This window comes from Leptosomus discolor, chromosome 23 (assembly GCF_034619465.1).
Source record: "Leptosomus discolor isolate bLepDis1 chromosome 23, bLepDis1.hap2, whole genome shotgun sequence".
Lineage (NCBI taxonomy): Eukaryota > Metazoa > Chordata > Aves > Leptosomiformes > Leptosomidae > Leptosomus > Leptosomus discolor.
In genome coordinates, this window is record NC_141413.1 from 6621175 (window position 1) to 6679354 (window position 58180).

Genomic DNA, 58180 nt, shown 5'->3' on the forward strand with positions numbered 1-58180 from the left:
CCCGTGCACCCCCCGACACCACCATGCACCCCCCGACACCCTGTGCAGCTCTGTGCACCCCCTGACACCTCCATGCGCCCCCCAGCACCCTGTGCAGCTCTGTGCACCCCTCCACACCACGGTGCACCCCCCAACACCCTGCGCTGCTCTGCGCCCCCCGCCCCTTTCCCTGCGCACCCCCACACGACTCCGTGCCCCCCCCCCCCCCCCGGGCAGCACCCCCCCCCACCCTGCGCTGCCCCTCCTTTCCCCTCCGCACCCCCAGCACCACGTCCCGCTTTTTGCACCCTATCACCCCCCCCCCACCCCCCCCCCCGTGCCCCCCCCATCCCCCCGCACCCCAACACCCACCCCCCGCCCTCACCACCAGGCCCGGCCGAGCGGCGCTTCCCCGTGCGGCGCCTGCGCCCGGCCCCGGCTCCTCCCACCGCCCCGCCCCGCCCCCCGGGGCGGCCCCGCCCCGCGCCGGGGGCGGGGTCACGCGGGGGGACCCGCCCCCCGCCCGCAACTTGGGGGGGGGGGGTGGGGGGGCGTGTGTCCCCCACGGGCTGGCCCTGCTGCGGGGGGTGGCGTGGGCAAGGGGGCAGCTCCCCCCGGGGACACACACCCACCCCCCCCCCAGACGCTGGGCAGGGGGGCAGCTCCCCCCGGGGACACACCCCCACACCCCCCCCAGACGCTGGGCAGGGGGGCAGCTCCCCCCGGGGACACACCCCCACACCCCCCCCAGACGCTGGGCAGGGGGGCAGCTCCCCCCGGGGACACACCCCCACACCCCCCCCAGACGCTGGGCAGGGGGGCAGCTCCCCCCGGGGACACACCCCCACACCCCCCCCAGACGCTGGGCAGGGGGGCAGCTCCCCCCGGGGACACACACACCCCCCCCCCCTCCAGACGCTGGGCAGGGGGGCAGCTCCCCCCGGGGACACACACCCACCCCCCCCCAGACGCTGGGCAGGGGGGCAGCTCCCCCCGGGGACACACCCCCACACACCCCCCAGACGCTGGGCAGGGGGGCAGCTCCCCCCGGCGAGACACACCCCACACCCCCCCCCCCCAGACGCTGGGCAGGGGGGCAGCTCCCCCCGGGGACACACACCCCACCCCCCCCCCCCCCCCAGACGCTGGGCAGGGGGGCAGCTCCCCCCGGGGACACACACCCACCCCCCCCCAGACGCTGGGCAGGGGGGCAGCTCCCCCCGGGGACACACACCCACATCCCCAGACGCTGGGCAGGGGGGCAGCTCCCCCCGGGGACACACCCCCACACCCCCCCAGACGCTGGGCAGGGGGGCAGCTCCCCCCGGGGACACAACCCCACACACCCCCCAGACGCTGGGCAGGGGGGCAGCTCCCCCCGGGGACACACCCCCACACACCCCCCAGACGCTGGGCAGGGGGGCAGCTCCCCCCGGCGACACACCCCCACACCCCCCCCAGACGCTGGGCAGGGGGGCAGCTCCCCCCGGGGACACACACCCACACCCCCCCCAGACGCTGGGCAGGGGGGCAGCTCCCCCCGGGGACACACCCCCACACCCCCCCCAGACGCTGGGCAGGGGGGCAGCTCCCCCCGGGGACACACCCCCACACCCCCCCCAGACGCTGGGCAGGGGGGCAGCTCCCCCCGGGGACACACCCCCCCACACACCCCCCCCCCAGACGCTGGGCAGGGGGGCAGCTCCCTCCGGGGACACACACCCCATACACCCCCAGACGCTGGGCAGGGGGGCAGCTCCCCCCGGGTTCACACAACACCCCCCCCCCCAAGACGCTGGGTAGGGGGGCAATTTCCCCCGGGTTCACACAACCCCCCCAGACTCTGGGCAGGGGGGCAGCTCCCCCCGAGGACGCGCACACACACACACACACACACACACCCCCAGATGCTGGGTAGGGGTTGCACCGTGCGTCCACCTGTGGCATGGCCCCAAAATGCCAAATCCTGCCAAAAAAAAATACCCCTTTTTGTTGGTGCAGGACTCACCCCAGTCCATGGAGGTGGCAGCTCACGGAGGCTGGAAGAGCTTTTCAGCCGGGACACCTACCGGCTCATTTCCCTTCACTCGGTTTCCCTGGAATTCAACTCTTTTTCTATAGAAAATAAATACGCTTTTCTGTAATCACACAGGTTCCTCCAGCCAAAACCCCCAGAGTTTTCAGCGTCTCCTTTCTTCAGGAAATGGTGGCACAAAGCAGTTAAAGCAGCCTCTGATGCCAAGAGCTTGAGTTTTGGGATGACTAACTGGAGATTTGGGCCTGTTTCAGGAGCACCAGGTGAAGGCAGTGAGACTTGCAGGTGCTCGACATTTCTAAGTATTCTCCTGGTTTCAAGTTCTTTAATGAGTTCATGTCTAAATCCTGTGGGGCAATTTGCCCCAGGTGACAGTTTTGGGCAGAGTGAGGGTCTCAAGGATAGAAAACGTTGCACAGAACAGAAAGGGGGGCAGCAGGACATTGACTGACGGCTTTCCCGGGGTGTCATCCATCCAGCGAGAGCTCAGCACGAGCAGAGATGGTCCCTGCACGGCCCTGAGCTGCTCCTCGCTGAGGAGTCGCTGCTGTTCAGCACGGGAGCGAGGTCGATGGAAACGAACCGCCCGGTTTGTGAGCGATATGTTCAAAGGGAACTCATGACCCTCATTATTTCTCTTACAGGAGCAGAGGAGAACCCCGTCCGGGCTCCTTTACATGCTCGACGCACGCAGACAGGTCCGAGGCAGCACAGCCGGTACCTCAGAGCCGTCCCCACGCTGGGGCCGGGAGAGATTCTGGCCTTGCTCTCACAAAATCCTCCTCGGCAGCGTTAATCTCTCCTGCCGATTGCTCGAAATTACCACATAGATTGAGAAAGCCAGGTTGGTGATTTCACGAGAGCTTCTGCCAGGCTCCTCCAAGCACCCAGAGACCCTCACCCAGCCTTGACCCCCGTCTGGAGCTGCGTTCCGCGGAGACCAAGCCTGGCCTCTGCCTGTGATGAGGAGAGCAGCTGATGTTTCCGATTGGGAAGCAAAGTCAGGCAAGACAGCAACCTACCCCAGCCACATCCCCTTCTCCTCTGCTAAATCCCTTCCTCCTGAACCTGAAACATCACTCCAAGGGCACCAAACCACCCGCATGAGGTTAATTCCTCGGAGTCTTCCTCTCTGCCCCAGGCCTACGTGATAAAATACGCATCAATTTGACGATTGCACGAACCCTTCTCCCGGCCTTGCAGCATCCCTACGCGGCTACGAGCAGGGAGGCACAATTTCCAGCCTAGATTTGAGCCCTGCTCCCCTTTTCCCCTACAGCCAGGCTGAGATAACCAGCCCTAAACGCAGGACCAGCAGCACAAGCCTCCGGAACAGGAGCTACCTCCACTGCAAACTGGAGACAGGGCACGTGGTGGGCAGCCACGCAGCCCTGGGAGGCAGCAGACCCCCCCCTCACACCGCTGCCGGTATTTACCTGCGAGCAGGGGGGGGAACCTCAGCCCTTTCTCTCCACGGCGGGCTCTCCCGCAGCGGTTTTGGGCGATCTGCTGCACCTCACGGTAGCAGCACTAAGTGTGTCTCTGGGGCGGCTGCTGTCCGTCATCGCAGCAGGAACTACACGAGGGGGGAAAAAAGAAAAAAAAGAGGAAAAAACCCTGCTGAGCTCGAAGGAGCCTGAGCCCGAGCCCAACAGCCCCCCAGGAGGATGGGACCACGCGTGGCTTCAGACAAATGGGATTTTTATCCTCGCAGGGCTGGGGAACGGAGGGGGAGCTGCACGAGCAGGCAAAGCGCCACAGCGCCTGGTGAGGCACCGAGACCCGTCCAGAGCAGGGGCCAGGGGCAGCTCAGAGCCCCCGCGCCAGGGCAGCCACCTCTGGCCCCAGCCGGGTGCCGTTCAGGTCCTCCCTCCCCAAACACACGCTTCCTCAGGTTGGGAGCCCAGTCCTGGCCAGCCCCAACAGCTCACCTCCGAGCCAGCCCTGCCCCTTGTCTGAGTTCTCAGGATCAGCCTCCAATTTCCATTTAACTTGAGATTTTTAGTGCTCCTTTTCCCCTAATCCCTGTGAATCCAGGCTTAGTGAGCGGTTTCAGACACTTGAGTTGTGCCTGATGGGTCCTAGATACATCTCTCTAGTTAATGATCTCCCTCTTCACGTACCCGGGCACCTAACGAGATAATTTGGGGGCTCAGGTACCTCCACAGCAGCTGCCACAGCAGCAGAGGGGCACTCAGAGCCCTAAAGATACCAGTTTGTTGCTCCACAATCCAGCTTACACCGAATTGAGCTCCGATTTACTCGTTTCGTTCTTACCTCGACTGCTCAGCGCCGACAGCCACGCTCCCCCCCGACAGCCCACAAGAAACCCACCTGCCTTCGCAACCTGGCTGTGGGGGGGGAGCCAGCGCTGCTGCCCCCCCCCGTTCACCCACAGCAAAACCAGAGCTCCAGCAACTGGCTTAGCTGGGATCTCAGGGCAGGAACAGAGCTAGCGACAGCACGCACCGCTCCTGACGCATAGTCCCTGCTCCGAGATCAGCCCCAGGTAGGAATTCATTTCACCCACCTCTGAAATCAGGGCAGGGTGTAGCTGCACGGCTTTAGGGTGGGAGGGGGACGACGCTTCCTGGTGGAACTGCAGAGGGGTCTTGTGTGGGAAACCCACGGCAGGGAAAAAAAGCAGCCCGTTCGGAAGGCGGATAAACGGGGTGGATTTTTGCCAAAGCAAGCCCGAGTCACAGCAGCTTGGAGCTGTTGTCCGCTTCCCCGGCCGACCACAGAAGTGTCTGTCGTGTGCAGAGGCTTGTCCCACAACCTGGAAGGTTTTGGGTTCGCTCATTGTCACCGCCTCGACTCCTCTGATGCCGATGCCAGGAAGGTATCGGGCACCCGTGCGGCCGGCCAGGCCACAAGTCACGGGTAGGAGGTCCAGCTGGAGGGAGCTGGGGGTGTTGGTAGAGGAGAACCTCAGCGCTTCGGAGCTGGGGACTGTGCAGTGTTCCCCAGCAGAAGTTAAATGCAGACAATAACTGGACCAAAAAAAAAAAAAAAGGATCCCATCACCCTCTCCGTTGTCCTCCTTTTGCAGGTTCACCCTGCCACCCACCCTAGGTAACGGTGGCACATCCAGCTGCTTGCTTTTCTCTGATCTCGTTACAAACAGTCACGGATCAAGGCCCAGAACTTTGCCACAAGATGAGCATCAGTAAACTCTTAGGCCAGGCCGGCGCTGCTCTGAGAAGAGCCGGGTGTTCTGACTCCTTCCCGCCACCAAGCCGGGAGTCCCAAAGTAAAGCACACCACAACGTGCTGCAGCACCTGCTTTTGTGGGGGAAATTATTACCTATCCTGCAGCAACGTTCAAACGACATCAGTGGCGTTGGGCCTCCGAGAAACACGCCAGATGATCGTCCCCATCTCAGCCCAACAACTCCTTCTCCAAGTTTAGGCTGTACCGCCCTCCCGGAGCTGAAAAGCCCCGGGACCATCCCAGATTTGAGAGCTAGCCACCGCTGCCACGGGGGGGGAGAGGGTTATACATGAAGTTGAGTCTTATCAGCGCTTCCCTAGAAAAATCCAAGCGTCGACCTTGGAGGTACGGTGAGCTCTGCTCCCCTCCCACGCTGATGATGCTGTAACTCGACTATAATCGGGCTCTATTGAATAATTACCGTTACTCTGTAATTATCACTTTCTGATTTTTCTCTTTGTTAACATTTGCTGGGGAGGGGGAGAGGATTTTCTGCTGTGCCAGGGAGATAAAGATGTCTCGGATGCAAGACGACATGGATGTGGCGCTTGCTGCTGCCGTGTTTAACCAGGCACCGATCAAAACACCTTTCTAGAGTCAACCGTGTCACCGCCGGCAGCGAAACGCTGGGGGCTGTTCACTTGCTGTTTCTACCCCCAGCTAACCAGACACACGCGCAGAGGAGAGGCTAATTAAAGAGTAGAGGTGAGCAAGGAGTGCTTCTTAAGAACCATTATTATTGAAATGAGACAGCAAGGGAGGCAGCGTGGAAGGATCCTTAATGAAATGGGGGAGGAAGGGAATTAGAGGGAGAACAAAGTAAAAGGGGGAAGAAACAGTCTAGGAAAAGGAGGAGGACCTGACTGATGGAAGATGTGGCGGAGGCACAGAAACCGAAACAGCAACGTTTTTGCTGTAACCTCTGATTTTTCTCCCCTACCCTCAGAGCCTGAGGAGCTCAGACACTCTCCTTCCCAAAGGCTCCAAGCAAACGGTCCAACACCCTGGGGCTAAAACACAGTTTAAGCTCATCCTAGACTGCCCTCAGCTGTGCAAGTCCCGGCTTAGAGAGGCTGGCTCTTGCTCCAGGGGCCAGAGCAGACCTTTAGCTTGCAGAATCCTTCCCCGCAACGTGCTCCAGACAAGCTGCTACCAAGAGCAGCCTCCGGGCCCCAGGAGAGCGGCTGCGTACCTGCCCAGACCTGCAGGATGACTTGCCTGAGCAACAGAGACACAGTCAGAGGTCAGCCCCAGCAAGGCATTACCTCCGTCCTGCCCAGCCCACCAGAAAGGGTGCTTTCCCCAGCTAAAGGCTGCTACGCAGCACAGCACCATCCCGCCGAGCACGAGGCAGGATTATCTAGTTCTGCCCGCAGCGCTTGTCACCAAGTGAGCAGTTGGGCCCATTTAGCAGCTTTGGGCTGCCGGTCTTTTGGCCAGGGGGCTGTGGCAAACCCAGCCCCTCTCCCCACAAGCACAGCTGCGTTTTTACTTCACGGACTACGGAGGAGAGGCTCAGCAGGGCACAGGAGTCTCTGCTGTCCCAGCTGAAGTCACAAGGAAAGCGGCATTCGAGCCCTTGCATTTTTGTCTTCTGCAGAAAGCCTTTTGCCATGGGTCAGCTAGAGGGAGCAGCGGCGCAGATCTCTACCGCCCACCTGGGCTGGATCTGAAACGCGAGTTACAAAACCACAGATCAGATCCCCCCTCGAGCCATCTGGACAATCGCTCCGGCTATTCCACACTTCGGAACGCAAACAGACAGCGAGTACAATATCCACGTTATCCTCCGGCTCCTCAGAAAACAGGCAATGCAGTAGTGCCCCTGCTTCCCTCTCTACTCAAAACCACCCCACCACCCTGCTCCCAACCCCGTCTCCATCGAGCACGCTGCTGGTGAAAGGGGTAATCTTCTCCAGCGAGACAGGCATTTCACACTCCACGTTCATCACCGCAGGGCAGGGGTTGCGAGAGGGCTCGGAGACCTGAGAAACCTTCTCGAGGGACGCCTCGACGCTTTCCGTCTGCAGAGCAGCATGGGGGAGAAGCTGGGGGTAGCTGAGGGTCACCGCTTCCTTCTGATACGTGGTGTCACGGTGGTAGGAGACCAGCTCGTTGCTGAAGTTCACCGTTTCCACTGCGTTGCTGGGGCAAAGGCAGCCGCGGCCCAAGATGGTCGCAAAAGCTCTCCGGAAGTCTGCGTTGAAGGCGTAGATGATAGGATTGAGGGAAGAGTTGGCCCACCCGAACCAGACGAAGATGTCGAAGACGGTCTCGCTGACGCAAGGTAGCTCTCCCGGCTCACGTAGGTCAAGATTACAGAAGGGCACCACACAGTTGAGCACGAAGAAGGGCAGCCAGCAGAAGACAAAGACGCCCATGATGATGGAAAGGGTCTTGAGGACCTTGGTCTCCTTCTTCAAGGAGTTCTTCAGGGAGGCCTCGTGAGGGCAGTCGCTGCCGTGGCAGTTTTGGGCGTGTTCCACCGCCCTCTCCAGGGAGGAGATCCTGCGGATCTGCCGCTGGGCGATGCGGAAGATGCGGGTGTACGTCACGATCATGATGGCAACAGGGATGTAGAAGCTAAGGAGAGAAGAGGAGATGGCGTAAGTCCTGTTGAGGCTGGAATCACAGTTCTCCTCCTCCCCGGTGATGTTAAAGCCTGGCTCCTGTTGGCTCAAGAGCTCACGATCCTTGTGCCACTTCAGCTGCACAGGGATGAAGGAAATCAAGAGGGAGAGCAGCCAAGCCACTCCGATCATGAGCAAAGCCACGCGCTGCGTCATCTTCCTCTCATAGCGGAAGGGGTTGGAAATGGCCCAGTAACGGTCCACGCTGATGATGCACAAGTTGAGGATGGAGGCTGTGGAGCACATGATGTCAAAAGCCACCCAAACATCACAGAACGACCCAAACGGCCAGAACCCCACCACCTCGGTGGCAGCCTTCCAGGGCATCACCAGCACAGCCACAAAGAGGTCGGACACCGCCAAGGAGATAACGAAGAAATTGGTGACCTTGGAGCGCAAGTGTCTGAACTTGACCACAGCCACACACACCAGGGTGTTGCCCAGGAGCGTGGAGAGGATGAGAAGGACGAGTAAGGCAGCTGCCACCACACGGAAGGACAACTCAGAGCTGCCTTCCTCTGCCCAGCTCTTCCGCCTGCTGGTGTCATTGATCACATCCTGCCCATCTCCTCCTGCGGAGGAGGGAACACCATCCATCGGCTCCCCTTTGCTCCAGTCCCTCGAGATGTTTCGCGGCTGTTCAAGTCCCCATCAGCATCCAAACCCCCTTTTTACTGCTCCGCTGACATCTCAGAAGCCCCAACTGCAACGCTCCCACTCCCAGCAGAAGGAAAAGCGCCTGAAGCTCTCCCTCCTTTCCAAGTCTCGTGCTGACAGCGTGGCGTTCGGGTTTTTTCCCCCCCTCTTGCCTCCCAGCCCACTTTTCTTGCTTTGCAGCCTGCTGCTCACAAAGAGCCAGCACTCACCTCCGGCACTCGAGCGAGCTGGGAGGGCTTTTGCTGCGAGCCTTCCTCCCTCTCCTCTCTCAGCAGCTCTTCATCTGTTGGTGGATCTGGTGCCTGCTACAGAATCCCAGCCGAGCCCTTCTGCACTGGCCAGGCTGGGACTTGGTGCTGGACGCAAGAGGGAATCCGAGCTCTCTCTGCTCTTGCAGATGGACCTTCTCCGCTCCTAACACAGGCTGCTCTGCTGGCTGCTCTTCCCTCTGTTGCTAATTGCCTCTGGATTTCACATAGGTGAGATCCGTCTCTGCCCGCACCCCAGGTCCCCTCCTCACCAGGTCGGTCCTCTGCGAGCTGAGAGGAACGTGGCATTGGGAGTCCGCAGCTGACAGGGTAAGTTGCTTGGGAATTAGGTGGTGGTAGGATTGAAGGGGTGAAATAACGAATATTCAAGTGGGATTTAAGGGTCTTCAGTGCAAATCAGAATGGAAATTCAGTGTGCTGCATCTCCGAATAAGAGATGCCTGAGCTGGCTGCCCACTGAGTCACAGCCCAGATAATGACCCTAAACCAGTTCCTCCCCGCTGTTGTGAGCTGCCCAGCTGCAAGTGGTGCAAAACTGACGTTTACTTTCCACTGTGAAATTCCTTCACAGAGGAAAAAAAGGAAAAAACAGAGACATAGAAAAAAAAAAAACTCCCAGGTTTGTACAAGCTTTTTTTTCCCTTTCTCAAAGTAACAGACAAAGCAGTTTTCAGTCTGTCTTTCAGTAGAGGTTACAAGAAGAACTAAAGAGGATGCTGAACATCACTTTGGTAAGTTTTTTTTTTATCCTGAATAAACGCAAGTACTTTCAGTAAAGTGATATAAGGTAGCTTCTCTTTCAAGTTCATTATTCTTTCTTTAATTCCTGGCTAATTCTACATTCGCTATCATCGACTCACAGCTGAAAACATTGACCAGAAAAATCAAGATGTCTTTCCAGCACAGCAGCCAGCCCTGTCAGCAAACAGTGGTCCCCCCCAAGAGGTCTCCTCGCCACCCTTATCCACCCATCCCTCCGAAAGCAGAGGATCACCTCTTCCTTCTCGCACGAGGGCTGAGCAGAGCAGGACAGCCCCAGCCTGCTGCCTTGCCTGTCGTACCCAAGGCGGGGGCAGAGCCCGGCAGTCTGCTGGGACCGAAAGGCAGCAGCAATCGCAAGCGTGGTGGTACTGCAGACCTGGGGGGCAGCTCTGGAGGAATGAGCAGGGGTATGCCCCCCCAAAACCCACTCCTTTTCCTCCCCCATAAAGCTCTCGCTCCAGACGGACAAGCAAATGGCTCTGCAAGACCCTCCCCTCTTATGCTGAGGGGAAACCCCCCACAGTACCAGGAACCAGGCCTGACCTACTACGGCGCAGTTTAGCCTTGGAATCCATCGCTTTGTAACTAAAGCCACTCTGCAAGCAAAAGGGCTCCTCTGACCAAGAAACGTCAGAAAAATCCTTCAGGGGGCAAGTTTCCTTGAAAGCCAGTTCTGTAACGGCCGCTTAGGTGGGGACCTGCCGTACTGGTAAACTGGCCAAGGTGGGGAGAGAGCAAAAGCTTCCCGAATCAACCTGAAAAAACCACCAGGCAGCTCAGCATGAACTGGCAGTTGCTGCAGCGCGTCACGATGACCTCTGCCTTGGCCTGTCACACAGCCCCCTCCTGAAGAAAGCAGCAGCCCATCTGTACAGAGTCAGCTCAGCCACGCTGAGACTTAACTAACTCGACCCAGGCTTCGCATAAGCCCAGACAGAGCAAGAGCTGCCCAAGAACGACTCTCAAACAAGAGCACAATCACTCTCTTGAAGGTACAGCACGGAGCAGCTTACTCCTGAAGTAAACAGCACGCTTGCTTTGTCACAGGTTAAAGAAGCTCGTCGCCAGCATGTCACAGCGTTTACCTCTGAAGGCTTTGTTCAATTAAGCCTCATTAGTTCCACCGTCTGCAGCCCGCTCCTGCCGAGGGCCTATGCCGGGAAGGGCAGCTAGATGGCACCAACCGCCGGCTCATGGCTCGGCGCTTCCCCTGGGGTCTCTGGTGACAGGCCGGCTCCCTTCCTCCTCCCCAGGGTTTCATCGGAGGGAACGGAGGGCCACCTCACTGCCCAGACACCTCAGGACCCTGGCAGTGCAGGGATGCACGCAGGTGTACTGTCCCCTGTGCCCCAAAGGGCATTTTTCTCGTATTTCCTCTACAGGGCACAAATATTTGAGATTTAAGTTGCAAGACTCAAACAACAGGATGTTTTCACCGCTCTTCAGGAGAGCAACGACGGCAGGAGACCTGTCCAACAGCATTAAGTCACGGCAGAGGCTTGGGCTGGGAGCTCACGGCACACTTTGGTCAGGAGCCAGGAGGCATTCCAGGAAATCATTCCTCGAGATACGAGGAAGCCTTCCTCCTCCTTCTGAAGAGCTCAAAACCATCCAAGAAAGGATCTCACCCTTGTGCAGCGAAGCAGATACTCAAAGCTGGGCTGGCAGGGGGAAGATGGGATGGGACCCAATACGTTACCCAATTTCGGTGCATCTCAGAATAACTTCACCTAACGAAGACAGGATCGTTAACTCTGCTGTCGCGGGCAAACAAAACACAGTCACTCCAACAAAACACAGGCAGTTGCTCATGTTCACAGATTAACTCCTCCTGCCTGCTAGATGCAACCTCCTCTGCTGAGAAAAACTGTTCAGCATTGTATGACTGAACCGTTGCTACATTTCCTCGCACAAGCACCTGCTATTTTTTTTCTGAGAATCAAGTCAAGCACTATTTTAAACAGCACTCAAATATGATAAGGTTCCAGCTTGGTGGCAATTCAGCGCTAGGTTTTTTTTATATTTAATTTCCTCACCCAGCAAGAAGCTGCTCTCTATTTCCCTTCCCTGCTGTCTCACCAAAATATACTTAAAATTCTCTATTCAGCCATCTTGATTATATTCCCCACTTTGCATCAAAGGAAGAAAATTACAAGCCACTTCAAATAAAGCAGCAGCTGCTTGGGTTTAACTCTTCAATGCCTCCTCCGGAATGGCTGTCTCAGTCAGATGCATTACAGGAGAGCATTTATTCCTACAGGAATCACTTTGCACTTTACTTCCAGAGAAGGCACAAGCTCTGGGGAGAAATGAGGGGTAGTCAGATCCTTTTAAATAAAAATAAAAGCTCCAGTGATACTGGCTGTAGGCAAGACCCAAGCCCTGCAAAAGAAAACTGCAGTAGCTCTCCAGGAACCAGCATGCCAGTTCAGATCAAACCTCTTGCCAGAGGAAACAGGCTTGACTGCCCGCAAATTCAAAGCTTACTTCAGGCATCTTGGTATCAGAGGGAAGTAGGAGTAATTTGTTTTGAGTGGTTTATACAGCAGGTTACTCCATTTAGATGCATTGTCTTTAGGCAGAGGAAAACACAGTACCAGTCTCCTTGGCTGCACTGCTTAATTACAACCAGAATAAGTAGCTGCACAAAGTCTGCCCCAGAATAAGTTTAGGTATTGTTGAGTACAAAACCAAGGGGTCAATTAGGAGACCAGACTTCCTGGCACAGCAGCTTCCTCCACGGCTGCAGCGAGGTGGCTCAGGCAAAGGACTGCGCTCTGTGCAAGCCCTGAAACTGCACTAGTCTGTGAGATGCACAACGACAAAGAAGTGGAAAGGTAAGACAGGCTGAAGCACAGAAAAAGCAGCAAGCCTTTCCAAAATGATACTCGTGACATTGAGGTGCTACAACCAAAAGCCTCTCTTGGTAAAAACAGAAAAATTTTTAAAGTTAAATGTAGCAACTGTTGGGCCTTTTTTTTAAAAAAAAAAAAAAAACAAACCCACAGAGAAAAGGCTCAGGGAAATCAAAGTCTGGTACAGCAGGGACTCACTTTGGTTTTGACAAAGCAGCCCAGGACACTGCCCGCTTACTTTCAGCAGACAAGTTTTATAGATGCAGAAGCACAGCTGGAACAGCACTAATAGGGCAGCGATCTGTGGCACAGCGAAAAGGAGGCACCACGAGGGACTCTGGTTCCTCCCCTTTATTACACGTAGGCAGAAAACACAGTGGTTTTTCTCCCGTTTACTTACAAAGGAAAGGAATACAGAGCTTCAAGTCATTCCACAAAATTCTGTGTGCAGCCTGGGTAAACCGCTAGCTGGCTACAGCACACCTGCTCTGGCAGGAGCCCGAGCTCTCCAACAAAGCGACCACGAAGCCAGAGCCAACGCAGCACCCTGGTGACCCCTGTCATTTCTTCCCCTGTCCTCTGGGGCTAAAGCTGGGTCGCCAATCACTAACAGGACACGGGAACCCCAGCCCTAGTTTACCATTCCCCCAAGCTGCCATCCACAACGGAGCTCGGTACAGGAGCCAGCACAGAAATGGTGACAGGATACATTCCGAGTCCGGGAGAGGTGCAGAGGACTGGTTATACACCGACACGGAGCTGGCCTCTCCCCTGGACGCACAAGGCTCTGTTTGCAGAAAGCCCAGTTAATAGCACATTCCCCTCCTGAAAGAATTCATTTATTCACATCGGGTATCAGGCTTTCTGCTCCTCTGTGTGCATACACGTAATAAAAAAGTGACCTGCAAAAGATGACGATTTCACTTCTGACGGGTAAAGACAGCCGGTTCTCAGATGGTTTTTTTTACATCTCCAGCCGCTGCACTCCGGGGTTTTTTGCATTAGGAACATTTACAGAGTTTTGTTTTGGGGCTTTCTGGTAACCCCTGATTTTGTGGGATTGTAACATCAAAGCTGAAGGCAAAGTCAAGGCTGTGATAGGAAACCATCCTCTCAAAGGGAAGATGATGCTTCCCTTCCCCTCCCACCCGCAATCGCTCAGTACAAGAGCTCAGAGCGGCTCACCCTGCAGCTCCCAAGAAGTTTTGCAAACAGGGAAGATACAGAGATAGCAAGGGCTCCCATTTCACATAAGAGCAGCAGAAAACTGTATTCTAGTGACCCCAAGCCTTTGTCACATCGGGCAGCGTAGAAACTCCTTCACTTAAAATCTTTTGCAGGTCTCCCTTTTAAGGCCTTAGTGTCATTACAGAAAGAGGAATTATTTTTGTCTTGTGCTTGCAATTGCTGCCCCCTAGAGCAGCAACAAAATCTCCTACAATTTAACAGTTACAGTGTCTAGTTGTCCACGACCGTGCAAAATACAGACAGGGAGGGATAGAACTATCAACAGGTGTTTAAGCTCGTTGCAGATAACTTATGTCAAGGACAGTACTTATGTGCCAAGTGTTTTCAACAACCACACAAACAGCCAAATGTTGAGCAACTGCAACACAGCTGCAACTCAGATTCTCAACATCAGCCACAGCAAATTAAAAAAAAAAAAAACAAAACCAAAAAAAACCAAAAACTGAGCACTGTTATGGACATAGAAGAGTTTATCTTCACTGGGCAGAACAGTGAATTGCATTCCCAGGAGGGAAGACTGGATGTCGCCGAGTGACTTGGGATCACAAGTCAAATCGAGACCAGTGCAGATGTTGGCACAGAGATGACAAACACCAGCTGGGGCCAGTTCCAGAGTGGATTGTCATGGCAGGAGATCCTGTTGCTGAGCAAAGTGATATCCGTGAAGAACAGGGGAGCGTTAGCCCTCTCCCCAGAAGTTCTAGTCATTAGTTAAGGAACCTTAAGACAACTTCTCAAACTGCAGCAACAGGATGCTGTTGGGTCTTTAGAGATTCAGTCCCAGAGCTGTTTTGGGTTCAGAGGAAGCAGAGGGAGTCTTTTGTGCCAAATCTATAAAGAAAAATCGCAACAGAGAGAGATCAGTTTTCATCAGTAACAGGGACTAGGTCAACCTCGTCCATAACTAACGGGTACAATCTGAGAGCCTCAGCGCTTCAGCGTTCAACTGCGTTCCCTCGGAAACCCACGCTTCGCGTTTGATACGGGGATGCTGGGCCGCCTTCTGCTCTGAGGGCTGAGAAGGTCAGCTGCCCAAACAGGAAGAAAACTATAGGGACAGTCCTGCATAATTGTTCATTAACAGATTCCTGAAAGGAAAATCAAAGTCTATTTACGCCTGGCCAAGGCAGATCTAGGGAAAACTCGGCATGCGGTTCAAGCCCAGAAGCTCTCGTCACTCACTGTTACTAAACAAGGACTAGTTTAGTGCTGGTTCAAGCAGACATCATACCTGTGACACGTAAGACCTAGTAAGCATTCTAGGACAGAGAAGATGCTGCGTGCTCAGCAGCAACAGGCATGAGAGTGCTGGTCTGCTTTATCCCTGTCAACAGAACATACAAAAACCACCGCCTGGCTTTGTTAAACAACGACCAAAAATAACCAGTCCGAGCACCAGCTCCCTCACAGGGCCTTCAACTTTCCCTACAGCCCACGGCAAAAAGCCCAGGCAGAATTTCCAGCAAAGAGGGCAGTTCTCTCAAGACTGAGTCTGGGAAGTGAAAGACAACGCCACCGAGGACCTGGCAGGGATACGGGGGGAGCTGGCTTTGAACCACGTCACTGAAGTGGGAAAGATTCTGGCTCACACTTAGGTTCCGTTAGACATCTTTCATTTTGCAAGGCCGTCCTAGATCCTAACAGCATCTAGCTAACAGGACTTGCTGACATCCGTACCTCCATCAGAAACAGAGAGCTTTTCCAGTTCGGCTTCAAGCTCAGCATCAGAAATGGGTGGATTCAGCACCTTCTGAGGAACAGGGGGCAGATCTACAGGCTCCTTAGTCGAGTCCTGGAGGAGACTGTCCAGCTCCTTCTCAAGTTCCTCTGTGTCCATCTCTGCTGATAAAGAAAACATTCAGTTCCAAGCAGAAATAAGCAGCATCTCTGCAGCACAGACTGAAGTCCCAAGTTTAACAGAGGGATTATCACTCCCATCCATCATTACTCATCATAAGGAACTCCCCGTGCTGCTTCTACAAGCGAGAATTCAGCCCTGATCTCCGGGAGAAGCTATCCCTTTGTGCTGAGGCACCGAAGGGCAAGAAAACATTTCAGCAGAGACAAACAAGCTGCAGCAACACACAGGCCAGAGGAAAAAGATCATCACTTTGTTTTTTAAGTGGCAGCCAGTAAAGACAGATTTAAATCAACATCACCCAGCTCCAAACTGAAACGCACCCGCACTTAAGAGGCTGCAAGGATTCGGAGATGCACAAATGCAACTGGTTCCCCTGCAACACACCCTCAGAGAAAACTTAGTCCTCACTCCCGCTCAAAGCACCACCAGCAGCACCTTTGGTATTTCAGCAAGTGCTTATCTTCCCAGGAAGGAGGACTAGAGATACGTGGGGAGGGAGCAGGGAAGGGATGGAAGCACCAAGGGAAGTGGCAAGAGGATTAAGCCCCAAAACATACCTAGACCGTTGATCCCCACTCCAGCCAGAGTCTGGGCTACTTCATCTTGAGTATCACAAAGCTGAGGAAAAATACAGAGCGTTTGATACAGAATACAAACTAATCTCATGTCTCACTGTAGCCACCTTTGTCAAAAGTAGAAATCACAAAAAATATTCACAAGTTGACTCAAAAGGCAGCAGGTACTAGGGCAAAAGAAAAGACTTCCAACACGACTGCTTTTTCAGCAGCAAAAGAAGTACTGTAGAATATTATTTAGTGAGTGCTACAAGACCAAGCAGCATGTTTAAGATCAAACCTGAAACAGAATTTCACAGGCGAAAAGTGTCCCTAATTTTATCTTTTTCAGTAAGTAATAAAATTGCAGCTTAGGCTAACAAAACACAGAAGCTGAAGACCAATACATCTCAGCTATGAAATTTTACAGACAGCCTCTCAGCTCAGTAGTTGAAGTCACCATTTAAGTACATGGAGCTTAAGTTGCTAAAAAAGTAATCCTTTTCTGTTTTTCACACCAGCTTACGCAGACAGATTTCTCTCTTCATTTCAATTCATTCAGAATCAACTCGTCTCCTTTCCCTTACTGAACTGCAGAAGATTATGGGTTAGGCAGTTTTAAGACCCCGGTTTTGTGCATGTAGTTGCATTCCAGCTTCCACAGATACGACCTGTATTTCTTTTTAATACATCTATCTCACTAAACACCTTCCAGGAGAGTTGTGTGCTTGCACAACACTGCTAACCAAAAGAACACACAAAACGCACAAGTTTAACGTAAATTGTGATTACCAGCCCGCAATAAATGCAAACACATTAAACCAAACACAGCCAGTTATCTCAAGACCTCTGCTGGCTGATCTAGAAAGATGAAGATTAAGTCAGTTTGCTCTGGTGACACACAGAATAGAAACCACAGCGCCAGACGCCTCAGCATGAACAGCTGGGCAAGCTTGCTGCCCACATCCACACACCACGTGCTCGTTTGTTTAGATGTGCTCTTGTTTCGGTACCTCTTGTATCTGATCCACCAGGTTCTCTGCCTTCTCCACAGTAACATCCTTCATAGACAGTTTCAGAGCGCCCATCCCAGCTTGATAGGCATTGAACACCTTTAAATAAAAATTAGGAAAAAAAAAGGAAAGATGCACAATGCTAGCTAAGAACAAACAGGCAGCACAAACTTCTCTCCAGGGCAGCACAAACTTCTCTCCAGACCCGCTACCCCAGCAGGACCCACAGAGAGGCATCAGCATACAAGCAGAAAACGGAGCCACAAGCGGGTTTACTCAGAGCAGCACCCCAACAGCAGATGTGCTGCTTCCTAGAGCAGAGACTAAAGCCCCCCCAGCCAGCCTGCACCCCTCAGACACGAGCTCTGACGAGCAGGTAGAGCAGCACAACTGAGACAAGCGGGGCTAAAGCGAGAAGCACAAGACAAAACGAAGGCGCTACCATCTGGTCAGTCTGGGAGGCGTAGATGCGATCCAAGATCCCCTGCACGGCATCCAGCTTGGAATGAAGCTCCTCGATGCGCCTTTCTGTCCTTCGTTTGGACTTCAAACACCTCAGCGCCTGGAGACATCGGGTACAGACTCGGATCACGAACCGGGCAGCAGCCAAAGGAAGGGTAAAAACCACCCAGCAATCCCCGGGCAGCGAGGCACACGCACACCGGCTGGTTTTAAGAGCTAGATATGTCCATTTCTCTTCACCACTCTGGACAAACTTATGCTTATCTTCACTTTAAGGAGACCTGTGGCCTCAAACACCACTTCACTACATCTAAGTTGAAGTACACAGTGCCTAACCCGGCTCGTTATCTGCAGTTATGGACCAGCTCCAAGACACTCAGCTCACAGCTCCTCCCACGTAGAACACTACTTACCAGTTGCTTCTTCCCAGCTCTACAAGCACTCCGGGCATCCTCTTTACACCTGTACAGATGCAAGGAGGAAAAGCAGCTTATTCCTTTGCAGGTAATAGCCATGTCACAAATCAGCAACCACCCTCACTACCTTGCTCTAATCCGGGGGGGGACACCGAGTGACGATGCCTTTTGGATACAACCACCCTCAAGCCATTGTTGCTTCTCAGAAGTTGTCCTTGAACACATTTCTCGAGCTTTGCAAAAGCTTTTGACATCCACTCCCTGCGTGTTGTTTTCACAAGGAGAGGGAACAAAGACTGGAAAACCTGCCCTACCACCTGACTCTGGCTACGCTGTTTACTGAACAGGAAAGAGCGACTTGTGCTTTCAGAGAGCAGCTTCGTTCTCACTACGTCACGGGAATACAAAGTTCTACGGCACACAGACGTTCTTCCCACCACCCTTCCCCAAATTACTTCTCTGCTTCCTGGGAAAGGGACTCCACCTTCTGTGACAGCAGCTGCTCGCTTTGCATCAGCTGATACACTCCGATGTCCACATCATTCATTGGGGAGACTTTGGCGTGAAGACCTCGGGCAAACTTCACGATCTGCAGAGAGAGAAGCACATGCTCGAGTCGCTTGTCTCCAGAACCGGTGCCTGCACTCGAAATACTTTCACTGGGACAGAAGGAAAAGATGCTTTTACATCCCCAGTGGAAGCCTTGTAATAGAGCGATGAGGACATGCCAGTCAGCACATCATCTAGCATTAAACTAGACAGGATGAAGTAACACCAGGGTGAAAACAGAAAGCCTTAACGAACACCCCGGAGATTCAGAGCTGTCCTGGTGCTCTGAGCAGCGTGTGGCCCTTCAGCGCCGAGCTGTGCAGTGCAGAACCCTGCAGGCAAACGTGCCATCTTCGAGACGAGAGGGCCTGCGTCGCTGTCCTGACTGACAGGCTGGAAAACCTTCTCACAGAGGGGAACAGCGATCCCAGGGGGGTGGAACGATTTTAACTTGGGAACAGCCAACCTGCAGGTAGGCCACTACAGCACCTGCCAGTTTTCTACCCGTTAAATGACACAGGTAACATGACAAATGTTTGAAGATCCTGTCACGCAAGAATGAGGATTTAATCTCACCTATTACAGGTTACGATGTTGAAGCACATCACATGTATTTTTCCAGAGAACACCCATATTTAGCCAATAAAAATATTCTTTCCAGCCAGATGAAACGCAAGACGGGGATTATACCACCCAAAAGCAGTCACCTTTACCCTGTACCTTCTCTCCATTCTGTTCCAGGATTGTGACCCTCTTTTCCTTTTGCAGCTGGAGGAGCAACAAGTAGAATGTCCTTTCATCTGGACAAACACCGGCACAGAGGGAACGCAGCTCTGAGAGGGCAACAACAGGGTGAGAAGAAAGTGCAGAGTTCTGATATAGGCGATAAACTTCCTCTGCCTTCTCCTGAAAGGAAGCAACAGAGCTCTCTCAGTGTACACAGCACTCTTCCTTCTGCCAAGTCCACACCTGCTTCCTCCCACACGCTGAAGGTGAAGAGTTAGACGCATCGTATTTTGGGCCACAAGGGCTTTCAGAACGAGTTGTACATTGACATTCAACAGCAATTACAATGCTTTAAAATGTTTGCTGACCACTAATGGGATAAATAGTCATTTTCCACAAGAAACGGGACTACGCTACTCGCATTCCCTGTGCAAAGGCTACGGAACAGCACAGGAACTACGCGGGCAGCGAGCTGGCCTCCTCTGCACTCCTTGAAGTCGTGTTCCCCCTCACAAGTTTAAACTAAATAAAACCTTTTCTTCAATCCGCACTGTACCTGTACTCAGAGTCACTCTGCATCATAGGCAGAGGAAAAAGAAAAAAGTTTTCCCCATTTCAAGTGAGAGTCATATATGGTCCACTTCAGACTAGAGAGACAACTCTCCATCCACCCCCAGGCTCCACATCAAGGCTTGTGGTTTTCCAGGCACCTTTTTAAAAAGTTTCCCTCCTCTCCCACACGCACAACCTCTGAAAGGGCTGTGCAATACCTACTGCAGAGGGAAGGCACCATCTGCTATCAGGCTAACTACAAATAAAGGAACACATCTAAAGGTTTCTGGCATTCCTGCTCGTCCCAGTCATTTAGACCCCAAGACCAAGCAAGCCCTTGGTGCCGATTTTAAGAGTCACAGAGTAACACAGAGGTGGACCCAAGGTCTCGACTGTCAGCACCGCAGCGTCCAAGTCAGGCCGAGCAACAACGAGTCACGTGGATTCACGATGCAACCCACAGGCACCACCAATGGGCCAAAGAAAAGGGTCTCTGACAGGATCCAAGGGCGGTTCTCACGGGGGCTGCAAAGGCAAGCGGCAGGCACACGCTCTGAAGGGAAAGCGGCCTTTAACAGCGCTCGGTGATGCGCTGGACCGACAGCCAGCGGCTTCCACGGCACCCGTTCCTCCCCACCACAGACAGCACTCGATCCACAGGCCTCTCTCGCACACGACACTCGCAGGAACTCAAACCTGAGCGTGACAGCGCTCTCAGAGCACACCGCTTGCCTTCTGACCCTGTCCCTCCCATTTCTTGGAAGTCAATGAAAAGTCATCATGTTGGTTTCAAGGAACATCTGTAGCTATAAACTACTTCTTATCCCCGAGTCATTCCATCTCTCTACAGGCTTTTCAACACCTAAGGAACACAAACAAAGGCCTGTTCAACCCTGAGCTTTCCTTGCCAGCGTGTAAAATGACTCATGATTTTTCTGGAGATGAATAAACTAGAGAAAGTTCTCAACAACACTCACCTGAAGCAGCTCCACATAAATCAGAACTTCCTCTTCCTCAGGTATTTTACTGTCACCCAGCACACTGGAGAGAGTCCACTTGAGGGGCTTCAGAATGAAGACTCCCACACCCCAGGAGATCCAGCTGCTGTCTACACTGGCCATGAAGTCCGACTCCCTCTGCAGCTTGCCACGTCTAGAGAAGAGACACGCGTGCAGAGCTGAATATGGTCAGTTTAAACCTTCCCACTGGCAGTAAGCAAGAGTGCCAGCATGCAGAATTATTAACTGAAACGTCGCTCTACGCTTGGTCCATCCGCAGTCCTAGTGGTGTTTACCAACACCAGCTTCTGGCTAAAGCCTGATGCGTTACTACTGGGTATGAAAGTGCACAGAGGTCTCCACTCTGCCTCTGGTCTTTTGTTTACTGTTTTCCCAGTTCGGCAGGTTCCTCCTGGCCCAACAAGAGCACTGACAGGGAGGGTCAGTTTTTAGAGGGGGCAGCTGCACATTTCAGAATGCTTCATTTGTGTGTTAAATTGTAAACACAGGTTTTCTCAGATCCAGAGCTTTTATTTTTTACATTACAGACACAGACTCAGCTAGCTCCCGCTGCTCTTGAATCTCTTCAGGGCATCAGTCCCAGGCTCTAGTTTCACAACACAAACCCTTGGGTGCAAACACCAGCTCACCACATCCCCACACGCCCCTACAGCACCACACAGCATCCACAGCTAGGTCGCCACCACAACCGTTCCAGTGAACACAACCGAATTTAACACAAAGCTCCCCCCTGCACCTACAAGCTCTCCCAGCACAGTATTCCCCTGGGATGCCCTGCGCTCCCCACTGCCCTCCCGCACCCCCCATGAGCCCCAGGGTGAGCTCCTCCGACTCCCTGCCCGTGCTTTACCTTACGCAGCGCTCCCAAATTCCCCCCGCACAACACAACCCTGCGTTACCTTGGGCCTCTCTGTGCTCTCCTCTCCTTCGCAAGCCTCGGCACAGCAATAACCCCCCCTCATGCCCTCCCACACTCCCAGCGCTTACCGCAGGCAGGCACAACCACCCCTCCAGGAACAGCACCAAGCCTCCCCTCACGTCCCCCTCCATTTATTCAGCAATCCGCAGCGCTGCCCCTGCCATGCACACAGCGGGCATCTTCCAGCCTGGCACAACATGGAGCTCTCCTTGCCCACATCCTTCTGCAGCCACCCCTCCTCGAGCCTCCTCTCCCTGCTAGCAGCCCCCCGCCCCTCACTCAGACCCCCCCTGCGGCCCTCCCTGCCCTCCAGCTCCCGCAGCGGGATGGCTGCCAGGCCGAGGCCCACCCCACCCCCCCAGGTCCGCTACCTGAGGAGCTCCCGGAGGACGGTGCCGAGGCCGAGCGGGAGGCTGCCGCGCCGCTCGAAGCTGTGCTGCAGGTCTCGCAGGCAGGTACGAACGGCGCCCCGGCGGCGACCGCGGGCCAGCACCAGCCCGACCCAGAAGGCCATCTTGCTGTCCCACTCGGTGCTGTTCACCTCGCGGCTCTGCTTGAAGGCCGAAAAGAGGAAAGCCATGCGCTCGTCGTCCGTCTCCCACTCGGGCGGCAGGTCCCCCGCCGGGGCCGGCCCAGGCGGCGCCCGCCCCGGGCTGCACATCTACGCGAGCCCCCGGCTCCGCCGCGGCCTCCGCCCGGCCGGGACCTGCCTGGCTGCCGGGGAGCCACACACCGCGCATGCGCGCTGCTCCCCCACCCCACCCCTCCGGCCGCCTTTGTGTGGGCCGCCCCGCACCGCCTACTCCACACCCCCCCCCCACCCCGCCCGCCGTGGTACGGCCCTGCGCCTGCGCGCTGCGCGCCGCCGCCTTCCCGCCGTGCATCGCGGCAGGCGAGCGCTTGGGGCGGGCGGGGTCGGCGTGGGGCAGGTGGAGGCCGTTGCATGACATCACGGCGTGATGTCATGGGGGGGGTGTGATGTCATTCAGCACGATGAGGCCTGGGTTCCCCACACACACACCGCCTGCCGGAGGCTGAGGCCGCTGTGGGCCTGCCATGGGCGTGTCCGCCATGGGGGCCTCCACCTTGGGCCTGCCCCGGGGCTCGTCAGCCTCATCCCCTGGGGCCTCCAAGGCCAAGGAGGTGCGAAGGCGAGCGGCGCCGGGCGAAAACGCCAAGGGGGGGCGACGTCTGGTGTTTTGGGCCACCCAAGATTAGCATGGCCAGGGGCTGCTCTGTCTCTGGGGTCCGGCTGCTCTTCCAGTGTAGCGGGACCGAGTTAGAACGAAGCCGTTGTCGTTTTACTTGGGTTTCGGCACTTTGTTGGTGTTGCTGCTTCAGCCCAGCGAGGCGCAGAGCCCTGCGCGGCTTGTTGATGAGTGTGCAGCTCGCCGGTGCTGCCAGGCACATGTAGAAACCATGGTTCAGCTGGCTCAGCCGTGGCTGTGAACGGCCAAAGCTGGCGAGGCCCATTGTTGCAGAAATCACCAGATTGAGGATTTTAAGATACTGCTTAGAAATCCCCTTTTCCCATCTTGATTTGAATATCAAGAATTCTAATTAGTGGATATGAGTAGGAGAGACTTAATGATTATATTGGGAAAATAAGTCTCAAATGGAATAAATGATCAAATATGAAATAAAATCGGTATTGCCAATGCTGCCAGCATACCCTTGTAAAATTCCAGCCCTAAGATATTCATTAACCAACGATCTGTTAGTGGGTAGAAACAAGGACAGTCTGTTGCAGTCCAAGATGTCTGCAAGACAGGATTTATGATGGTACCCGCTGTGTATAATCTTTGACTCGTGACCGAAGCAGGTACGAGCCAAGAGCCTGCGAGCCAAGGACACGTTCCTTGACCAAACACGGTCCATTCGAGGAGCGGTCGAGACCTCCGACTCAGGGACCACCCACCCAAATCACACCCTCTGCTCACAAGGGAACAACAGAAGACGACGACAGAGGCTGCGCGCTGATTTGCATCAGAAGCGAGAAGAGAAGAACCAACCATCGAGAGGATGAAATTAAATATGCATTGGAGGGACTGAATATGTATGAATTTAATGTATAAATATTTGTTGACTGCAGCGTGCGGGCGGCCATCTTGGGGAAGGATCCCATGTCCCTGGTGTGCACCGTTGATAAAGGACGTCTCTGCTGATCTAACGGGGGTAGAGGAGTTTTTCTGACCGCTGCAGATTGGCAACACCATCCTCCCGGCAGCCCCACACCTTCCTGGCGAAACCCCCCCTGGCAGCAGCGCCCGGCCGTTTGCACGGGCAGGGTCGTGCGGTCGTGGATGGCAAAGGATGAGCTGCCCCGCGCCGGCTCCTCTGGGCACTGCGGGCAGCCGGTGCTGGTGACGTCGGGGGAGATCTGAAACGGGCGACACCGCGAAGCTGAAGCGCCTGCCTGACGTCCCACGAGTGAACAGCCCCGGCGGGGACACGTACCGCACGGGGGGTGGCCGAGCCTGGCCTTGCCGGGGTGGCTGAGGGCTGTGGCAGCAGCGCTGCCCCACGGGGACTCGTGTCTCAGCTGATACCCGCAGATGTTGGCTTTCTTTTTGTCCTTTGTGGGGCAGCGTGGTTGCTGTTCTCCCCAGCGTTCTCCCCAGGTCCCCACGGGCAACAGCCTTGCATCATGAGAATGTGGGGATGCAGGAGAGGAGCGAGTGAGGGGAGTTTCTGACGCTCTGGGAGCAAAGCTCAACGCTGCTAAAAAAAAGGGGAGGCGAACGCTGTGGCAGAGCTGCCAAATTCTGGGTATTTCTGTATCCCTGCCTTCGCCACGTGGGATGTTTCTTGCAAAGCTGGGGGGAATCAAACTGTGACTGGGGGCTGGGGCACTCAGGGGTTAATCACCCCTCGGGGTGGTGGAGGAACCATCAACACCTCCAACACGAGTGCTTGGACTTTCCAGGTTCCTCTGGATGTGTATCTTCCCGGAGAGGCACAGAGGGAAGGATTGTTTTGGTCGGTGCAGCGCTGGAGGGCTCTGAGTCAGACCCGGTGGTGTGCAGTTCATCAGCTTAACCCTGTAGCTGCTGGGACACAAGAGCTACCCTGGTTTCCTCAGAAGTCGGGGAGCGATTAGCCAAGCCGTGCCCTCAGAGGCGCAGGACGTGGAGCTTGGTGTACCCTGTCTTGATGACGAGGGTTTCCCGAGGCTGCTGAGCTGCGGCGGAGCCTGGCTGGGCTGTGGTGCGCTCACGCGAGGCTGCTTGCAACCGCGGGCGGCCGCTCCTTTCGTTTTCATTGAGGTTATTTCACGTTCAGCTCAAGAGTCGGTGTCCTGGTGAGCAAAAGGTGTTGACCTCGGCAGATCAAAGCCAGCGACGAGGGTCCATTCAGAGGGTTTGGTAACACCGCCTTGGCTCCCTTCCCCTGGCCAGACCTTCGGGGAAGGCAGCAGGTCTCAGTGCAGCCTTTTTTAAACACACCCTGATCCATGTTTTAAATCAGGAGATGACTCAGCAGAGGCGAGAGCCTATTTTTATCTTCTCCCAAGCTTTCTGTGTCAAGCTGAAGTTTTCTATTAATCCTTTCAGCGCTAGCCCCAAAATAACGTCGCCTTCTAACTGCGAAGCCATTCATACCCGAGGACCCGCCATCTCCAAGAACCCTCCTGCCAAACCCCAGCCCGGCTCTTCCCTGCCGAGGGGGGCACGTTTTGGCGGCAGTCAGCAAAGCCAACGCTGCGGCCAGGAAGCCGAACGGCGGCATCTGACCGCGAGTCCTGTTCAAAGGAACCGCACGGGGCCGTGTTGATGCACCTGAGAAAATCAGCCTTGAACCTGTGGCACCGGGGGCTGTGAGGCTGCGGCGTCACGTGTTCGGCAATAAAAGGAGCCAAGCGATGATCTGATCCCTCTCCCGCCGGATCCGGCCACACGAGAAACTCCCTCTTGGAAATTCAGCTGTGGAAAAAACCTGTGATACAAGAGTGGCACAAGCTCGAAATTAAAAATACGCGTTGCCTAAAGAACATCTCCATGTGCTTTGAGAAATCTGGGGAAAAGATTCAAGGCCTCCTCAGTGGAGAACCCCCAAAGCCCATTTTTAATTTGCTGTTGTAGCTGTGCAGGAGGATAGAACCACAGCAGCTCGGTCCCTTCGTGGAGTCTCAGGGCTTACACGTGTGGCAGGGGATGAGACCGGCCCTGCCGGGAAGCGGTTTGGCAGGAGGCAGCTCTGTCCTGCCGAGCCGGCGGGTCTTGCTGCTGCCGGAGCAGTTGGGCCGTGAGAGCAGGCGCCTGTGGGGCGGCTGCAGGCTTTCCTAGGAGTTTGTAACATCCCACTTTCACCCCATGGCGATTTAACCCGGGATGGGGCTCTCCAGGGTGGAGCAGAAAGGTAGATTTTACACCATAGCCCTCATTGCAAACCTCGGACCCAAGCCAGAGGTTTCTGCTCCAGTTTCTGCTCCGGTTTCGAAGCTGGAAGGTGCCTTGGTTTGGATGTGGAGCCTGGGCTGCAGCTCACAGTCTGCAACACCCTCACCCCTCTCCTTCATCCCAGAGCTCCTTTTAAGTCCTGGTTCAAGGAGAGGAAAGGGAGGAGGGAAGGGCAAAAGGGTAGATCTTAGTTCAGACTCGACATTTGCTCTTTAAAGTTTCCCTGGGTTGGCAGGGGAAGGAGAAGCGTTTAACCCGCTCGGAGGCGGGGAAGCTGCATCAGGAAAGGTGAAGGGAGAAAGGATGAGGAAATCCACCCGCTTTCCCTGAGCACCTCCCGAACCCCAAAGATAAGGCAGGCAAAGGGAGCAAAGACAGAAGTCAGCATTCCCCTGCCACAGAGGGGAAACTGAGGCACTGGGGGACCGCGTGGCTTGCCCAGGCTTGCCTAAGGGAGGGGCTGTGGTGCAGTGGGGAGCTGAGCTCCGTTCTCATGAAGTTCGCAGCCTGGACTGCACGCAAGACCTTTTCCTCCCTCTTTTAAAGAGGAACCTGGCATTTATGAGACAAATAATTTGCTTGTCCGGACGGGGGAAGGTCAGAACTATCAGGCGGCTTCAGCTCCCTCCCAGGCACAAAAAACCAGACAAGAGGCAACAAGAAGCTGAAGGTAAAACTGAATGTGATGTTCAAAAATAATACATATACAGGCACGTACCCCATCACCTCCCCGGGGTGTGCTGGGGGTCACCGTTAGAAGCAAGATGCTCTGGAAGGGGAGATTAGAGCCGACTTCACACCCCCACCCCCCTCCCCAATCTCTTTGAAAGATGGACGAAGAGCAAACAGACGCCGAGGAATATTTCAAGGGTCTGAACCGTGGAGCGCCGCAGGGGCGGCCAGCTCGAGCGAGGTTAACCACGAACCGTGGCCGATAAGGCTTCCCCAGACAGCCGGCCGTTTATGACGGGCAGTTTGGGCTCCAATCTCCCTTCTCCCCCCTGGCGAGCCACGGTCCTGCGCAAACCCTGGCCCTCCTTGTATTTTCCACTTGCGACAGAGCTGAGGAAGCAGGGGGGAGGGAATTTGGGATCCCAAACCCACGGCGGGCCGCTGCTTCTTCTCGACGTGCTTCGTTTACCCCCGATGCTTCTGTTGCGGTGCGGCCTCCCCGGCTTCTGGGGGGGCTCCCAGAAGGAGCCACGGGGACGAGGAGGCTGCCGGCGATAAGGCCTGGGCGCCGGCCAGAAGGTCTGGCCCTGGGTGATAAACACACCCGCCCTCTCGCCCGTGACTAGAGCCTGCCCTGCAAATCAGCCTTAAATGGAAACGGCCGGCCTGCTAGCATGGCCCGGGTGGAAATTCTTGCTTGGTGGGTGAATGACGTGGATGTGCTGGGGCATCTCCCCCCGGCTCGGGACAGGCTGGGGAGTGGGCGAGCGTCGCCGGCTTCGCTCGGCGGCTTCGATACCCACCCAGTGGACACGAGGGCGTCTTTGTTCGGAGCTGGGTAAAAAGATGATCTCTGTGGTTTGTCACAGATAACTTTTATAAATGGGGAGGATGAGAAGGCGCTGCGGGTCCGTAACGAGTGTTCGGCGGGAGGAGGAGGAGGTCTCGGGGTCTGGATGCTGAGGGTCGGCGTCCCGCTGCTGAGATGTGCCTGAGGGCCCCGTATAAACTATGGCGCAAACTGGGAAGCTCTGCTTCTGCGCGCCCCTCGCCCCGCATCCAGCCTCCTCCCGTCTGGGTTGGTGAGCAGCAGTTCCCTAAAAAAGCATCGGGTTGTTTTCTCAGAGAGAGGACGGACTGGGTCCTCCCCCGTCCCACGGCAAATGCACCGAATATGCAAATGCGGTGGACGAGCATTTATTCTGACCTAACTGGGAAATCAGCTGTTCTCTAAGGACCCAAAATGACTTCAGCTGAAGTCAGTGGTATCTAGAGCACAGAACACATGGTTTTGTTTAAACAAAAGGCCCTGCATACTTTTGGGGCTTGTAATAGAAGTACCCACCCAGGAAACAAGTAGGAATTATTCTTCTCCTTCAAATCACACTTCAGCTTAATTATTTTCGGCATAGACAGGCCCTAACTTCTGCAGGGAGAAAACCAGTGCAGCATGGCTGCGTGCACAAGCGCTCGCTCTCACGAGTGTGGTCACCAAAGAGAAGATGCTTCCCAAATATCCCCGTCTCGAGTGGGTTAGCCACGGCTCTGCTGATCCTGTCGGGCCCGAGGAGCCTCGCTGCCTTCCTCCAAGTCCTGGGGCTGATGGTGGTACCGGCGAACTGCTCAGCAGCCCTGTTGGCACCCAGATTTCCAATACACTGCGCTCTGTACCTGGCGAGCAGCTTGGTTTTTTTCCCCTGGTGAGCAGCTTTTTTAATTTTCCCTGGTGAACAGCTTTATTCCTGCAGCCCCACCTGAGCTCTGCCACCTATTTTCGGGCTCTCACCTGCCATTGCCTCTGTTCTGGGCAGTGCTTAGAAAAGCACCAAGCACTCACAAGTTATTCATCCGCAGCAGCCTCCGGTGAGTCATGGTGTTTCTGAGGAAAGGAGGGAGCCTGCTTGAAGCCTTGGGCTGTTGAATCCCACTAACACAGACCAGGATGAGTTAGCTCAGAGTCCAGGGCTCGAAAAGGATTACCGAGTCTCTGCCTCAGCTTTTTTTTTTTTATAGAATCTTGGGATGGGTTGGGTTGGAAGGCACCTTAAAGATCATCTAATTCCAACCCCCTGGCTATGGGCATAGGATCGTGTGATGGGTTGGGTTGGGAGGCACCTTGAAGATCATCCAGTTCCAACCCCCCTGCCATGGGCGGGGACACCTCCCACCAGACCAGGTTGCTCCCAACCCCATCCAACTTGGCCTTCAACACTGCCAGGGAGGGCGCAGCCACAGCTGCTCTTGCCAACCTGTTCCAGTGGCTCACCACCCTCAGCAAAGAATTTCTTCCTAGTATCTCAGCTAAATCTACCCTCTTTCAGTTTAAAGCCATTACCCTGTGTCCTATCACTACATACCCTTGTAAAAAGTCCCTCCTCACCTTTCCTGCAGGCCCCCTGTCCATACTGGAAGGCTGCTCTTCTCTTCCCCAGGCTGAACACCCCCAGCTCTCTCAGCCTGTCCTCACAGGGGAGCTGCTCCAGCCCCCGAGCATCTTCGTGGCCGCCTCTGGACCCACTCGAGCAGCTCCATGTCTTTGTTACACTGGTGCCCCCAGAGCTGGACGCAGCCCTGCGGGGGGGGGTCTCACCAGAGTGGACCAGAGGGGCAGAACCCCCCTCCCTCGACCTGCTGCCCACGCTGCTCTGGACACAGCCCAGGATGCCGTTGGCTTTCTGGGCTGTGAGCGCACGTTGCCGGCTCATGTCCAGGTTTTCATCCACCAGCACCCCCAAGTCCTTCTCCGCAGGGCTGTATCTGTCCTCTCCCAACCTGTATCTGTGCTGGGGATTGTCCCGACCCAGGGACAGGACCTTGCACTTGGCCTTGTTGAACTTCATGAGGTTTCCACGAGCCCACCCCTCCAGCCTGTCACGGTCCCTCTGGACCGCCTCCCTTCCCTCCAGTCATGGAGTACCTCAGCCTTCTCCATACCCCAGGTAACCAGGTCTCCCGTTTCCTTTTGGAGAAGGACCACATTTTCCCTAGTCTTCCTTTTATCACCAACAGACCAAAGCTTTTCTTGTTGCTCTTCACGTCCCTGGCCAGATTTAATTCTACCAGGGCTTTAGCTTTCCTAACCTGATCCCTGGCTGCTTGGACAATTTCTCTGCATTTCTCCCACGTTACCTGTCCTTCCTTCCACCCTCTGTAGGCTTTCTTTTGGTGATTGAGTTTGTCCAGGAGCTCCTTGTTCATGCATGCAGGCCTCCTGGCATTGTTGCCTGACTTCCTCTTTGTTGGGATGTGTTGCTTCTGATCTTGGAGGAGGTGATCCTTGAGTATTTACCTGTTATCTTGGGCCTCTCTTCCTTCCAGGGCTGTATCCCATGGTACTCTACCAAGCAGAACCCTGAAGAGGCCAAAGTCTGCTTGCTTGAAGTCCAGGGTAGCGAGCTTGCTGCACGCCCTCCTCACCACCCTAAGGATCTTGAACTCATGGTCACCACAGCCAAGGCTGCCCTTGAACTTCACAATCCCCACCAGCCCCTCCTTGTTGGTGAGAACAAGGTCTCCACTTGGACATCGAGCCGTTGACCACAACTCTTTGAGTGCAGGCTTCACAATCCCCACCAGCCCCTCCTTGTTGGTGAGAACAAGGTCTCCACTTGGACATCGAGCCGTTGACCACAACTCTTTGAGTGTGACCATCCAGCCGGACTGCCACGACTTCTCAAATCCGATCGATAGTGGCTTAGCCCCCCCTCGATGGCTCCTCTGTCACTTGGAGAAGGAAGTTATCATCAGCACATTCCAGGATCCTGGGTTGCTTGTGCCCTGCTGTGTTGTCCCTCCAACAGATATCGGGGTGGTTGAAGTCTCCCCCATGAGGATCAGAGCTTGTGAACATGAGGCTGCTCCTATCTCTCTTGAGAGAACCTCATCTGCCCGGTCTTCCTGGTCGGGCAGCCTGTTATAACGTCCCCTGTCCCTGCCCTCCCTTTAATCCTGACCCATAAGCTCTCGGTGGCTCCTCACCCACCCCCAGGCAGAGCTCCATGCACTCCGGCTGGCCGTTGACACAGAGGGTGACACCCCCTCCTCCTCTCTCCTGCTCGTCCTTCCTAAAGAGCCTGTACCCCTCACCCCATCCCAACGCACCGTCCCACCACGTCTCCCTCACCACGTGAGGCCGATGAGGTCATAGTTTTGTCATTTTTCTCACACGCTGTCCGGCTAACCTGACTGCAGAAGAGCTGATTGGCTAATGGCAGAAAGTCCAAAGGTTTAACTTTTTTAATTTTTTCCCTTTCAGCTCAAGTTCCACCTCAAAAAACAAAAAAAACCCCACAGAAAAACCAAACACAAACCAAAAAAAAAAAAAAAAACCAACCAACAACAAACCCGAGGCGGAATTTCCCCACTTTCCAGCTCAGAAGCGAAAAGATGACTGTTTTGCAAGACGAGCGAGCGTTTCAACAGCGCCGTGCCGTGCCTTTGCACCTTGCGCTGCCGTGGGCCCCCCGCGATGTCACCAGGGCGGATTCCTGTAACCCCCTTTTTGTCTGGAAAACAAAAACCTGTGGCTTTTCGTGCTGGAAGCAGCACGGCGGGATGGGGGGGGGGGGGAAAAATGCAAGCCGAAAAAAAAAATGCAAGCCGGAAAAAAATGCAAGCCGAAAAAAAATGCGAGCCGGAGAAGCGAGGACACCCTGAGAGAAACATTCCTGAGGGCTCCTGTCTGATTTGGGAGCTTCGAAACCAATTTTAGGACGGAGAGAGGAAAAAAAAAAAAAAAAAAAAAAAAAAAAAGGGAAAATAAGAAGTGCCGAAAAATAAAAGTGCTGTGAAAGGCAGGTTTCCCCGGCGAAGCGCGCCGTTGCCAACCCCCCCATTGAAAGCCTGGTGTGGCTTCTCGGTGGTGGCAGGAGCACGAGGAGGTTTGGCAGAGCCGCCTGCCCTGGGCCAGCCCTCCTCGTCTTCCTCCTCCTCTTCCTCCTCCGTCCCCTCCCCGCTCCGCCACCCGGGCTATATAAGCGCGCCCGCCCCGCGGCTCCTCGGAACTGTTCGTCCCGTCGTGGCAAACCTGTGCTCGGGTCTGCCCCGAGCCGTGCCCGCTGCCGTGCTCACCCCCGAGCCGTGCCCGCTGCCGTGCTCACCCCCGAGCCGTGCCCGCTGCCGCTCCGCGCTCCCCACCCGCGCAAGATGCGCTCGGCGCTGCGCGGCGCGCTCCGGCGGTGCTGCCGCCTCCTGCTGCTGGTGCTGCTGGTGGTCATGGTGCGTGGGGCCGGGTACCGGTCGTGGGGACCCCCGGTGGGTGTCCGGGGGGCGGGGGAGTTTTGGGGACCTTCGTGGCGCTGCCCGGTGCTGCGGGGACATGCCCGGGCTTGTCGCGCCGTCGAGGAGCGTGGTGCGCCGGGCTGGGAAAGGGTCCTGCGGGGGGGGGGGGGGGGTATAGGTGGGGAGGGGGCAGCAGGGGTGTTTTGGGGGCTGCCCTGGGCTGCGAGTGCGGGTTCAGCCAGGTTAGAGGGGGCTGTGTGAATGGGGGCGCCCCTGCGTGTGGAGGGAGCTGGGGGCTTACCTGGGGGACAGCAGGGATTTGGGGGGGGGGGGGTGTGTGTCCTCTTTATGGAGGGGGGGATCGGGGCGTAGGGGCTCATATGGGTCACAGGCTGTGGAGGGGAAGCTGGGGCTGTAGCGGGGCTCACCTGGTCATGGGGTTAGGGGGGGGCTCACCTGATCTGGGGGCTGTGAGGAGAGCAGGGGCTGGGGGGGCTCAGCTGGTTCAGGGGATTTGGGGGGAGCAGGGGCTGTGGGGGCTCACCTGGCCTAGGGGATTTGGGGGGAGCAGGGGCTATGGTGGCTCATCTGGCCCAGGGGACTTGGAGGTAACAGGGGCTGTGGGGGCTCAGCTGGTTCAGGGGATTTGGGGGTAACAGGGGCTGCGGGGGCTCAGCTGGTTCAGGGGATTTGGGGGGAGCAGGGACTGTGGGGGCCAGAGGACTTGGAGATAACAGGGGCTGTGGGGGCTCAGCTGGTTCAGGGGATTTGGGGGTAACAGGGGCTTTGGGGGCTCAGCTGGTTCAGGGCATTTGGGGGTAACAGGGGCTGCGGGGGCTCAGCTGGCCCAGGGGACTTGGAGGTAACAGGGGCTGCGGGGGCTCAGCTGGTTCAGGGGATTTGGGGGTAACAGGGGCTGTGAGGGCTCAGCTAGTTCAGGGGATTTGGGGGGAACAGGGACTGTGGGGGCCAGGGGACTTGGAGGTAACAGGGGCTGTGGGGGCTCAGCTGGTTCAGGGGATTTGGGGGTAACAGGGGCTGTGGGGGCTCATCCGGCCCAGGGGACTTGGAGGTAACAGGGGCTGCGGGGGCTCAGCTGGTTCAGGGATTTGGGGGTAACAGGGGCTGTGGGGGCTCAGCTAGTTCAGGGGGTTTGGGGGGAGCAGGGACTGTGGGGGCTCACCTGGCCCAGAGGATTTGGGGGTAACAGGGGCTGTGGGGGCTCACCTGGTCCAGGGGATCTGGAGGGGAGCAGGGGCTGTGGGGGCTCATCTGGTCATGGGGTTATTTGGGGAGGTCTGAGGGTATGGGGGGGCTCACCTGGGCAGGTGGGAGCCAGGGGGGGAAGGTTCCCCTGGGCAGGACCCATGGGAGGGGAGCAGGGCTATGGGGGGCTCACCTGGGCAGGTTTGCCGGGCCCAGGGGGAGCGTGTGGGGCTGAGGCCGTGGGGCAGGGTGGAAGCAGCAGCGTGGAGGTGGGACGGGAAGGGTGATCTCAGCCCTCCTGGGTGTGGGGCAGCGGGCGAGCGCTGCGTGCGAGGGCCGTGGGGCTCAGAGGTGACGTGGGGCTGGAGGCTTGCCCTATGGCGCTGCCTGTGCTGGAGGGGATTTCCACTCCCTTCTCTTCCAAACCTTGTTTGCCGTTCGGTGTGGGGATCTCGTGGCAATGCCAAGGCAGCGCGGGGTGTTTGGAAGCATCTGGGTCGGATGCGGGCAGCTCTGGGCTGCCTGGTGCAGGAATGCTGCCTCTCCGACTTGCCCAAATGAAGTCCCAACCCTTAGCCCTGCTGGCTTTTGGGACAAGAAATCCTACCTGCGCCTATCATATTTCCCCGTGATTTGGGCGTTGCTATAGAGCTCGGAAATACCTGAAGTCTTGTCTCATCTGAAGTCAGGGGGATCCTGCTCGGGGTTTTATCCCGAGGATCCTGCCCTGGGTTTTATCCCTGGGCCTCTAACCCCTGCTGCCATGAGGGAGCCCGGCACATGTGGGGGGGGGTGTGTGCTCCAGCGCTGGAATTGCTGTCGCTGAAATCAACGCTGCCCGTAACAGGTTTTAAAAGAGAGCCAGCTTCTCATCCAGTTCCTTCCCGATATTGTTTATCAGAGTTTATTTAGACTTACCTGATAACATCAAGCCTTACTAAACCCATCACACTCTTAACAGCCTCTTTCTTCCACTTTTTCCCCCACTTTTCTTTTCAATAAAAGAAAGAGGGAGGGGGAACCGATCAGGACTAACGATGCCCCACGTGATAATCATGCGATATTGTGGCTGCAGTTCCTTCCTCTGCACACCGATGCTTGTTGCATCATGCCTGGACCTGGGCCACGGGCTCCTGAGGAGGAATGCCGCTGGATCCCTGTGTTTGCAGGAGCTCAAATTCCATCTGAGAGAAGTCTTGGGGGGAAACCCCCTGTGTTCGTCAGATATATGCTTCGGGAGGAGGGCCATTTGGGCGTCTGCCTGGCATCTCTTTTATCCCTGGGCCTTAACGCTGTTGGCTAGGAGCATCTCTTGCTGCCACCAAGGGCTGCGTAGGTGTTCACTGATGGTTCAGCAAGGGGTCTGTCCTCTGCTCTAGGGTCCAGCTCCATCCTTGGGATCGCTTCAGGAGAAAAACAAATTGAGGATGGAAGAAGGGAAAATTCAAAGCTTGATGCTTGCCAGAGCTTTTTCTCCAGACCAGAAGGAAGAGGCTTTTAGCTGATGAGGGTTTTGGGGATTCCTGTGCCTGGTAATTCCTCTGCCCTGAGGCAATGTTGCTTTCTTGGGATGTTTGCTGTGGGTGAAAACTACCATTGTGTCTCGCCCACAGCTCCCAGCCTGGTTTCTCCCCGTTCTTTGCAAGACTAGATAGGTTAGCCAGGGATGGCAGCCGTCGCCTGCCACGGGCTCTGTGGTATGATGATGTACTTGATGAACTGCACTTGCTGATAACCTTATCGTGCACTTGTGCAAGCCCTGCTGAGTCCCTCTTTCATGAAAAGCAATGAAATCCTGCACCTAAGGGGCCCTTCCAAACAGCAGGTAACGCTGTGTTGTTGCTCTGATCACCTTCACAGCCTGGCAGAGTCTGAATGGGGAAGAAAGACTTTTTTTTTTTTAATTCCCTCATGGGGACAGTGGGACAGGTCGCCCAGTGTCAGTCCCCAAAGACTTTCAAGACCAGACTGGGTAAAGCCCTGAGAGCTGCTTGTGTCTGGGAGATAAAAGCAAGACCTATCTCCTAAACTGGATAGAAAAGCGCTTTATAAACTTGCAAACTCTCCCAGCTGGAGAAAGCAGAGGCAGAAGCCGTTGGAGGGATGTAGATTTGATCCCTCTGAGTCAAGGTCTGGAGATGGTCCCGTACCCGGGCTGGCCGGGGCTCAGGGGGGGGAGGTTCTGTGCCGTGGTGGCGGTGGGGGATTGCCCTCTCGGTGGCCTGACTGGTCCCAGCGGTGCTCTTTGTGGGTCTGCGTCATCCTCGGCAGCCCCGTGACCGTCGGACCTGCTGCAGCTGGTTTTGTGCTCACACCCTTCCTTGTACCAGCGCGGGAAGCGTCCGGAGAGGAGAAGGAGGGGGGGGGATATCAGCTCTGTAGATGGCCAGGCTGGCCCAGGGGACAGCCACAGTGCTCCCCTCTCTATTGTTTCAGCCTTCCAAGGCAGCTTCTGACTCACAGAAGAAATATTTGCTTTAAGAGGCAGGTTTCATGCTCCGAGTATGGGAGGGGAAGGGGAAAGTGCCTCTGTCAGACTGTCACTGCTGCGCGGCACCCGGCATGGCCGGGCATCGGCATTCCCAGTAACCCGAGGAAGAGGGGCAGAGGCTGGAGGCAGGGGCAGGTTTATATCCATTTATATCCATTTATATCTATTTATATCTATTTATATCCATTTATATCTATTTATATCCATGGAGCAGCTGTGCCATGTTGAGAGGTCCAGGGTATTGTCCCCCTTGGGGACACTGGGGTACCCAAAGGGCCCCCAAACCCTGATGGGGCAGGCGGTTGTTCCTGTCGAGCATCGTGTGTGTCCCCCCCCGCGCAGCTGGAGCGACAGAAAGAGCTGAGCCAGCAGAAAGGTGCGGGGTGAGGTGGCGGAAACGGGGCCGTTGGCTTCCCGATCCGCAGCGAGATAAAGAGAACGGGATAATGCGGAAATGCCGGAGGCCACGCTGCCCCCTGGGAGCCCGGAGCAGCCCCGCGTGTTGCTTGTGGGCGCAGGAGCCACACACCAGCCTCGACACGGGGCCGGTTTCCTCCCCACAAACGCCCTCCCTGTTCCTCTTCGCTACCCTTCCATTTTCTTCGATGCTGTTGGTTCACGCGCTCAGAAATTTGGGAAGGAAAAGGGGGCCTGGTATTACCTTGCTGCTTAACCTGGCATGTGGGAATCCCTCCCCAAACCTCCTCCTTATGCTTTGCCAAGGAAATAACCACCCTGGTAGGGGGGAAGTGCCCTTCACCTGCATCAAGGGGCGCTTTGGCTGCTGGGTCCAGCGGCTCTGAGCTGTCCCAGAGCTCCTCTCCCGCTTTGCCTGAGCGCAGCTCTTGCCCTTCTCTTTCTTCCCTTGGCCTGTGGACTTGGGGTGGGATTTTAACCCAGTTTTTTTCCATATTTTTTTAGAAGGAGGCTGCTTTGGTAACAGCTGCAGCAACACGGGATAGGATGGACAAGTTGGATCCCTTGGACCCAGGCCGGGGAGGGGAAGAGTTTTACCAAGTCCCGGAGAGGAATCACTACTGCAAGAAGTGCCCCGCGGGTAAGATGGCCTCCAACATCGATCGCACCGTGTCCAGCCTCGCCGTCTGCCTGCAGAACCGCCGCGTCCTTGGCTCCCTGCGAGGAGCCCGCGGATGCTCCGGTTCTCCCCTGCCCCACTGTCCTGAGATCTAAGGACTCATGATGGGAATATTTTCCTTTGGTTGGTTCCTAATTTACTTCACTGGCAGTGGAATCAGCTCCCTCTGCAAAGACATCCCCATCCTGTGCCATGGGTTCACAGATACACCCTTTCTTTCTCCACCCCTTCCTGCAGGCAGCTACGTTGCAGAGCACTGTGAAGAGCAAAACGGCTCCAGCAAGTGTTTCCCCTGTGAGAAAAATGAGTTCATCGAATACCCGAACGACTTTCGCACGTGCCTTCGCTGCCGCATGTGTAGGGAAGGTACGAGCTGGTGTGTAAGAGGGCGATGCTGGCCGATAGCACGGGCTGGGTTCAGCTGACGGGAGACCTCTCTTTTTAAGAACACGGTCACCTGCAGCATCCCCAAAGAGCAGGGAGGAGACTGGGTCTGGAATTGGTGTAGTGGCTTGGGCCGGACCTACGTCTCTACTCAACGCAGCGTCCCTCGTGCAAAGCTTGGACATGAGACCTCCAGCCAGGACTGGGAGGACTGGGCTCACGGCAGCTTTGCGGACTGCTGGTGGAGCTTTGCTGCTTTTCGCTTGGGCACGGTGAGGTGTGGGGCAGGAAAGGGTAAGGCTGGAACTCGACGGCAGAGAGTGACTTGGTCTTGCCCAGCCTGGCGGGTCAGCTCGGGTCGTTGGCCGCGTTAACGACGGAAGAGGGTGGAGGAGCGCGGTGTGGCGGGGCCGGGGTCGAGCCGTCTCTCCTCCTGCCCGCAGATCAGGTGGAGCTGAGTCCCTGCCAAGCAGTCAGGGACACGCAGTGCGCCTGCAAGAACGGCACCTTCTGCTCCCCGGACCACCCCTGCGAGATGTGCCAGAAGTGCCGGCTCCGGTGAGCTGGGTGACGGGGTGGGTCCCGCCGGGATCTGCGCTGGGAGCCCCGGCCGCTGAGCCTTGCCCTGTCTTCCCCTTTTCCCAGGTGTCCCAAGGATGAAGTGGAGCTGGCTCCCTGCACGCCGCACAGCGACCGCCTCTGCGGTCCTCCCACCGGCACCTTCCCCAGCTCCTCTGGTAAGCAGGGGGGGGCTGCTGGAGGCGGGGAGGTGGGCTGAGGGGTGGAGGTGTGAGCTGAGGGGACCCTGAGCAGCTCTCCAACATGCCCTGGTTTATCTGCTGTAGACAACTGGATCGTCATCATCATCATCATCGTAGTGGTGGCAGTTGTGGCCCTGCTTGCGCTCTTCTTCCTCTGGAAGTACTGCTGCCGCCGTTCCCCGGGTGAGCACCGGCTGCGAGGGCGCTCTGCAGGGCTGTGGGCTGGGTGGGAAGAGGGACCTGCCTGGAGGAAGGGGGATCACAGCATGGTTTTCATCTTCCAGGGGATGGGAGAAACCTGAGCGGGAAGTCCTGCAGCGTGGTGGTGAGTTGCTGGGATGGGGGGTGGCAGCATCTCCGTTTTGTGGGGTTGGGGTGAGGTCCCCCCTCTGCTCCCCACTTTGCCTGCAGTTCCTTGGAAGGCTGGAGGAGCTGGGGGATGAGTCTCATCCCTGCAGGGATGGAATAGAGCTGGGCCAAGCAGAGGAAGGTCTCTGGTAGTCCCCTGCTGTATGTGGGGTGCTTGCAGCCCCCTCCCCTGTGCCGTTACCGCTCGCCTGGCAGAGGTGCCGGCACATCCAGGGTCCCTGGATTAAAGGGAGGGCTGTGCTGTCCCTTCGAGCTCAAGATGAGCAAGCGAGCTGTGCGGGGTGGGTGCCGCCGCCGTAGATGGCGTCGCCGAGGGGCCGGTGCGAGCCCTGCCCTGCCGGGACCACCCGCTTTGGCTGGTTTGTGCTTCTCTCCTGCCGCAGGACTACCTGGTGCGGCAGCTGACGTACCAGAGGGGGGGCCCGGGGACTCAGGACAACATCCGCAACGAGCGGTTCTCCCGGGATCAGCTGCTCCCCAGGGCGTCGGGTTCGGTGACTCCCAGCGCTCCGGGGCCGGAGGTACATGAGCGCACCCCTCTGCTCCGTCGTGCTTAGCCGAGGGTCCGGTGCTTTCCTCTGCCTTCGCCAAGCCGATCAGCTTGGGGGAGCTTCGAGGGCTGGACCGTGGTTTCTGCACGGAGATGGCGAGGGGTTCCCTTGTCCTTGCCCTGGGTTCAGGGCTGCAAAACCCGCCCGTGGCAGTCGGCTGTCAGAGTCCTCTGCAGGCTGATGCGGAGCAAACAGAGAGCTCTTCTCTCCCTGGGCAGGACCCATGAGGCAGCTCTCCCCTGCTCGTGGCTTGCTGTCATCCCAAAGTTAGGAAACGATGGGTGTCCTCGGGGGGGGGGTGTGTGGTGATCTCCTGCCCCAACAGCCCCCAGAGAGAGGGAGAAGGTCTCCAGCCCGCCTGCCATTAACGGGGCTTGGGGACAGCGTTTGTGCCAGCGCTTGGTGGGTGCTATAGGACGTTGTCTTTCCAGGTGATGGTGCCGAGAACCTCGTACCCCGGTGCGAAACCCAGGAGGAATCTGGTTCCAGAGCAAGGAAAAGACCCCATTGTCCGTAAGTGTTGGGGCCCAAGGGGGTGTGCTGGGCGGCAGGGAGGGGGTGAGCCTGCAGGATGAGCTTTCTGGGTAAAATCCTTTCAGACCCAGCTGTCCGTGCTCTACCCTGTTCTCTGAGCTTTTCCCTTCCCGCCCCCCTCACCGCTCTAGCTCTGCGACGCTCTTTTGACATCTTTGCCCGAGATGTGCCCTACAAGGACTGGAAGAGGTTTGGCCGAGCCCTTGATCTGCTGGAGAACGACATTGCCCTCGCGGAGATGAACGACAAGTATTCGCTGGAGCCTTTCTTCCAAATGCTCAACACGTGGCTGAACAGACAGGGGATGAACGCCTCCGTGAACATGCTGCTGGAGACCCTGCACCAGATCAATCTCGGAGGGATTGCAGAGGACATCTCCTCCAAGCTGGTCCAGCAGGGGTATTTCCAATACGAAGTGAGCTGAGGAGCAGGGCAGGCCCTGCGTCTCCCCGCTTCAAGCTGAAGCCATGAATTACCTCCAAGAACACTTGAATTTTATCTTTTTATAGCTCTCGGGTGGCTCTTTTCTCTTCTAAGCCATTGTACAATTCATCTGAGCCCGGAGGAGTTGATCTTCTCATGAAGTACAAACCTCATGGTCCCTTCTGCTGAAGCTACGGGCTCGATGTCGGTGCTTCCTGATGAAATCCAAGCTGGTGCCTTGATTTCACTGGATCAACGAGCCTGAAACTATCGCAAGCTGCCTCTGGGACTGTCTCGCCTGGAAGCGCTGGTACTACAGGGACATCTTCAGGATCAGTGCAGAGAAGGGCCGTTGCATCCCTGTGGTTTTTAACTGGATCATCATTTTTTTTGGAAGGGGGGGGGTGTGTTTCCTGGCATCGTGCAATGGCTTCTGCTTGTAGAACATCTCTGAGCTGGCCAGCAAGCTTAATACTGTATGCTTGGTGGGCAAGCATTAACTGGGTTCTTGGGTTACTTTCTCAAAGCTGTTGACTGAATTGTATTTTAGCTGATAGGGCTTCTGCTTGCTGTTGGGAATCAGTTTGAAACTGGACTTTGAGGGGAGGGTGGTTTTACTCTCTGTGATCACTGGGGTCGCCTAAGAAAAGGGTCAGGGCGGGGAGCGAGTGAGCCGCTCCTCGGAGCGGGATGGGGAACGTGGGCAAAAAACTACCCCTGTGCCAGAAACCTCCTTCTCCATGACCTTGGCCAAGTCGGTTAGTCCCCGTTCTCTTGGCCACGGGGTGGCTTTGCTGTCCCTGCCCGTCTCCAGCCAGCAGGGAGGGGTGAATGCGCTGAGGTCCCAGCGTGACTGTGGGTACCCGCCGTCCCTCCTCCAGCTGGATGGGTTGCTCCTCAAGCACTGTGCCCCTTGCACTGGCTCTCACTCATAGCTCAGGGACAACTTGGCTGGAAAAACTACTGCGTTACTTGAGCTGGGTACGTGTGCTGCCACCCCGACACAGCCCACCCGCCAGGACCCACCAGACTACTGGATCTTTAAGGTCCCCTCCAGTTCAAACCAGTCGGTGGTTCTGTGACCTTCCCCAGCGTGGTGGGAGATGCGAGGGGCAGCGCCAGCCCCTTTCTGCAGCCAGGGCTGCCCGTCCCTCCCGCTGCCGCCCCTTCTCCCCTCTCCACACCAACACTTAACCAAAATCCTGTCTACGAAACACAAGCAGAAAGTTTGTATTTATGTATTTATTTAGTAATTGTAAACGTTTACATATGTTAACTTAAAAGCTAATATAAAAATAGGATTGTTTTTTTTTTACTATGCATGATTGTGTGTTTTTATACAGAGCTCTGGCCCAGCCAGTTTGCTATTTCCAGTTTTTACATGTCTTTTTATGAAGGAAGAATAAACTTTAAAAAAATCCTCCTGATTTTCTCAACTTTTTTTTTTTTTTTTTAAATTTCCCCCCCATCTTTGCTCTGCCATAATGCTGGCGAGGGTCCGTTCTGGCTGACAGGCAGCACCCAAGGAGCTGGATCAGATGCTCAGCAGCTGCTCTGCATGGCGCTGAGCACCCAGCCCCCGTGTTAGTGCTCTGCCACGCCGGCATCCTGCCGGGAACCGTCCCCACCAGCGCCGCTTCTGCCGGGGAAAAGCCTCAGCAGCAAACCTGGGCTCTGCCTTTCCACCTACCCCCGGGAGTCCCGTGTTCTTTAGTCGCCTGCAAAAGCAGGAGGCTGAAATCTCAGTCCCTCGAGCGCGCAGGGGCTGGGACCCCAGGGGCCAAGCGACGCTGCTGGCCCCGGTGGCAGAGCTGCTGCCGCCGGGGGGGCTGCGGTGCTCCCCGCTCCGGCTGCGCCCAGCCAGGGCTCTGTGTGTTGCAATAGCTGTGTGGCAAATCCATGCAGTGCTTAGTGAGAAAGGGGCTCTGCTCGCCCCAGAAAGCCCCCCTCGAGCTGCCCGCCGGCCTGCGCACTGCCATCGGGTCGCATCGATACCGCAGGGCTGGGGGCAAGTGCTAAAAGCAGGAGGTTTTGGGGACCTGCCAGGGGGCTTCACGCCCAAAGTCCCGTCCCGGCCAGCCCCGGTGTGCCTCCCACGCATGCAAACCTGGGCAGGGAGCTCCTGCAGAGCCAGGCACATGCAGGATTTAGTGCCAGGACGCAAGAGCTCGGGTCCTGGCCTGGGGGAGGCAAACAGGACTTGGGAATCAGCAGCGAGCCCCCAGGTTCAAAAGGGAGAAGAAACTCGTTGTCCTACCTGCTCGCTGGTGCTGCAAAGTGCGAGAACACCGAGTGTAAGCTCGCCGGAGCCGCAACCTTGCTCCTGCATCCGTGGCCAAGGGTGAGCATGCGAAACGAGTGACTCCAGGGTGCTCTACCGAGGCCAGCCGGGAAGAGGAGAGCGGGAGGGGGACACCACCAGGAGCATCCCTACGAGCTGGCTCCAGCAGCAGCCTCTTTGCCAGGGATGAGCTCAGAGGAGCTTTCCCCTTCCTGGCTGGGGAGGGTGAGGGGAGGTTTGGGTCCCTCCTGCTCACCTGTCCCTGTCCTGCAACGCCCCGGGGCCAGGCTGCCTTCTCCTGCCGGCACCCGCTGTGTTTGTGCACCTACAAGGACACAGGTGGGACATGCAAAGTTAGTCCGAGGGTAAAGCCACCTCTTGGAGAAGGGTTTTATTTTTTTTTTTGGATGGCTGGATCCTGCAATGCTTCTCCACCATCCCTTGTCCATCCCGGGAGCGCTGGCGGTGGGGTGCTGGTGTCACCCCAAGCAGTCCAGCCGCTTCCTCCCAAACACACAGGGACCACGCTGGGCTTTTAAAATACCATTTATTACAATGGAGCCTTCCAGGCTAAAATCCCAAGCCAAGGGCCTGGGGTTGGTTTCTGGTGTGGCAGTTTGTTGGGGAGGTGGGTCTGGGATTGGGGTTTGGTTGTTTTTTTTTTTTTTGCTTTAAGTTTTCTTTCTTAAACAAAAATGAAAAGTTAAGAGGCAGGGAGGAGAGGGCTCCTGTCCCCTCCCGCTCCCTGAATTAGGACAGACCCCACTTGTAAGCAGAAGCAGGGATGCTGCAGTGCCTGGAGACAGTTGGGGACCGGGGTCCCCTGCACCCTGCCTGACCCTGCTGCAAGTCGAAGGGGGTGGCAGGACCCCCGCAGCGGCTCCGGCTGCCCAGGGTGGTGAGATGCCATCAGGCCAACAAACCCGATCCCGCGGCTTCTGGTTACAAATGACAGTGGAAGCGGGATGGGTTTCTTCTTCCTCATGCTGCTGATGTTCAAAAAAAGAAAGAGGAAAAAAAAAAAAAAAAACCCAAAACAAAGCAACCACCAAAATAAAACCACGACACAGCCCTCGTGCTCCTGTAAACATGAGTTTCTCCTGCTGCTCGGTCTCTGCCAGTCCTGCAGCACGCTGGCAGCCACGGTGTGGGGAGAGCAGGGCTCCAGGAGTGCCCGGGGGCTGGTGCCTGTCCCTGAGCCCCTCCGCAGCGACAGGTCCCTGCTGCCACCGTCTCCTCTGGGGCTTCAGCCGGCGGCGTCCGCTCCACACCTGGCGCTGGGGCAGGTCATCCCACCCTTCCTCCTCCTCCTCTTCCTCCCCGTCTCCTCCCAGGGATGCTGGAGCCAGGGCAAGGATGGGCTTTCAAACCACAGCCGAGGAGGAGGAGGAGGAGGAAGAAGAGGAGGCTGTGGCTGCCGACGATGAAGGAGAGGAGGAAGGGGAAGAGGAGGCATTCCAGAAGAGCCACCGCCTCTTGGGCTGCCGTTTGAGGTGGAGGTAGTCTTCCTTCTCCCGCTCCTTCTTCGCCCGCTGGTAGTGATCCTCCTCCTTCAGGTACCACACCGGCGGCCAGCGGTGCTTCTCAAAGTACTCCTGATTCTCTGCAGGGAAAGGGCGGGGGGAGTGGGGTGGGTGTGAGGACAGCACCGGGACCACCGAGACCCTCGTCATCCCACCCTGGCCCCCACTCACCTCCCGACATGGCCTTCATGTCGCGGGGGAATTTGCGGCAGACGTTGTTGTAGTTGGTGCAGATGTGATGGAGGCACCAGTCGGCGAGCTGGTAGGCGCAGTGGAACTGGAAGAGGTGGAGCCCACGTCAGAGCCACCACGGCAGGGACCGAGGGGGAAGCAGGAGGGATTCACCCTATTCCCCCATGGATGCCCAAGACCAGACCTGGGTGTCTCTGCCAGGACAGCATCACCCCCCCAACCCCGGAGCTACGGGACCCCTCCGCATGGCATCACCCAGCACCTCGTGCATCCCCAGCCCCGCCAGCACAGGGTCCTGTCCCACCACGTCCTACCTGAGCCAGCTCCAGGAACACGAGCACGTCCCCATCGATGTCCACCATCATCTGGGCCGCCTCCATCAGGCCGGTGACGGTGTACTGCTCTGTGGGGGACACACGGGGTTAGGGGGTGGCGGGGACGGCAGGAGCAGCGCCCCGCCACCAAGCTTGGGGACAGCGGGGGGCGGGGGGGACGACATCGTCCCGCTGCAGCCGCCTCGACTCACCGGTGAGAGCCACCAGGTGTGGGAGGCAGAGGCGGTTGGCGAGGATGATGAGCTTCATGTCGTCGAGGTCGGGGCTGGAGCTGAACTGCCCGGTGTAGAGGTACTCCAGCACTGCCCGCATGCAGCTCTTGCTGGTGTAAGGAAGTGCCACCTGCGAGACACACACCGGTTGTCACCCCGCGGCTGTCCCCAGCTGTCCCACCCTCCTGGGACAAACCCCGGGGCCCCTCCTCACCTCGTTGGTGGAGCTCTCCACGAAGGGGCCGCCGAACATCGCGGCCATCCAGTCGCAGCTGGAGATGAGCAGGGGCTTGTGGGCACTGATAGCACCGTCATCCAGCACGAAGGTGACATCTGGAGACAAGCGGAGGGATGCTACTGGGACCGTCCCCATCCCTCGGGGCTCAGCCACCCCCTGCCACAAAACACCTCACACCAGGGAGAGCGGAGGGAAGGGGACAGAGCCTGGCGTATCCTATAATTTGTCCTAAAGATCTCGATCTATTTTTCTAGCATCCCCCACCAGCTCAGAGCGGGTCAGGGAAGGGCTCCGTCTCTTCCCAGGGACTTTCCCAAGGCGTACCATGACACACGTGAAAGCAAAGGGGAAAACCCCAAGGATCAAATGTCTCACCCAAGCTCGAGTCCTTGGGAGAGCTGGGAAGGACGCCGGGGGTCTCCTACCCCCTACTCTGCTCTCCACCCCAGACCATGGCTTCTCCCCAAGGTCCGCCACAGGCCAGCGCACATCTGTCCCCTGACAGCGACAGCTGGACCACGTCAAGGTCCATCCTCACGAAGCAAATGTGGCCGGAGGGAGGCTGGGACGTTCACACCCTCCCCCCCCGCCCCGGGACGTCACCCCGCAGCATTGCGGCACAAGCCGGTGGCACGTGGTGCTTGGCGGAAAGCTGGGAAAGTCCTACCAAGGGCACATTGCTCCTCGTAAATCAGATGACCCCGTGAAAATCTGGGCCCGGGAGGGAAGGAAGTCGCCTTTGCCGCTCTCCCGTAAATAAACAGAGCCGTTGGGCAGGCTGGGGAGCAGGAAACCCTGGGAAAGAGCCATTACACTCACACTTGCCGGGGGGGGGGGGGGGAGGAAAAAAAAAAAGCTATAAAAATCCCAGAAAGCCAAAGTGTGACCAAACACGCTGGGGAAGGCAAGTGAGCGCCTGCTGACCTGCAGCACAGGCCCCCCACTCCTGCATGGAGCTCCAAGCCCCCCATCCATCCAGCAGAGCCCCCCCCCAAGGAAAAGGAGGTGCAACGGACGGTCCTCCCCCCTCGGCCCGGAGTCGTACCCGAGAAAGTCCCCTTGGCCAGGCATTCCTTCACCCGGTTGGTCCTCCGGACATGGAAGGCTTTGGTGATCTCCTGGTTCATGAACGCCTCGTTGTTGAGGATGTTGGCCACCATCATCCGGAGGTCAAACACCTCCAGCAGCTCAGCGATGTGAGCAATATGCATGAGGTCCCGCTCGTTCTCATCCAGCTCCCCCGTGTACAGGTACTTCAGCACGGCCCGGAAAGGACCCGGCTGGATGGAAGCATCCATCTTCACCACCACCATGAGCTTGGACTTGTAGGTCAGCGGGTCTTCTGCCATCTCCTCCTGGATGCTGGTGAAAGCCCGGCTCCAAGAGGAGAGGTCCCTTCCCCGCCGCAGCCCACGCTCCCCGTTCTCGTAGCGGTTGCCCCGCAGGATCCCATCACTGGTGGAGGCTCTAAGGCACGGTTTTCGCTGGCCGGATCCGGCCTCCTCGGTGCTCTCGCAGATATCAAAGCTAGCGGCTCGCAGGAGGAAATCCCGCCCGTGGTGCCTCTCCTCTTGGTGCAGCATCCGCTCGGCGGCCGCGGTGACGGCCACCCCGAAGCCGTGCCCCGCGGTGCTCTGCTGGTCCTCCTCGCTCAGGTCCATGAGGAACAGGTCGTAAAATTTGGAGGAGGAGGTGGAGAGGTAGATCTTGTGTGCGTAGATTTTGATCTTCTCTTGAAGCACCAGGATGACGTCCGCGCACAGGGGGTCCTCCAAGAGGTGGGCTGGGCGCTCCTCGTTGTTGGAAGGGGGGTCCGGGACGATGATGATGGGTGGAGGGGGCCTGGGGGGCAGGAAAGGGGCTTGGAGAAGAGGCCGCTGCACGTTGCGGAGGTGGGACTTCCAGAACTGCAGGTGACGGCGGGAGATGAGGGCGGCACGGATGGCATTGTCAAAGACGTCCTTGATGCCAAACTGGGCCACCACGCTCGTCTCGTAATAGGGGATCCCCAGCTCCTTGGCTACCTCCCTCCCCCTCTCCGGGGGAAGGATCTCGTTAGGTTTGATTGGCCTGAAAAAAGAGGGGAGATCATGAAGACGCCTCTTCAGACGCATAACGAGGAGAAAGCATTGGGCAGGCACGGACATCTCCGAGGCACAACAGTCCCACCTGGCCAAGGGTCGCCGCGCCCGGTTGACGGCCTCCAGGTCGGCGTAGCGCAGGTCGAGCTGGCAGCCCACCAGGATGACGGGCGCGCGGGGACAGAAGTGCTTGATCTCCGGGTACCACATCGTCTTCACATGGTGCAGGGAGTTGGGGTTGGCGATGGAGAAGCACAAAACCACAACGTCGGACCTGCGAGGAGAGGAGGGTCGAGGACCGGCTTTGGTGATGGAGCCAACCCCGCCGTGCTTCGGCGTTGCCCTCCCTCCCTGCCCAGGGTAGCGCGAGGCTCTGCCCCTCCCCTACCTGCCATAGGCAAAGCGCCTGTCTTTGTGATGGTCCCCAAAGGTGTCCCAGAGCCGCAAGGACACACTAACGTCGTCTACCACATCCCGGGAGCGCTCCAGCACCTGCGGGAACAGAAACACCATCCAGCTCCCGCATCCTTCCGCCCTGCCAGAGCGGGGCTGGCCCCGCCGCGGGCAGGGTACGGAGCAGCAATCCGCAATTCCCCCACGGGGAGGATGCAACGCCCCCTCCTCGGGGTTCCCACGGGGCATCCACGAGCCGAGCCTCCCCCGCCCCCGGCATCCCTGCCCTCACCTCCTGACAGACGCGGTACTGGTCGATGGCCCACACCGTGGGCACGTGGGTGGCGAGGAGCTGGTACTGGGTCAGCGTGGCGTTGCAGGCGCGGGCACAGATGAGTCGGGTCTTGCCCACCGCGTTGTCCCCGACCACGACGCACTTGATAGTTTCTACGTTTGGCCTCTCATAATCCATGTCAGAATCCATTAATTGGGACCTGCAAGGGGAGAGAGGATGGGGGGGGTGGGGGGGGGTGTCAGCAAATACAGCCAGGACAAGGGACGGGGTGCCGAGGGGGGCGAAGCAACAAGATGCTGCTGATACTCACGCTCGGAGCCGCCAGCCCCTCGCAGCACGGGGGAAGCTCTGCAGCGACCGGGAGCCCCAGCGAAGGCAGCGAGCGAAGGCAGCTGCCCACCCCTCCCCAGCTCCCGCTCCCCGCCAGTCCCCTTTAAAATTTAATGGTCTCGTGGCAGCGTGCGTTGCTCTGCCGCGCGTCAGACACATGCCCTGCGTTTGATTCCACTCTCCTCCCTCCCCGTCTCTCCGGCCCTGGCTCATGCTTGTTCATGTGAGATGAGGCTTTTTTTTTTTTTTTTTTTTCCCCTCCTCCTTTCCCCTTTCTCCCTCTCCAGCATTTGCAAGCGAAGCTTCCAGATCCGCCCGACCGAGCGCACACCCGGGCACTGCCAGCTTCTCCAGCTGCCCGTCTCGGGGGACCACCAGGTCCGTCCCTCGACACCAGCCTGCCCCTCCTTTTCCCACCCGGAGCGAGTATTTGCTCCCAGCAGCAAAGGAGAAGAAACTCATTTTGTTTCCAGGAGGCTCAGCAACCATCGGGTCTGGGAAGGCTCCCAGCATCACCAGCCTCCCAGGACCAGGCGTGATCCAAACCCTCCCGAGAAGAACGTCGGTGCTACGGGTGCTGCGACGCCGATGCGAAGCGCCCGTATCCACCCTTTGCCTGTTCAGAGCCTGAGTCTAAATTGGCCAGAATTAACTCGTCACAGCGTTAGGCCAGGGATTTCCATGATTTCCAGGGGGAAGAGCAGGGAGGGGATTGAGGGAAGGGGAGAAGGACAACCAAAAAAAAAAAAATAATCCCAATTACTCTGAACTTCCCAAAGCTGCAGATCTCTTCCCCCTCGTCACTCCCTCCTGGCACCGGCCTCCCAAGCTGCTATAATAAACCACCAGCGCAAAGGCTCAGTGAGCTAAAATACCCAGTAACGATGGCAACCGAGCCCTGCACGCAGGGACCAGGGACGCAGCTCCCTAAACTAGCAGCCTGGCAAGGACTTTCCAATGTTAGCACCTCCCTCCCGTGCGCAAGCTCTCTGAGCACACCTGGCTACACCAGCCCGGAGGAGACGGCACGTGAGAGGGCTCAGCACCGCGCAGGTTTGGGCCACAAGCCCTGTGGGCAAGCGCAGGCAAAGGCAGGTGGCACGTATCCAGGTCGCTTTAGGTGCCAGCGCTTAAGACATCGGCTGGTCCCATGGCAAAACTTCTCTGAGTAGTTGTCACCGCCTGCCACATCCCCTCCATCCTTTGGGATGCGGGGAATGCTGGCTGCTGAGGGCACTGAAAACCAGGAATAGCAACCTCCTCGGGAGCTGCACGGCGAAAAGGAGTCAGGGCCGGCAGTCTCCCTCCCCGTTACCCCCTGGAAATTCGTCTCCATCTCACGCATCCAACTCCACTGCCATCCCCTGCTCCTCCCGGGGATCAGCTTTGCTCTGTAGGGCCAGGAGATCTCCACGGAGGGGTTCGTTAGCGCTCGGGGAGCTTCGCTGCGGTTATTTTTAGGGCCAGCCATGCTCCCAAGTCGGCCGAGCTCATTCAGATGGAGGTGGTGGTGGTGGTGGTGGTGGTGAGGCGGGGGGGGGGGGGGGGGGGGGGGGGGAAGGCACATGGAGATGACAACTGCGGTTGGCAGTTTGGATGCTTGCCCCTCCTGGGGAGCTCAGCCCGCACTCAGCCGAGCACGGGGGACTTGGGAGCTTGCTTGGAAAGTCTGGTGCCTCGAGGGAATTAAGGGCTAAATCCTACTGGGATCAGCGCCTGCGGCGAGGAGAGGTAGAGGGGGACAGCAGCGGGTGCAAAACGCGGGCTCCGAATACAGCAGAAGCGCATTGGGGCAACTGGCAGCCCCACGGGGGTGGCTCGCAGCCCCCCCCACCCCCCCCCCCACCCCTGAGACATCACCCCAGGAGGGGGCTGAGCCTCTTTGCAGGGCCCATTTCAGCAGCCCCACGCTGCCACCTCCGCAGCCCCCCTCCCCACCACCGCCTCCCTCCCAGGGACGGCTCCGAAACCCACTGGAGAGCAAGAAATAACCCGAGACATCGCAGTTCCCCCCCACCCCCCAGCACCAAAAAGCCCTTCCCAGGGGAGCAGCGCTGCTCCAGCCACCAGCCCCCTGCTTTGCTCTCCCTCCCCGCCGCAGGCCCCCCCCCCCCTCTTCTTTCCCAAACCACAGGCACCCAATTCACACACGCCCCCCCCCCCCCCCCCAAGAAGAACCCCCAAATTGCTCCTTCCCGGCTGCCCAGCCTGTGGTTGCCACGGCAACTGCACCATCACCCCGGGAGCTGTCGCCTAGCAACTCCCAGGCTAAAAATCCTCCATCCCGCACCTCGTGAAGGGAGGGACACCACCCCCCCCCAAAAAAAAATAAAGAAAAAAAAACAGAAACGGGGGGAAAACCGCCCCGAAAAGGGCAGCAATGCATAAAAATAAGGCGGTATCTCCCGTGACCCCCCCCGGCAGCTGTGGGGTGGGGGGGAGATGGGGCCCGGGAGGCTCGGCGGAGGCAGCCGGGGCTGTGCAGGCCGCGGCGGGGAGGCGGTGCGGGAGCGGGGCCCCGAGCGGGGCTGCAGCACGGCCGGGCCCGGCCACGGCACCGGGAACGGGTGCGGGGCTTTGCGATGGGGTCGGGGGGGGATGCTCGGGGCATCCGAAATCGGGGGTGCGGGGCATTGGAAAGGGAGCTGAGGAGCAGCGGGGGAGGGGGGTGCGGGGCTTTGCAAAGGGAGCTGAGGGTGCTCGGAGCACCCAAAGATCGGGGGGTGGGGGATGTGTGGGGGGTGTGTGTGCGGGGTATTGCAAGGGGGTTGCACCGCGAAGGGGCCCTCGCTGCCCCCCCCCCCCCCCCCCCCCCGCGGCGGGGCGGGATGCGCGGAGGCGGAGCGGGGCGCGGGGTGGAAGGTTTGGGGGGAGGGGGGGGGGGGTATGGGGGGTGGTGTGGGGGTGTGGGGGTGGTGCCCCCCTGGTACTTACACCAACACAGACGAAGCGGCGGCTCCCAGGGGCCGGGGCCGGGCTCGCCCCTCCGGACATGGCCACGGCGCAAGTTGCGCGGCTCAGCTCTGCGCGCTTCGGAGCCGCGTTGCGCGGCTCAGGGCCTGAGGCTCGGGGGCCCATGCCGGTACCTCGCCGCACCCCCCCGCCCCCCCGGCTCTCCGCATCCGCTAACCCCGGTGCTGCGCGGAGCCCCTGCGCGCTGCGCGGAGCCCCTGCGCGGAGCCCTGCGCGCTGCAGTCGCGGCCGCCCCGCCTTTCATTCACAAAAAACAAGCGGCCCCCACGAGGCTCCGCCCCCGCCCCCCCCCCCCTCCCCACCGCCGGCGCCCATTGGCTGAGAGAGACCCGGGGGGGGGGGGCTGCTGGCGGGGAGGGGGACCGGGGTGCCTCAGTGGGGGACCCCCGTCCTGCCCCTCGCTTTCCCTCGCAGGGGTCTCCATCCTGCCCCCCCCCCCCCCCCCCTTTCCCCAATCCTGCCCCGCTTGGGGATCCTCATCCTGCCCCCCCCCCCCCCCGCCCCCCAGTCCCACCCTACATCTCCATCCTCCCCCTAACCCACCCCCGCATGGGACCCCCACTTTGCCCCCCCCCCCCCCCCCCCGCCCTCCATCATCAGCTGCTTCCCATCCTCATCCTCCCCCTGCATCTCCATCCGATCCCCCCCCATCCGACCATCCCTGCACCCCCGGAAGGGGTGCACCCTCTGCCTGCCCCCTCCTCTGAGCACCTTTCCCCCTCCCCTCTTGTCTGGGGGGCTGCCACCCCCCCTGGGGGTCCCAGCCGGGCTATGTGCGGTGCTGGTGGTGCTGCCAGGCTGCCAGCCCTGCTGGGGAGGGGGGCTGTGCTGGAGGAGACCCCTCCTGTGGTTGCTCATAAGCCCCGGCAGCCCCCACCCCAGCAGAACCAGCCCTGCAAGGGGTCGGGGGTGCCGGGGGTGCTGGAGGTGGGGTTCAAAGCAGCCCCATCCATCCACGCTCCCCGGGCACAGGCCGCACGCCGCCGTTCTGCCTTTGACCCCCAGCCCGTAGCGCTCCCCGCAGCCCCCTCCTCACCCCACAGCCCCCCCAGGGCAGCTCCCCAATTCCCCAGCCCTGCCAACTCATAAAAAAACCCCAAAAAACTCAGAGTCATCTTTGCAGCGTGGCTGCCGGGAAGGCATCCGGCACGCTGACCCCCGCTCCTCTGACCCCGTAGATCCACGTCATGTGATGCCTCGCCATCCTTTCCCAAGGCTTTCAGCTGCCTTCCCCCCCCCCCTTCCCTCTTCCATCTCCTCCGCCAAGCCACGCTAAGCTCGGCCTCTCGCTCCCTTCCCGCTCGGATCAGGCCGGCCGGCAGCCTGGCACCGATGCGACGCCGCGTCAGCCGGCGTCAACGTCTCGGCTCTCGCCTCGCCTCGCACCTTTGCATCACCGCCGACCCAGCACAGTGTCCCCCCCCAACCCCAATCCCAACACACGACCCCCCCCCGGCGTCACCCCCCCGCCTCACCTAACTCGCAGGACGGGGATCTCTCTCTCCATAGCAGAAGGAGATGGGGTCGCTAATGTGGGGAGGGGGGAGCCCTTTGGCTTCTGAGCCGGGCATAGGCAGCTCTCGGCGCTGCCTCCGTGCCCACAGCGGGACCGTGAGCCGGCGGCGAAGCTCTCGGCTTCACGGCGGAGCTATTTATTCCCCTGCAACGGGAGCTGCGAGCAGCCGAGCTGCAGCTTTCGAGCTTTCTTCTTCTTGGAGTGGGTCACGGGGAAGGAACACGTAAAGCTTGTTTGCCAGCCGCATGATTTGGCTTATTTGCTCTCTTGTAGCAGGTGCTTAATTGTGGCATAGAGAGTTCCTGGCAGCTTTCTGGGCAGCCCAATTCCCGCCTGCCCCTTTCCCTGCTAGGCAAAACAAAAGCACAATTGTCACTCGCAGTCGAGACACCCGGGCTGAGCCGCTCGCACGGGCCCTTGTCCCGGCAGGAGGAGAAAGCCGGTGATGGGAGACACCGGGGAGGGCACCGGGCAGGGGAAGGGGCTCGGGAGCATCTACGGAGCGCAGAGCTGCTGCTCGCAGCCCCTCTGCGGGAGGAGAAACGCGAGTCTCAGCCGACTGGCTGCATCCCACTGCTTCCCAGCGAGCCCATGCAGCGGCATGGCACGGCACGGGTGCTCATGGCAAGGCACAGATGCCCATGGCAAGGCACAGATGCCCACGGCGTGGCACGGCTGCCCACGGCGTGGCACGGCTGCAAGGCTCCTCACCCTCGGCACCGCTGCCTCTGGCAGGGCTGTAATTAAAAGGCCGTTTGCTCCCCGCTCCCACGTCTCTATCTCTCGGATTTAAACCTCTTGAACTTGTCCCAAAGGGCTCCCAACTGCCTGGCTCCGTCACCACCTTCGCTCCCAGGCAAAGAGCCCCAAACCGACGGCTGAGCGCTGGGGGTCACGCTGGGGAGTTCGCACCGCTGACAGTAACCCCCCCATTTTCACCCCCCAGCATCCTCCTCCCTCCATCTCCCCCTCTCCAGCAAGGACTGGGGAAGAAGCTCTGGATATCGGAGACACGAGCTCTGGCTGTGCCCTCCCCTGTAAACTTTACGACTCTCTTGGGTTTAATGCCGGGAGCATTCCCATCCCTCCCAGTTGCTCCCCGTGCCCCTGCCCAGCCTTGCTGGGGGTCTGCACTGCTGCTCCCCCACTTTGCGGGGGGGGGGGGGGGGGAATGGGGGGCAGGGGTGCAAACCCATTTTCCTTTTGCTCCTCGGAGCAGCCAGCAAATGCTCCACAACCACTGCAGCCTTCCCAGCTCTGCCATCCCTCCCGCCCCCCAACCCTGATCCCCAAATCAAGCTGAGCTCGGCGTTATTCACCTCGCAGAGGGCCGAAGGGCTGTGACAGACCAAAGCAATGCGTCCCTCGCCGGCAGCACCCTGGCAAAAGCAGGTTTGCAGCGGGGGGACACCCTGACCCCCTCCAGCAGCCTTTAGCCTTGCTCTGCCCTAAGCCCCGCCACGAATTTTCCACCTTATCCGTAGGGGAATGGAGGCGTCGCGGCGCCGTGTGTCGGAGGGGAGCAAAGAGCAAAGTCCCCTGGAGAAAGTGGCAGGAGGAAAAGTGCCCGAACCGGGAGGCTGGAGGAGCCAGCGCCGTGGCAGGAGGGTACTTACAGGCTGTGAGCCATGGCAGTCATCTTCCCGGCGGGGCTGCCTTTCCCTTGGGTTTCCATCTCTTTCTCTCGGCAGACTCTGGAAGGAGAGGGCAGGAGGGTCTCTGTGAGAACACCCCAAACGTAGACTCACGTCCTAAAGCCACCCCCCACCTCCTGCACGGTGTCACCCAACTACTTTGGGGACAGAAAGCCTTTGGGAAGGCAAGTCCTGCATGGCCAAGGCAAGTCCTGCGTGGCCAAGGCAAGCCCTGCGTGGCCACCTGGGCTGGCCAAGGAGTGTCCTTGTGTGGGGAGAGGGCTGTCCCTCATCTACCGAGCGGCTCTGCCCGCTGTCCCTACATCTCGCTCTCCCCACGCCACCACCTTCGCCATACGGAGCAGCCGAGGGGGAGATATACAGATGTATGCAACAGGCACACACAGCCCCGTCCCTTTGGCTGAAGCCCTGTGCTGGATTTCAGCCCCCTCGGCCCCAAGGGCTGGCCAGGGTGGTCAAGGGGTCCCCCGGTACCACTCCCCTGCTCCAAGCACCTTACCTTTGGGCTAAGAGCCTTCCCTGCAGCCACGTGCACCCTGAGCAGTGCCTGGCTCCTGCCAGGGAGTGGGTTTCACAGATCCACCATGGTGCCGGGTCCTTCCCCAGATCCACCCAGGAAGAGCAATTAGAGTCACCCCTCCATTTGGCTCCCCCAAATCCTGAAGCTTTTCTTCCCGGGTGATGCTACAAGGGGTCTCCTTGCTCAGGACAGCTGCCCCAGGCATCCACGGGGGCTCGCCAGCCCCATCAGCAGGACTGGGAGGACTCAGCCTTCCCTCACCGGGCAGCCAGGCAGGGAGAAGGCAGCTCAGATAAAAGGGGGTTTTATGGGCTTCATAGCCCTTTGGACCCAGCAGGCAGGGGAAGTCTCCAACCAGTACTTTGCAAAACCAGTAAAACCCAACCCGACCATGATGGGGGAGCAGCGAGGGCAAAGGGACTCTGCGCCGCTGGAGTGGGCAGGGTGGGATGTGCCACCACTGGGAGGGAGAGTCAAGGAAACAACCGATACCAGAGGGAAAGGTCTAAAACAAGCAAAAAGGAGCATTTCTGCACCTTCCATCCGCTGTCCTGACAGAGCAACGGGTTCTATCTCCAAGCCAGGAGATTGGGATGCTCTGGAAATTCACTGCGTGAGCATATTATGACCCAGCTACACGCCTGGATCCCGTCTCCCAGCCCTGAAATACAGCCACCTGATACACCACGGGTGATAACTCATCCTGCCATCGATACCGCCGCAGAATTTCAGGGATTCGTCACTCAGTTTATAAATATTTAAACCCAGAAGGAGCCACGTACTCCTATAAAATGCAACACATTGTACCAGCAAAGCATCCCTCCCTTTACCCCAGCGCAGAGCTAATGAACATCTGGGGCTCTCCAGGCAGATCTCTCGCAGCTAGAAACCAGGTCAGGGCAAAATTCAAGGTCTCGGTCCACGCCTGCAGGATTTCTGCACCCTCCAGCTGGGATACGTTGGATTTACCGCCCAGGCTGGTGCAGAAAGCTCTGCCGAGATGAAATCGCAGCTAAGGCTGCTCTTCCAGCTGCTTCCCCCTGCCGCCCCAGCCAGGTTTTGGGCACGCACAGCCGGCCCCCCGCTCGCAGGAGGGCTGCAGCTGCAGCCTGAAACATTTACAGGCTCCTCGCCGGCCGGCCGCTTCATGCAGTATTCACAGCTTCATGCAGTATTAAGAGCTGCTGACGCCTCGTGAAAAAACTGTGAAAAGCTTCTATTTGGGGAAAGTTCCTCTTATAACGGTGCATCCTGTGGCTTCTCTGTTTCCCTTTTTTTCTCCTGGTTCTCTTGCTAAGGAGAGCAGGGCAAAAATAGGCTGATGGCGTTGCCAACGAGCCTGGGCTCTTCATCAGGAGAGGGAAATAACCCCCACCCCGAGCAAAGAACCGCGAGGAATTCATTCTCCCGGTGCACCCAGGGGAGCTGCAATGGGTGCGGGGTGGGGGTCTGCCCGGCTTGCCGCAGCTTGGGGAGCGGTGCTCAGCGAGAAGGGGGAAAGTGGGACCTGCCTGGGTCTTGTCCCTGGGTCTGGCTGCAGCCAGCACCCGGCACGGAGCACGGTGCGGGGTTTGGGGGGGCTCTGCGGGGTCCTGCGTATCTCCTCATTATAAAAAAAAATAATTAAAAAATCAAAGGAGAAGGAGCCTGTTTCTAAGCAACTGTCTCCAGCAGGGATGGAGAGCAGAGGAAGGGGAAGAAGCGATGCTGGGCAAGGAGAAAACTTCTGGGGTCCCGGAGCCCCCAGCAGCATCTGGTGGGGGGTGAAGGAGGGAGCAGAGGAGCTGCCTGGGTCCGTCTCAGTAGCGACGGCTGTTTGAAAGGCAGGACAAGAGGGGACACGGGGGTGGCAGAGCACCAGCAGCCAGCACTGGGAGCAGGCCAGGACCCCGCCGGGGGCAGAGGCTCAGGGGCGGGTGAGCGAGAGCATTGCCCCCTTTTCCCCACCGCAGAGCCCGGCTGCCAGTTACAGCCCACGGGAGAGCGGCCGAGCCTCGCGCCTTGGCTTGCGAAACAGCCCCCAAAGCCCCCAAAACCACTTCCGACCCCAACGGCTCCCGGCAAAACGACACAGCGGCAGCGGCGGCGCTGCCTATCGCCCTGCCAGGCAGCAGGACAGCAAGGCAGGTGGGTGGCCGGGCAGGGAGGTGACAGCAGCGTTTGGTGGCTGCATGGATGGCCCACCTACCTGCCAGGAGACACCAACACCCCTTATGGAAGCAGCAAACAGCAGCCACGGGGAGTCACTGGTTTTATCCGCTCTGTTCCCGCGGGTGGCATCCGTCCCACGCTGGAAGACTCTTTGCCCCCACAGCTCGGTGTCTTCTCGCATGTGGCTTTGCCCCAGCACCCTCCTCTCTGCCCACGCTGGCCACGGGCTACTTGTTAAACCCCGCTTGCCACCAACAGCCCAATTCTCGACAGCTCGAAGGGGCAATGAGGAGCCGAGAGCATCACCCGCTCCGGAGGGTCTGCATCAGCCCACAGGGCTGGAAACGGCCCGCGGCGGCACTTCGAGTTCCTCCTGTGGCACAAACCCCCTCCGCTGCAGCGTAGCCCCCCGACCCATTTCCAAACCCTCAACCCTCACACCCCTTTGCATCCCCCTGCAGCTCCCTGGCGTGGCAGAAGAGCCCTCGGCCTCACCGTACCCCATCGCCTCTACCAAGACAGCCCCGAAAAAGCACTGGGGGAAAAATAGGGTGTAAATTTGCTCCGGGCAGGCGGCACAGTTACCTGCGTGCACCGGCTCCGCACCGTCCCGCGGCTCTCCCCTCCGGCCCGGCAGCTGCCTTCGCTTTCCCGAGGTGCTAACTGGCCTGGACAGGTAGGACCCATTTTTATACGCTCGCCCATGTGATTCAAACAAATGCCCTAGGGATGAGTTTTTGCACTGACACAAATAAAGGGGCTGGGACTAAAACCTGTTGAACCACAATCCGCGCTCAACCAGGAATTTTCCACTCAGAGCTCAGCCCGGCTCTGGGTGTGCCGGCGGCACGGCACGCGCCGGGGCCCGCGACTCCTCGCTCCCAAAAATCCCGTTTCCCTACGCTTCCAGAGGCTTTCAGACTCATTCTTAAATGCTTTGCAGCTGGAGAAAAATCAGCCTGGATGGAGTGATGGATGGGAAGCATGAAGGAATATGTTAGAGGCGTTGATTACTCTAAATTCTGCAAATAATTTGCTCTTTCTCCCCTGGTCTGTGAAAGAAAACACAGCTGAAGATGCCAGCTAGGGTGAGAAATGAGGGGGAATCCTTTGCCCCTGAAAAAGGAAGCTCTCCCTGCAGCCTTGGGGCTGGGCAATGGCACTTCTGCAGAGGTTGGAGGGTGCTTTTGGGAGCAGCCTGTGGCTCCCTCACTGGGATGCTCCTCACAGCTCATCAGGGATGCTGCTGGTGTGGTGCTGGCGAGGAGGAAGGCAGGTACCAGGGCACAGGGGGGTGTCAAAGTGACCAGAAGTGACCAGGGTGGGAATGGAAAGGGGAGCTTTGGATGAGCAGCGGTGAGTCAATGGGAACCAAAGGACCAGGGGAAACGGCCACGGAAAGGAGAGGTGGTTGGAAGGGGTGACTCAGTGGGACCAGCTGGTGAGTCAATGGGAAAGGAGGGAGCTAATGGGCTGATGGGCAGCAGGTGGCTGTCGGGCTTAAAAAGAGGCGAGAGGGGCCTGAACCAGCTCTGCTTGGGCTGCTGCTCTCGGAGGGACAGGAGCACCTCTGGAGAATGCTGTCTGCAGGTACTGATTTAGCCGATAACAGGCAGGAACGTGCTGCTCGGCACATGCGTGGTGCTGGTTTGCTTGTT

General features: G+C 57.9%; 4 protein-coding genes across 5 annotated transcripts; 1 reads left to right on the plus strand and 3 right to left on the minus strand.

The window, feature by feature from the left end:
• Positions 1–6292: 6292 nt before the first annotated feature.
• LOC104354639 (D(1) dopamine receptor) lies at positions 6293–8455 on the minus strand. Its single transcript, XM_009961610.2, has 3 exons — positions 7100–8455; positions 6887–6897; positions 6293–6446 (listed from the first exon to the last, which is right to left on the minus strand). The coding sequence occupies exons 1-3, from the start codon at positions 8453–8455 to the stop codon at positions 6293–6295; spliced, it is 1521 nt and encodes a 506-aa protein (XP_009959912.2).
• A 4282-nt stretch (positions 8456–12737) lies between these two features.
• Positions 12738–22381, minus strand: CHMP7 (charged multivesicular body protein 7). 2 transcript variants are annotated; one of them, XM_086477130.1, is made up of 10 exons: positions 22092–22381; positions 20760–20934; positions 19225–19410; positions 18411–18544; positions 17953–18001; positions 17520–17639; positions 17078–17176; positions 16068–16128; positions 15327–15488; positions 12738–14480 (listed from the first exon to the last, which is right to left on the minus strand). In XM_086477130.1, the coding sequence occupies exons 1-10, from the start codon at positions 22379–22381 to the stop codon at positions 14416–14418; spliced, it is 1341 nt and encodes a 446-aa protein (XP_086333256.1). In that variant the 3' UTR covers positions 12738–14415. The 2 variants fall into 2 exon arrangements, with proteins under 2 accessions (XP_086333256.1, XP_086333255.1); XM_086477129.1 differs by having other exon boundaries at positions 15327–15491.
• An 8797-nt stretch (positions 22382–31178) lies between these two features.
• On the plus strand, positions 31179–40178 carry TNFRSF10B (TNF receptor superfamily member 10b). Its single transcript, XM_086477064.1, has 11 exons — positions 31179–31281; positions 31870–32009; positions 36631–36766; positions 37043–37171; positions 37633–37747; positions 37835–37926; positions 38035–38133; positions 38235–38275; positions 38703–38840; positions 39302–39383; positions 39536–40178. The coding sequence occupies exons 1-11, from the start codon at positions 31179–31181 to the stop codon at positions 39826–39828; spliced, it is 1368 nt and encodes a 455-aa protein (XP_086333190.1). The 3' UTR covers positions 39829–40178.
• A 3294-nt stretch (positions 40179–43472) lies between these two features.
• On the minus strand, positions 43473–53871 carry RHOBTB2 (Rho related BTB domain containing 2). Its single transcript, XM_086477111.1, has 10 exons — positions 53813–53871; positions 47375–47576; positions 47078–47181; positions 46778–46963; positions 45654–46678; positions 44585–44703; positions 44350–44500; positions 44138–44226; positions 43803–43908; positions 43473–43711 (listed from the first exon to the last, which is right to left on the minus strand). The coding sequence occupies exons 1-10, from the start codon at positions 53869–53871 to the stop codon at positions 43473–43475; spliced, it is 2280 nt and encodes a 759-aa protein (XP_086333237.1).
• Positions 53872–58180: the final 4309 nt, after the last annotated feature.

Coding starts and splice junctions, on each gene's coding strand:
- LOC104354639 (XM_009961610.2), bottom strand. CDS start 8,455: ATGGATGGTGTTCCCTCCTCCGCAGGAGGAGATGGGCAGGATGTGATC.
- RHOBTB2 (XM_086477111.1), bottom strand. CDS start 53,871: ATGGAAACCCAAGGGAAAGGCAGCCCCGCCGGGAAGATGACTGCCATG. Junction 47,577..53,812: donor ACTGCCATGGCTCACAGCCT/GTAAGTACCCTC, acceptor CTCCCCTTGCAG/GTCCCAATTAATGGATTCTG. Junction 47,182..47,374: donor AGTACCGCGTCTGTCAGGAG/GTGAGGGCAGGG, acceptor CTGTTCCCGCAG/GTGCTGGAGCGCTCCCGGGA.
- TNFRSF10B (XM_086477064.1), top strand. CDS start 31,179: ATGACTGTTTTGCAAGACGAGCGAGCGTTTCAACAGCGCCGTGCCGTG. Junction 31,282..31,869: donor TGTCACCAGGGCGGATTCCT/GTAACCCCCTTT, acceptor CTCACCCCCGAG/CCGTGCCCGCTGCCGTGCTC. Junction 36,767..37,042: donor CTGCAAGAAGTGCCCCGCGG/GTAAGATGGCCT, acceptor CCCTTCCTGCAG/GCAGCTACGTTGCAGAGCAC.
- CHMP7 (XM_086477129.1), bottom strand. CDS start 22,381: ATGTGCAGCCCGGGGCGGGCGCCGCCTGGGCCGGCCCCGGCGGGGGAC. Junction 19,411..20,759: donor TTTATGTGGAGCTGCTTCAG/GTGAGTGTTGTT, acceptor GCTTCCTTTCAG/GAGAAGGCAGAGGAAGTTTA. Junction 15,492..16,067: donor AGTGGGGATCAACGGTCTAG/GTATGTTTTGGG, acceptor TTTCTTTATCAG/CAGAGATGGACACAGAGGAA.